A 72,089-nucleotide genomic window follows, 5' to 3' on the forward strand; every position below is an offset into this window, starting at 1 on the left:
GAACAAACAAATCAACAACAGTCTTCATGTTGTAGCAAACTTACAGTGGACGGGTGGGTTAGGGGCAATGACCCAAAGTTTCAGGAAGCAAGAGGGGTCAAACACAGGGGTGGTTCCACCAATGCCGGCATCCGAGCAGTGTCAATGCAGTGGTGTGGGACTTCAGGGGGGTTTGTAGTCAGCGCTGAAGCGTATGTCTCTGAGGAGGGCCTTCCATGATTCCAAAGTGCCACCTTCGGTTTCGCCACTGTTCGTGATTCCTTCCTGCCAGGCCCTGGTTTCAGCTGTTGTCCATCTCTCGAGTTCTTTGAGCCATCTCTCTTGCCTGGGGCCCGACGGCGTCTTCCAGGCCATCGCTATTGTTCTTTTAGCCAGGATACATGAGATGTCCATTAATTTAACAGCGTGCTTGGATTTGCTAGGTCTGGGGTAGGTCCCCAGGAGGCACTCGCCAGGAGTCCATTCGTATCTTGTCATTCCGGCGTCCATGCAGGTCTGTTTGGCCTTGGACCACAGTGCCATCGCCTTGGTGCAGGTCCAGAACATGTGAATCACATCTGCTTTATCATTCCCGCACCAGGGGCATGCAGGGGAGGATGTCTTATTGAAGGAGGCAACCCTATGTGGGGTCATGTATGTCCTGTAAAGAACGTTCAATTGGATCTGGCCAAACCTGGTGTTCCTGGATACTTTTTTGGGAAATATCAGCGCTCTTTCCCATTCTTTATCTGAAATCGGGGTCTCAAGGTCCGCCTCCCATTTTGTCCTCAGATCTTCGCATTTAGGGTTGGTTTTATCACATAGTCTGCTGTAAAGCCTGGAGACAGGTCTCCAGCCGTCCGAGAGGTCATGCATCTCTTGTAGCAGAGGGTCAGGGGAGGGCTCCTCCGGCCATCCGGTCCATTGTTTCTTAGCAGTTTGTTTGAGGCGATGGTACCAGAGGAACTGGCCCGGGGGAATTCCATCGGCAGCCTTAAGAGATTCGAAATCCCTGAATTCTCCCTCCTCATACATGTCGCTCCATGTGTAAATGCCGGCCTCTTCCCACCTCCTTGCCGTAGAGATGTCTGCAGCCGTTCGACAGGTGTCTGCTAGGATGGGATTGTCCGGAGAGTATGGGTGTCGTATTCGCCTGATGCAGCAGGACCTGGCCCATATCTTTCTTCCCAGGTCAATCACCATGGAGGGGACCGGGGGTTGCCATGTAGGGTGCCATAGGATCTCCTTGGGGATCACATTGTCCGAGGGTTGCCTCAGCAGTTCGGTCTCTGCTGAAGGCTCATCCGAGAGCCATCTCGTTATGTGACTCAGCTGGGCAGCCAGGTAGTACAACTGGAGATCCGGTAACTTTATTCCGCCTTCTTTGTGTGGAAGAGAGAGGACGGACAGCGACAGTTTATGCCTGTGTGGGCCCCAAAGGAAGTCCCTGATGATGGCCTCCAGCTTCTTGAAGAAGGACGGTCTAATGTAATGGCAAATGTTTACGAAGAAATACAGGAATCGGGGGAGTACGATCATCTTGACAATCGCTGCCCTGCCCACCATGGCCAATGGGAGCTTGGACCAAAACTTTATAGAACTTCGGAGACTCGTGATGGCGGCCTCGGTGTTGTGTTCATGCATGAGTAGCGGGGTGTGGCTTATGTTGATCCCCAAATAACGGAACTGGACCAGTTGCCAGCTTATTCCTATCTCTGGGAGATTGTTTTCCGGAATGTTGCGTAAGCCCGCCAAGGGGAAGGCAGAGGACTTATTCCTACTAAAGCGGATCCCTGAGTACTTCGCATAGTTGTCCAGTATCTCCAACGCGGTTGGCGCGTTAACTTCGGGGGAGCTTAGGTAAAGAAGGACGTCGTCTGCATACAAGGATATTATGTGGTGTGCATTGCCCACCTTAATGCCAGCATCGAAAAGCTGCTGCCTGAAGTATAATGCAATCGGTTCCAGGCCCAGTATGTACAGCATGGGTGATAACGGGCAGCCCTGCCTTGTTCCCCTTTGTATATCCCAAGCCGCTGAAACCACTCTTCCCGTTCTTACTCTCGCCGTCGGGGAATTGTAGAGGACCTCAACCCACCTGATGAAGCCCCCTCCAAAGCCAAATCTTCTCAGGACCTCCCTGATCCACTCCCAGTATATGGAGTCGAAGGCCTTGATGGCGTCGAGCGACAACACCGCCAGGTCCTCGTCCCTGTCATATGTTTCGGCCATTACATGCTGCAACCTCCGGAGGTTAGCAGTGGTGTTGCGCCCAGGAACGAATCCGTTCTGATCTTCGTGAACGATGGAACCCACCACCCTGGCTAGCTTGCGGGCCAATATGGATGTGAGGATCTTGGCATCGTAGTTTAGCATAGCCAGAGGGCGATAGGACTCACAGTCGGTGGGCGATTTGTGTGGCTTGAGCATGGGGACTATTATGGTTTCCTTCATGGTGTTGGGGAGAATCCCATCCGTGTGTGCCTCCTGGTAGACCTCGTGGAGAACTGGGGCAAGGATGGACTCATACGCTTTATAGAACTCAGGTGGGAGGCCGTCACTGCCAGGGGCTTTGTTGTTGGAGAGGGACCTGATTGCCCCTTGAACGTCCTCAAGAGTGATCTCGGTTTCCAGCTCCTCTCTCTGCTCGAGCGAAATGTGGGGAAGTTCTATCTCCTCGAGTGTGTCTATGATGTCTGCAGCAGGAATCTGGGTCTTGTGGGTATACAGTTCTGTGTAGAATTTAGCAAAGGCTTCATTGATCCCTAGCTGAGTCGAGTGGGATGACCCATTAGCGTCCCGTATCTCCACTGGGAGATGTTTGGGGTGTTCCCGTTTGCAGAGCCATGCTAGTAGTCTTCCCGGTTTGTCCGATTCTTTATGAGATCTGGCGGTGTGCGTGGCGAAATCAAATTTTTCCAGTCTTTCCCATGCCTGCTGACATTCTGTGCGGGCTTCCTTCAGCTTGGTCTCTGTCTCCATAGAGTTGTCGCATGTGGACTCCAGTCGGGAGATCTCAGCTTCCTGTGCTTCCAGGGTTCTCCGCAACTGCCTGCGAGTTCCGCCGGCTCTCGATATGATTTCGCCTCTGGTCACCACCTTCATTGCTTCCCATAATGTGCCCCAGGAGGGGACCGAACCGATGTTGTTCTCCAAGTATTCTTCCAATTTTTCGGCAAGGGTTTCCCTGAACTCGAGGTCCGCAAGTGCCGCGGTCGGCATCCTCCACATGGGGATCGGGGGTCTGGGGCCTCTCATTTGCCATAACATGGTCAGTGGGGAGTGGTCGGAGATCGTCCGCCCCAGGTATTCTGTGGTTGCTATGTGTGGGGTAAGTTCCTTATTGATGAACAGATAGTCAATTCTTGTGTGAACTCCGTGTGGAGCTGAGTAGTGGGAGTAGGACCTGTCGGTCGGATGGTGTTCCCTCCAAATGTCCACTAAGTTGAGTTGCTCCAGAGTTTCCCTCAAGGCACCGGATGTGAGGCTGCTCGGGCGTGGGGGGGGCAGCGATCTGTCTGCACTCGTGTCAGCAACACAGTTGAAGTCCCCTCCCCATATGAAGGTGCGGTCCCGGTACCGAGTCAGCTTCGTTATCAATGTGGCGAGGTACGCCGATATCCCGTGATGAGGGAAGTAAGAGTTGATGAAGCAGACTGGGGTTTGTTCCAATGTGCCCCAAATCGCTGTGAATCTCCCTTCTTTATCTTGTTCACTTCCCTCCATCTGGAAGGGGACGTCCGGGCTTATCCATATTAGCACCCCTCTGGCGTATTTAGAGTAGGGGGACCCTCTAACAGTCCCAGCCCATCGGTCTGCAATTTTAGACATGGCCTCCGTCGTGAGGTGAGTCTCTTGAAGGAGTGCAATGGAGATTTTCTTCCTCCTGAGGTAGGACTGTATACGATTGCGCCTGAGGTATGAGCCCATGCCCCGCACATTCCAGGTCATTACAGTAAGCTGTGCCGCCATCCGGTTCGAGTTTCAGATTTGGTGTGGGACTCTGGGGTCCGACTCCACTTTAGTCTTGTTCGGGTGGGCTGCAGGGGGGATACCACTGCATTTCGTTCATCGGTGTCATGTCCCAGACCCATCTCGGTCTGCGTTGGCAAAAGAGGCATGAAGACTGTACAACTAATAAAACTAACAACAAAACTTAAACTGGTGCGCCCAGCAACTACAACATTGTCGCGGTGCTCAGGCGCTCTCGAGCCGTCGGAGCCCATCCGGGAGTCGGGCGCGAGCTGGGTCAGGCGGGTGCCCAGACCGGGTAAATACTACGCTGGGGGTGGGGCAAGGGCCTGGCGGCAGAGCCGAACGAGGCCGTTTCCAAATGAAAAAACTGTAGTTGGATTACCTTCTGTATTCCGGTCTCACGTGCGATGTTTCTTACATGGGGGTCGCTGGGGGGTTAGGTCTCAGTCTGTGAGTTGTCCTTGCCATCCGCCAGGTTATTATCCTCAAGCCACATGTTGGCCGCATCTGGGTTCTCGAGAAATACCACTCTCTCCTTGTAGACAACCCTTAGGCGCGATGGATAAAGTAGTCTATATTTTAGGTTCAGTTGTCGGAGCCGGGCTTTTATCGGGACAAATGAGTTCCGCTCTCTTTGTACCTTCTGCGTGTAGTCCGGATAAATGGAGATTTTGGAGTCTCCTCGCTCGATGGGGCCCCCCTCCCTGGATCGCCGTAAGATAGTTTCTCTGTCCTGAAAGTTCAGTATCTTAGCGATTATGGGTCTGGGGTGCGATCCGGGGGGAGGGCGCCTCTGAAGGGATCTGTGGGCCCTTTCGACAGAGAATCCCTGGGTCAATTTGCCGGCCCCTATTTCTTGTAGCAGAAGGGTTTCGACGAAGGATGTGGTATTTACTCCCTCGTTCCCCTCCGGGACCCCCAGGATCCTGATATTGCTCCGTCTGGCCCGACCTTCGGCCTCCTCCGCCTTTTCCTCCAAAAAGGTGACTTTCCTCTTCAGGAGGACAACTTCGGACTTTATGGCTGTGATGGCCGTGGAGGCTTCCTCTGCCGACTGTTCAACGGTCGCGACCCTCTCCGTTAAGTTGCGAGCGTCCTGGCGGATCAGTTGAATATCGACTTTGAATTCGTCGATCTTGGAGTCTATATGCGTCTTTAGCGAGGCTATAGCATCAAGTATCTGAGAGTGGTTATCGGCCGCCACCTCTTCGCTCGACTGGGCAACTTCAGAGGAGCTGGCCTTGGATTGAGTGGGGGTCTTCGCCCTGGTGGAAACAAAGGAGTCCATGGTGGCGGCTCTGGTCTTGTTCTTGGCGGCCATCTTGGAGCGATGGTTGCGGGTGTTTTTAGGCCTCAAAAGTTAGTTCACTTGTGAGATCACTGGTGGGGCCCTTCACCTGGCCAAATATCGGGCCGTGAGCTGTGGTCTGCCCCCGTGTGTGATGGTGTGGTCCGTAGAGGTGGTCTCTAGAAGAGCGGAGCCTCTCTTTTGCTGCTGCCTCTCCCCGCCGGGCCCTGGAATCCGTTGGGGGAGGGGGTACCCCTCGCAGGCACCGCTATGCTGTGCGGGGCGCCATCTTGGATCCAGTAAGAACGGGAGGGGGGGAGAACCGATTCAGGGCCACCGGAGTCTCAGGGGGGTCCAATTTGGTGGGCCCAACAACTATTCAGGTGCAGGGCTGCTTCGCCCAACCGCTCGTTCCTTCTCAGAAGTCGGGGTCGCACGCGAGCCGGAGAAAAAGGATCAGGAAACGGCGTCTCGGCCGGAGCTCGGCGGATCAGCTACCGCTCGCCATCGGCGCCAAGCCACGCCCCGGAAATGCTATTTATGTTAACATTTCACTGAGAAGGGCCCTTTCATGGCCCATCTCAGTGAAATGCACTCCGAGCAATAACAGGGTTTCTGGGAGACTGTCATATGCTCCCAGCTCTAATGTCTGCAGGGCGATGGACAGCGCATCTTTGTGCAACTGTCCAGGCCATCCTGAAATACTCAGATCAAGTTTGAGAATAAGGGAAAATTTGCCATTTCTGAAAGTAGCACAAATGAAACAAGGGCATCCTGTTCACTTCTTTTATTTGCACCACATTTTGAAACTCTGACCCTAAGTCGCCTACTTTAAAATTGTTTTTACACAATAGAAAATAGTCAACTGTGTGAGCCCAAGAGTGGGAAAAAGGCTCCCGCAGCATCTCTTCAAAAACTAGGTTAAAAATGCAGCAATACCCTCTCTTCATTCCCCTACATCACAGCAGAGATTTTATCTAAAATAGTTAAACACACTAAAGGCTTTGCAGCACTGAAAGATCCCTATCCTGCTAGCTGCATGGAAACTGCATCTCCACTCTGAAACACAATGCTCATGCCCTCTGCAATCCTTCTCTAGCAATGGGCTCAATAGCCATTGCTCTGAGGTGAGTCGCCATCACACAGCTATTGAAGAAACCTAATGGGATCAGTATTGTAGCAAAGATTTGCCCAATCCCTACGCAACACCTCCAGGTTAAATTGCTGGAGACGTGGAACAGTTCCAAACTACAGGCCTGGAGAAGCTACACCCGCTACAGAGCCAACACTCTGGGTTTAACTCTTCCAGAGGGACTTGATTGACAATCAAGAACATCCGAAAATAATTTCTCAAATCTGCTTCCATTAACCCCTTGCTGACTCTCCTAGAAACATCAGCGGGATATGACTCCGATGATTACAGCATCCTGCTTCACTGAATTCATCATCATCAATCTTTATATCCTTCTATCTCTATATATCTATCTCCCTATCTATTTATCTATCTATGTATCTATCTATATATCTTTGTATCTCTCTATGTATCTATCTATGTATCTATGTATCTATCATCTATGTATCTATCACGGAACATCTGATGACGTCAGCAGCCTTCTCTAATCAGGCGACTGCCTGGATCCAGTCCTTCCTAACCAACCAAACCACCCGGGTCTTCTCCCCGGGGGCCTCAGCACTCCCTGTCCCCATCACGTGCGGCGTCCCTCAAGGCTCGTGCGTCTCGCCGACCCTATACAATATCTTCACTAAGCTATTGTTTGACCACCTAGACAACCTGGGTGTCACATACACAAACTATGCTGACGACACCCAGGTTCTCATCACCCTATAAGGGTGCTATGACGAGGACTCCACCAGAATCAACAATCTATACTTGGAGATCCAAGCCTGGATGGCAGAGCATGGGCTATGCCTCAACGATGAGAAAACTGAGCTCCTTCTTGTCAGCTCCCAACCACGGCTAAACAAACTAGACCCCCGTTACGCGTCCATCAACATAGACGGTAACCTAATCACAGTTGTCAAAGAAATTAAAACCCTTGGGGTTTATCTAGACTCCACTCTCTTGCTCAAAAGACAGGTAAATGCCACAGCCTCATCCACAGCTTACACAAATAAGCTTGTCAACGCCTGCAAACCTTTCCTTTCTGCCTCCAGCTCCATTACGCTAGCCAGAGCACTAGTGCTCTCAAAAATTGACTACTGCAATACACTCTTTCTCGGCATGTCAGAACACAACCTGAACAAACTACAGGTGCTTCAAAATAATGCCCTCAGAGCCGCCCTCAGTATCCCACGACACGCCCACATCTCCAGCATCAGGCAAGATGCTCACTGGCTACCGTTACGAGACAGAATCACCCTCAGATCCCTCGTCATTGTCCATAAATGCCGCTCCAATGATGCACCCAAATACCTGGCAGACAAGTTCCACAACTACACCTCAACTAGACCAACCAGAACGCCATACTCACATTGCCTCTCCGTTCCCAAATTCGCCCTAAAAAAAGTTGGCGGCGCCAGCTTCCCGGTCCTAGCTGCCAAACTATGGAACGCTATGCCGCTAATCCTCAGAACAGAATCCTCCTTTTGGACTTTTAGAGCCAAAACTAAAACATGGCTTTCCAACAGAAACTCTGCCTAATGTACTTCCTCTCCGCATGTCCCTGACGATCAGCCTGTAACCTGGTCTTCCATATCCTGGTCTTCCACACTTATTGTTGTTATTTCACAGTCTTGTATTATTGTATATTGTATATTCCTGACATGTTGTAACTGAATCTAAGTCTTGCCATGTTGTAACTGCATCTAAGTCTCTGGCGCCCGGTTACCCCAGGGTTCGGCGCGCAGTATAAATAAAGAAACTAAACTAAACTATCCATCTAGCCATCCACCTATCCATTCATCTTTGGTATGTATAAAGCTCCTGCATCTAAAATGTAAGTACTATTGTCATGCCAGATCCAGGTAAAACAGGAGGAGCTTTGCAAAGGGAGAGGTTTTGAGCCTGTGGCAACGTTCATTGAAGCTATGCAGTTCTTTTGGGAGAGTGCTCTATTGTCGGGATGCAAGTTATTTTACAGGAATCTCTGGTATTTCCTTGATGTGTTTCTCCTTACTTCTCACTGACCATTCAGCTCATGTGTCCCTGAACCTGTTTTTGACAAAACGGATCCATCTGACCCTGGAGATGCCACTTGCTAATCGCTGTCTTCCTGGCTGTTCAATGTACACGTTCAACTCTGAGCCAACTTGAAAATGCCTTTGCCATTGCATTTCAACTTTCTTCAGATGGCATGTATCCTGCTTTCACCAAGACCAGGTGACAGTATCATCAAAGGATGTTACAGCACAGCTAAGGTCAATCCCAGATTGGATGCCCGGCAGCAAACCCAGCCTTAACAGGGATAAACCAGAGATCCTATTATTAGGAATGTACCACCTTGACATTTACCTGACCAGTACCCATGGATACCCTGGCAGCCCTGTGGCCTGAATAAGGAACTAGGTTTTCATTTCGACAACAGACATTTTTTTTTTACAAGCAGACCAATGCATTATCCGAAAAGCTCATACCTCTACCAAATACTCAGAAACATAACGCCATTTCTCGAATTCCAAGACAGAATGGAGACCAGCAGGACCTGAGTGCTAAACCAGGTAGATTACTGCATTAGCACCAACAGGGGGTCAAAATAAATACTGTATAACAATTACATTTGGAACAGATTTGAGCAATGCACCAGGTACACAGTCTGAAGAAAGTAGACCCACATTAACCCAGTCCTTAAATCCCTTAATTTCCTACTGTTACATGACCTGAAGTCTGGAATTGGTTAGGAGGGCATACCTACTCTAAGTGAAAAAGTCCACGTGGGAAAAGATGTTGAAGAAGAAAGAGACGAGAACTGGCATGAAACACACCCCCAAACGTGTCAGTCACAGGTGGGATAGTGTGTTCCGCAATGCACCAGAAATGCTTGAGTGTCTCGGCAAGTAGGTATGGGAGGTGGTGAAAACAAGGCCTGCAACAGGTGGCAAAGGCAGCGGTACATGGCTGCCGGTTATATATGAAGTCTATGTCTCATTTAACTTTAACTTACTTTTAACATTTTTTTAAAACTCAACTCCATACCTTAAACTCTAACGTCTCTAACCACTAAACTCTAACTACAAACCTCAGAACTCCTAACTCCAAACTAACTCTAAACTAGTGTAACTCTATATTCTAAAGTACATTATAGACTTAACTATAACATACTGGACCTACTATACTGTACTAAATATTACACACCTTTTTCCTTTTCTCAGATGGCAATCAGCTGGTGTCTCAGACAGGATGCTAACGCAGAGATGGGTGTCATTGAGACAATGTGCCTCAATATGGCCTGTGCGGAATGGGTTAACGGGTCCCGCTAATGGGTGCGGACCCGGTAAAAGCATTCCGCACGATTACAAGCTCCCCTCGCGGGACCCGGTAAGGAACGCCTCGTCAAGCCAGGCGTCATTACCAGGTCCCGCGAGGGGAAGAGGGAGCAAACAACAGGCTGCTCATAATTACCCCGTTGTTTGCTCCCTATCCCATTCCCATTGAGCCCTATGGGGCTCAGATGGGAATGGGGAAGGTCCGTGCCCAGGTTCCCAGAGGAAGGAATTACCGGGCCCTCCGTACTCGGAATGGCCCGGTAATTCCTCATTCTGGGAACCCGGTAAACAAGCCGCTAAAAGCTCCATGGCTACCGCCAAACTCGTAATGAGGCCCAATGGAAGTTTTCTTGGTTTTGGTAATTGTACCTCACGAAGAGGTGGCAGCCTACAGAGACCCTATCCAACTGGTACCAGCTCCGGATCATCTGGAGGACACTCATAGATACACTGTCAAGGGCAGTGGAAGAAGATACATTAGAAGGCCCAGTTCATACAAAAAACAGCTGAAGGTCCTGATTGTCCATTTTAGGGAGAGGCTAGTTGGTGCCCCCTGCAGGAGCTGGGTTTTCTATTTCCCTTCTGTCTTTTGTTCCTTTTTTATATGTCTGTCACTGGACTGTGGAAACTTTTTTTTCTTTTCATTTAATTATGTGTTGATGTGAGGGAACAGCTTTTTTTGCAATTAAATGTTGTAAGTACCCTTGACACATTTGCATTTTTATATTATATTTGTCAGCTCACTGGAGCTAAATGGCCTGTGTCACATTACCTACGTGAATGGTGGAAAAATGTATGAGTGACGTAAGACCTAAGTCACAGGGACTTCTGGGCTGTAGCCGTGGTGTGTGTTAGAAGCTGGCATTCTCTATTTGTTATATGACTTACATTACATTTCACTTTATGCACAGCTTTAATCAGTACATTAAGTGAAATACTTTGTGGTAAAGTGCAGTCTGTAGAACAGAGACATTCTAAGAAGAGTACATGTGATTTCTGAAAATGGCTTTAGGAACAAGGACACTCAACCACATTGAGTTGGATTTTTTTTAGCTGCTATGATATGATGTGTGCACTTGTGAAGGGTTTTACCTGGATAAGTGAAGCCTGTCCTACAAAGTAAACATTTGTTACTATCATTTTTGAAGGAATTATTAATTTACACATCTGGGTTAAATTACTACAGGTGTTAAAATGTCATAGGCCTCATTACGAGTTCGGCGGTAAGTGGTCAAATTGGCTGTAACTGAGTCACCACCAATTTTATCACTCCGCCAAATTATGAGTTGTGGTTTTGAGTGCAGGATTTACCTCCAGCAAAACCCTGGAGGTTAATATTCCCACTCAACGCCAAACAATTGGCAGAATTGGCGGAATTACTGCAGAAGTAATTCTGCTGCGGTAATTCCGCAAAGAAAGCCCATTGGGTCCAATGGAGCAAAAGAAATGGGGAAATTACACTGCCACCACCACTTGTAATCAGGCAGAAATTTGGCCTGACCAAGTGGCGGTAATGATAATTCCTCTGAGCAATTATCAGGAGGATTTACCTCTGAATTTCCACCTAAGTCGTTGTCCATACCCATGTCTCTCTGGTCATAGTGCTGCAGCAGAAGCACTACAGGAAGAAGGCCACACTAGTCCTCTCTGTCCTCACCATCTGAGCTAGAAGCTGCAGCAGCAGCAGAAACATATTAAATGTCTTCCAGATATGTTTGATTTAAGTCCTAATCACCTCAACAGAATATGTCTGGAGTAGAAAGAGTTGGTTCATCTTCAGCATCATTAGGATTCCTACATTATTGGCTGACAGACATTTTCTTCAAGCTATAATCCTCAACCAGGCTGCACTAAAAGAGATTATGCTGACAGCAGGGTAAAATAGATACTTCATTGCCATTTTGCTGTTAGCCAATAAAATAAATCACAGGCTCTTTTTACATACGTAGGCACTCATTATCTCCAAGTTATCGCATGAGCATTTCCTATTCCATCCTTTTTTATATGGACAATTTTTTGAGTCTTGAAATTTGCTTAAGCTTTTCAAAATGGGCTTCTGTGCTTTGAAAGAACTTCAGAATACCCTATAGAAGAAAATCTTTTTGAACCTGTGCTGCTGCTGTGCTCACTTGTATCACATGCGGAGACATTGGAGATGCGCGTGAGTTCCACAGTGTGGGTAGTGTGTTGGCAGTCATGCGGGTGGTACCAGCAGGAATGCTCTTTTTGGAGATGGAGAAGAGGGCCTTTCTCAAATGTATTTGTAAGAAAGTTGCAAGTGAGATGTTCCACTCTCAGGTGTGAAATTCAATAAATGATGTACATCTTGTTTTTTTTTCTCCATAAAGCTCTCTGAAGGAGGCATAAGGCAGACAAGTGAGACCTGTAACATGGCTCAAGAATTGTGGCACAAAGGAATTCATCAGAGCCAATTATGACTGTGCCTGTCATTTGTTGGTTTGTAAGAACTGGTGTATGCTGTTGAACAGATCCAGAACTTCAAAATCCACCTCTTCCCAAATGTCCTGCCCTATGATCTTGTTCTGGTCTTTGAGCACAGGAACCGGCAGCATCACACCATTGATTGCAGGGTTATCACTGCTACAGCATGTGTAGAATATTCAAAAGCTCAACGAGCCATGTCCCGAGTTCCCATTACCTGGGAGCCAAGGGAATGGATGACACTGTTTCCCCTTTGTACTGCATCACGTGATCGCTGATAGCTTTGTTGAAAAGGTGCCAAAGCAAGTAAATGCCATTGGGTGAAATCCTCATTTATGAGGCATAGCTGGTGAAGGAAATTCATGGTTTGCAATCTTCTCTGCATCTTACAGGCTTTTTTAAAGAATGGCTGAAATGTCCATACATATCGCCTCATATGGACGTTACTTTGACAAACCCTGTGGACAGACTCTCAAAACCTTTCTCTGATCACTTGCACCAAGAAGCGAGCAGCTCAGTCCTCAAAGGGCATCTGAATGTGGCATTTGCAGAGCCATTCTCCACCCCTTCATGCATTCGCACAATGCAGGGCTATTATTGCTCGTTTCAAAGTGCATCCCAAATTCACAAGCCTGATGAACTTTAACAGACATTCCCTGTGCCTGTTTGGAAGAGGAGCAGAGAGGTCTGGAGAAAAGGGGGGATAATGGAACATTACGAGGTGCCTGCAGGGGTAATAAGATGCTTTCAAAGATATTGCAATATTTCTTTGGTTTCTGGGATTATTTCAAGCAAATACCATTGGAAAGTACTAAGAGAACCATGTGGGTACCTAGGTCAGATTGTCCGAGAGAGATGTGTAAAACCGAGAAAACACCTGATGGGAATAATCACAGAAACTCCAGAGTTAAGAACCATGACAGAGAAGAGCATGTTCTGTCAGTCATGTAAGGGATTGCATAACACTACGAATGTGAAAATGCGAGGCTGAATGGATTAGTATGTGGGAGGGCAAGGCCGGTCTTAAATACAATAACCTCAACAGGGAAACACTGCAAAAGAGCTGGTGTGTAAAGGCTTCTGGATCATACAAGCTGAATTGTAGGTTGGAGATGGGTATGTCAGGAGAGGGAAGAGAAGGGGTTTGTAAACACATTGGGGATTGTTGTAAATAAAGTGCAAAATGCATGCAGATGACCGCAAACATTATCAGTGTGGTTGGGTCCATTGCATACTATTCTCAACATGTATTAAGCGAGTGTAGTTGTGAAGAGTAAAACCAGGCAACATCGTTTTGTAAAATATAAATGCAGCCTGCAAATGAAGCTTTGCGTGTGCCATTTTATAACAGATTCCTGTGAAATCAGAGTCCTGTGAAATGTATCTGCTATTCAGCAGGTGCAATGTAAGGCGTATTTCAAAGGAATCCGTTGGTAGGTGGTTTTACGACAGCATGAACATGTCACGCATGCTTAAAGCCAGGTGCTTTTCCAAGGCAAAGGGGGAAAGCAAAGCGGAAATGTAAACTGTGCTCTGTACCCTTTCTGTGCCTTGGTAGTCGCCAGGGTATCACGAAGACAAAAACATTGTGCATGAAAAATGTTGCGTGGTGGACTGTTTTCGATCTTCAGATTGGAAAATGGTTTAAGGGTGTATCATATATTTTACAAAAGCAGCAAAAGGCTGTACTGGTTCTCGTCCCCTTGTGACACGTGTACACAATTCCATAATCAAACTTCTAAAAATGTGGGAGGAGCTTACTTTCATCAGAGAAATATGTCCCAGAGATTCATTTTGTTCTTGGGTGAGATTGGTGGTAACACGGCTCGTCATCACCTCGCCTGCGCCAAAAAGGTTTGAGGATCTGCCCAAGCAGCTCATTTTATAGAAAAGCATAGGTTCCACTTAGGGGACTCGTTACATTTGCAATTGCATTATAAAAAGGGCACATCTCTGCCATTTTTTTCATAGGCACTTTGTGTGGAAAAAGAAGGAGTAAAACGCGTCAGCTCAACATTTACACAATTGCACTTCATAGTGCACATTGTGTCAATGCCATCTATAATTTAAGTATGGCAGATGTAATTTGCAATGTACTTCTATTGAATCTGCTTGTTAATAGCATGTGCAAAAATGAGGTGAATTCCATAGGAATTATATATGAAAAGAGAGCAAACCAACAGAAACTCACATGTGCTGTTGGCGAGGAGATGGATGCAATGTTGTCATGTGCAAATCGGTTTTAGATCAGAATGTAGCCCTCTGATCAGCAGAGTGATGTCAGAAGTAGAAGGCAACAGAGTTTGAATAGTTATGCTAAGCAAGGCAGCAGAGTTTGAAAAAGTATGCTAAGCAAGGCAGTGGATTTTGAATAAGTATGCTAAGCAAGGCAGTGGATTTTGAATAAGTATGCTAAGCAAGGCAGTGGATTTTGAATAAGTATGCTAAGCAAGATGATAGCGAAGGAGTAAGATTTAGAGCAGAACAAGAAATAAGCAAGAGTACATTAACAACAAACAGCAGTGGGGCTCAGAAGAACTGAGACCGTGGATAGATTTAGATGCTGAAGATGAAGTAAATAGGACCTTTCTGATCATGTGTAATGTGGGACACAATTTCCAAAATCATCAGAGAGAATGACTAATGGCTTATTTCAAGTAGTGAGTATGTCTGATATTAGCTGGTGTAGAAAGTGTACAAACTGGCATATAGCCTGAAACACAGTGTAAGCATGTTTATGAACATTACTCAGAGAGTTTAATGTGAGGAACAATAGGGAATGGAAGACACTATTGCACAGATATTTGGACACAGAACTGAACATAAGGTTCCTTCTGTGACAGGCCTCTGTACTAGAGTTGCAAAAGTGAGAATTCTGGCACACGTGGCCTCCAGTTGGCGAATCCAGATACACTGTGCTGAAGTGTTGGGGGGGCAAATGAAATTATTGTATATATACATATATATTCACTCAAAAAAACCCTTACTTGAGATGAAGTTAAGTTGTGCAGATTTAACGCAACAAAACCCTTGAAATTCAGCAGATGTTGGAAGTCATGACCAGATTAACTTGGCACGCTCCCTCATAATGCTTTGTCTCGCATAATGCCATTCTGTATGTCAATGGGAATCCCCTCTCTTATAATATGCATGTGCACATGAGCTTTGCAACGGGATGGCAATGATTTAAGCTGATCATGACTTCCCACATCCGCTGAATTTAAATTTAAAGGGTTTTGTTGCATTAAATCAATGTGACTTAACTGCACCATAACTACGTTTTTTTTCTCCAGTGAATTTCAAGGGTTTTGTCATAGAATTTTTACGGGCCAGTAGCCATTGTCTTTGGCTATGGCCCTTTATGTTTATTTTAGGCTCACTAGGTGGCCATGGCCTTCGGCTGTGGCCACTATACATGCCTGTCAGGGCATTAGCCAGGCTTTCGGCCCTGGCAAGTGAGCACGGCCTTCAGCCATGCCAACTGTATTTAGAAAACACCACTGGGCCTCTTCGTCCATGGACCGTGGCCACTGCCTTCTACCGTGTCCAGTTCGCATGTTCTCCAATACGATTCTTTTGGACCTACTCAGTGACCACAGCATTTGGAAATGGCCACTTTTAATGTCTTTTGGGCCTACTAACCAGGGGCTTCAGTTGTCCCCACTGTATAGTTTAAAACACTACCTGTCACTAGCCATGACCTTTGGCCATATCCACTGTAGAGATCACTCCAATATGTTTATTTTGGACCCAGTAGGTTGCCACAATCTTCGGCTGTAACCACTATACCTGTCTTTCGGGCCCACTAGGCAGGGCATTTGTGCTCACTGGACAGGCCATTTTGAACCCCTTGCCATGTTGACCCAATAGTTAACCCCACACCTTATTGTAGCTGTAAAACTCAATTTGTATGTATTCATAATTTTTTTTTTAACTGTCTCTTGCTTTTTTTTAATAACTGTTTCCCCATAACTGTGGTTATATGTGCAATGGACTGCAAATAACCCCAAATAGTTTGAAAATGTTCACAGTTATTATACACATGTTCATTCCCGATCCCGTTTTCAACTATAACGCCGCATATTGAAAAATATCTCTGAATATTGAGAAATAACCCCATGTCACATGGTTTCCTCTTTCACCCTCCCCATCTGTAGTCTGATGTCATTTCATAATCTGTCTGCCTCCAAAAGGAATTTTTTCCACATTTTGTTTCCGGATATCGGCAAATGGTTAGAAAATGTTTGTGAATATCTCTCGCACTGAACAACAAAAAAATGGTGGCAAAAGTACCAGGGGAGATATAGCTATAATTTTGGGAAAAGGGGGCATCCATTCCTGCGTTAAATTTTTTAACAACTACTGGATGTAATAACCTCAGACATCTCCAAGAAATCATGTCAACGCTTCTTGCCCAAGCTTTTTCATACCTGGCGCAATTCCGTACAGTGGTTTTTGCTCTTCGCTGCGCAGGTATTTCGAATTTTTCTCTATAGTGAAATGAATTGGGCTAGTCCGAAACCAGCATGTCTTTGCTTTCTTAATAACTTTTTTTATTTTTTAACAAATCTTCCCCAAAAAATCAAGTCTGGGGTGCGGTGGGGGGGCCTGAAAACCGTTTTGTTTCCTATGGAACTTGATACTCAACTTAGCCACAGTGCGGCGACCGCTGTACTAGTGTGTGCGTGTGTGTGTGTGTGTGTGTGTTTTCAATGAAAAAACATTGTTAAAGGGATGTTATGGTTCAGTTGCCCTAATAAAAGCCTATCAAATTCCGTGCGAAAACACTGTTGAAGGTACGTTATAGTTAGTTTGTAGTAAGAACAACCTATGCTTATTATGGTTACAAGTAAAACTAAAAAAAAAACAGAAATTCGCCAGTTATGGTAAGCTAAGCAACCGTAACTTGTGCCACCACCGTGCACTGCTAAAACACAGATGACATCAAAGAGACATCACAAATGTCATCAATGACATTGTGATGTCATCTCTGATGTCATCAGTGTTAGTCTTAGCAGTGCACAGTGGTGGGGCAAGTTATGGTTGCTTAGCTTACCATAACTGGAGAATTTCTGGGGTTTTTCTGTTTTACTTGTAACCATAATATGCATAGGTTGTTATTACTGCAAACTAACTATAACATACCTTCAACAAAGGTTTTGCACTGAATTTAATAGGTTTTTATTAGGGCAACTGAACCATAAAGTCCCTTTAACAAAGTTTTTTCACTTAATTTTATGGGTTTTTACCAGGGTACCCTTAATGTGTATGCATGTACAATACAACATACTGAACCCCCCTGCTCCAACGCTAATAACCACAGGGCCCGTGGACCATGCAACTGGCCGCGGGTATCGGGCAGCATCCACACTGCTCAATAGTGAGGTGGTTTGTTCACATTAAGGTAGCATATAGCAAAGAAACAGAACATCTTTAAAGACCAACACATGGGTGAATTCTAACGAAAACTTAAATAGATCTACTCTGTATTTACAAAAGCAGCAATGCAATTTCATAGACCATACAACATAATGGAATGCACCACTGACACAAATAACCTGTGCTTCCAACAGTATTACCTCAATGCTGCATTACATACAAACTGAGAAGCAAGTGTCAGCGGGACAAGTGGAAAGTACTGACAACACAACTGTACTACAAAGTGGTAAGTACACTATATTGTTTCCTATAACTCTGCAGTTTGTTCTGTGTACAGTATTAGTAAAACATTTTTTCACTTATTTTACACAGAAATGGCAAGCACCCTGGAGTAGCTGGAAGAAAATTATCCACGTGATGAAATGAGTGAAGACAGTAACTTCAATGGTACACAGCGCAGTTTGAAAAGTAAGAGAATTAATACACATTGCTTCACATGTACCTGAAACATATTTGTTTCTTTAACAGTACATATGGAAAATGAAGACAATGGCCCAGAAACATCAGCTCCTCCACAAGCGCATGGGCGCATAGAAAATGAAATGAACACTGTACAAAATAAACTAGAGAGACTGGATGGAAAAATGGAGCAATTGATGAACACTTTTGCCGACTTAAAAGATTTTGTACAGGGACATATCATGGAGAACATTAAATACCACTGCCCCACCTGCACCTGTTTCTGTACCCTCTCCCCGTATCCCAGCCAACCATCCCCACAAATTCCCTGTAAACAAATACATTACAATGAGACCTTAATCCCTTACTCCCCTGAAGCCCCACCTGTGGAAAACCCTAATTACTCTTTATATGTTTCCATTTCTGCTACCCCTTCCCTTTCCTAATTCTGTGTATTTATGTGTGTAAATAAACGTCTATGTGTACATTGTTGCTGGGTGTGCATGTGTTTTCTTTTTTAAAAGTCCTGTTTTGAGTTTGTGGAGCATGTGACTGCCCGGGATGTCCGCAATTAATCAAAAGGGAGATGTCCTATGGACACCGCACCTGTCCCCAGAGTGCGCATTCAAAATGGAGGTGTCCGTAGGACTCTCTGCCTGTCCCCCATGACCGCAAATCTGTGACATACCTTTAATTAGTTCAGAGACCCTACACCTGTTGACACCTAGGCGCACCATATTCCCTGTGTCCTACAGACAATGCTCCTGTCCATTATGTCTGCAAAGTTGTGGCGCACTTGTAATTAGTTCAGAGACCCCTGCCCTGTCCGGCGGACACTTTGAGGCATGCGCATCACTACCCCCGTGTCCTATGACAACGAGCCTGTCCGGCATGTCCATAAAGCGGTGACGTACTTTAATTAGGTCAGCGACCCCACCCATGTCCGGTGGACACCTGGGCGCATGCACATCTCTTCCCCTGCGTCCTACAAACAATGGGCCTGTTCGGCATGTCCACAAAGCCGTGACGTACTTTTGTTACTTCGGGGACCCCACCCTTGCCCGACAAACACCTGGGTGCATGCGCAACTCTTCCCCTGGGTCCTACGAACATTGCGCCTGTTCGGAACTGTCTGCCGTCCTTTTAATTTGTTCAAGGACCTCAACCCTGTCCATTGGACACCTATGCACATGTGAAAAACAGAGCCCACGCAATAGGTGTCCTATGGACAGCCGTCCCATTCACAAACGTTTGCGATGTTATCATTTGACTGCACTCACGCTGAATGTAGGCCCTTATTCACGAACAGGGTCCGGTCCCCAGAATACCCAAAAAGTGCTTTTTGGGCCAATTCAAGATGATTTACTGTGAAACCTCACCCTTGCAAACATCCCAGACTATGCCCCTTGCCATCTGGACACTTTTTGGAACTGTTTGAGCCCAGCTTGGGGATTGAAGTGTCCACGATGCGCGCAACTGTCTGCAAAGCGCTCTCCAGCACCCCTATAATAAGCCACACCCCAGTGCTGCTCCTCATTCCATTTTTGAATTTCCATGACAGCGCACTTGGTGTCATTGCCATTGCTACTGCTGGATTGCCGCTGCATTGCTACTGCTGGATTGCTGCTCAGAGCACTTGCTGAATTGGCATTGGTGTTGCTAAATTTCTAGGAGTACTGCTCTAGGTTGCTATTTAGCATATTGCTATGTTCCTGCTGTTTTGAAGATTGCTCTGTTCCTGGTTCCAGGCTACTTTTACTTGGATAATGTCATCCATGTCTACCTCTGCTGCTTGTTCTGCCTCAGCACCAACCCCACCCCCACCAACCCCACCATCACCTCCCCAGGAGCATAGAAAGGGGAACAGGCGTGATGATGCAGAGGAGGAAAAAGAGGATTAAGAGAATGAGGTATTGGAAGTCCCCATTAGCACCTACCAATATGAGTCTTGGGTGTGGAAGCACTATCCCACCATTGGAAATAAGCCCAAGGTTAGTGAAGCCAAGGTTCCCTCCAGTTGTGGCAAACCTGGCTGTACAGTTATGTGACTACCTCCATGTGGCGGCAACTGAGATCCAGCCACAACGCAGCAGTTCAGAGGGTCGTCCCCTTCGAACAGGGTAGTAGCTTGACTTCCACTACAGACTCCTCGACATCTGCTCCTGTCACCACAAGGAACACTCCTGTAGGGCAGCAAATCCCTCCAACAGCCTCACCGAGCATACACGACGCAGTAGATCCTTACCTTTCAAAGGTCACTGTTTTGTGTGTGTACTGCAACATAGTACTGTGCAGGTGTGAGCAGTTCCAGAGTGGTTTCGAGGCTGTTGTCTGGGTCCATGAAGGAAACTGCCCCCTACCTCAATGATGCCATTTCTTATCCATGTGGTTGGTGCCCCCTTCCCTACTCTCCCTGCCCTCCCTTGTGTGTCATATTTAAAATAATTTAAAGACAATTCACAAAACACAAAAAACTAAAACAAAAAAACTGCTTTCTTCAGAGCCACCTTTCATGGTTTAACAATAAAAGTGCCAATGAAATGGTGCAGGCCTCCGCGCAGTCTGGACGCTTTGAACTGCAAACACCTACTGCACACATGCTTGCTATGCTTCCAAAAAAGCCTGCAAAACATTTTGGATATTGCGCAAAATAAAAATGATTGCCACCATCAGTAAGATGGACTCCATCTCTGCGGAAAATGTTGGTGCTACGAAATTTAATGTTTTCATTGTCAAAAGAAGACATTCAACATCTCGCAGAAATGCGCAAACAGCCTTGTTGACATTGACATTGACATTGTGACAACTCCTATTAATCCCTCCTGTAGGAGTAGTTGGAGTCACAGGCTTTTTATTAGAAGGCCTAGTAAGATAGATATTCTTAGGTTTCTTATAACTCTTTTTGGTTTTCAGTTTTTCAGGCCTAGAAGTTTCATTCTGGGCACTCTGAATTAAAGGAGAAAACTCAATTCCTACCTTGGGGTCAAGGAAACTCCTTGCCCTCTTAGGGTTGTTAAAAGCACCTAAGCTTTGTACATCCATCTGGATCACCTCCACTGTAAGTGGGTTTTCTGGTGTATCCATGTTTAGAGTTTTAGGAACCACTTCCACTGCAAGTGGGTTTTCAAGTGATTCAGCCACTACAGGTCTAACTGAAGGGGGCTTTATTCTAAAGGACATACACCACACAGGGTGTGTGACATGAACACTAACGTTATTGTCAGTTTCAACAAAGATTTTACACAGTGTTATAGATTGGACAGGAATATATACGTTTCTATCCACAGGGTGAACCACTTCCACTCTAGGTGGGTTTTCAAGAGGTTCTTTCAACTCAGTGTTAACTGAAGGTGGGGTCACAACAGTGACCTGGTTAATGGTACTACACCATATTGGTACTAGGACAGAAGCTGTTAGGTTTCTGGGAACTAGTTGAACCACTTCCACTGCATGTGGTTTTTCAAGAGGCTCTATCACCTTAGCAGCAGCTAAAGGTGGGGTCATATGAGCAACCACTAGCTTTGTGGGCCTAGGGGCTTTGTTCCTATTTGAAATTATGGGTGCTACACCCAAGTGCCCTTCAGAGTGGCAGTTAATGCCTTTTATCTCTAAGGAGGGGTCTCCTAAGTGGAACTCTCTTACTTCAAGGTTAAGAGCCTCCGCCTTTTTACAAGGGGGCTCAGCTGAGTCTAAGACCACAGCTTTACTGCTATACTCAGTAATGACAGATTTCTTAAGGGATGAGGAGACAGCACTTTTTTGACCTACCTCTGTTCTCAGAATCCCTTAAGGGGTTTAGATATGGAGAAGCGTTCTTCTTTTATCTATCTATGAGAGATTCTTTTACCATATCCCAGTTACTTCTCTCTACTTCATGCAAATCCAAGAACACTTGGTAGTCTCTCTTGGGGAGTCTAAAAAGAACCCAGAGTATTATATCACTCTCAAACAGACCAAACCTTTTACAAGTGAGGTCAAAGGTTTTCATCCATACAACGTCATACTTCATCTCATACTGACTCACCAGATCTGGGAACCTCGAAGCTGTAGACACAGAAGACCTGGAAAAAGAAGAGGGGTGCAGAAAATGGTCTTCTACAGACCTGTTACACTCTTTCCCACATTTCCAAATTGTTTTTCCACAGGTATTTTCTTATATCCAGTTCCTTAAATATCTCAGAGCACATGGTAGGCAGTAAGGTAGAGGCAAGATAAGGAGAGGGGGGTGAACTAACATACTCCTCATCAGAACGCTCATATTCCTCCTCTGAGGAGTTTGCATAGCTGTCTGAACCCTCATCATCCTCACTCCCAGCAATATTGTTAGAAGTGGACACAGGTTCACTGAAACCATGCATATGGTCCCATAACCTTTGTAGTAAGTCAAGCTGACTTCCTTCACAATTGAGGCCCTTCTCTATACCATGAAAATGTGTGACCACATTTCCATTGCAGTATAAGAGTAGTCCCCAGGCCTAAAGCAGGCCATTTATTTATTTTATTTTATTTATTTTACATTTATAAAGCGCTCACACAGCCCGCAGGCATCGAGGCGCTGTTACAGGAATTGTTTGTTTTTCTTAGTTGCGTAATTGTGTTTTTTTTTTGTCTTAGTTACGTATTACGTATTTATAACGCGCTTAAACACTCAGAGGTTTCTAAGCGCGGACCCGGGATCGAACCTGTTGTTGCTTCGTGTCGTCTTGCTTCCAAGACGCGCAGGCTGCCGCTGTGCTATCCTCCCGGGACATGGTGTTGGTTCTTGTGTTAAATACAATAGGTACACTTTACCTTGGCAAAAGCAAACCTATTGGATGGTTTCCTTTGGATACAAAGTATATCAATAATCAATCTAATGCAATCCACCTTAATCCCAGAGCATGCCGACAGTGTTAGGCCAGTTTTTTCTGAAGTCCAACTAAGGGCTTAGTAAAACCATTCAACTGAGGCAGTACAAGACTCCACTCTTAGTATAAGGCTGTACCACCTGAGTATATGGTAGCGTAGACAGAGCAGCCAGGCTTATCTTAGGAGGGAGAGAGGGCAGTAGACACAGTACAAGTGAAATGGTAATACAAATGACCGAAAGAAACACTGAAACACTATGGGCCTCATTACGAGTATGGATGTAGCCATGGTGCTGTTAGTGCCATGGCTGCCCCCATACCGCATACCGGGTCCGGGTTCTCTGAATGGGGACTTACAGGGTCATTCCAAACTTGGAGGACCCGGTATTTCCCCATTCAGGGAACCCATCCCCATTCCCATTCGAGCACCCATAGGGCTCAATGGGAATGGGGAGGGAGCTAACAACGGGCCCTTTAGCTCACTGGTCCTGTAGCGGCTCCCGCTAAGGGCAGCTGCTTTTACCAGCCGCCCTTAGAGGGACCCACTAAGATACCTCGTAATGCGGCAGTAAGGGGTTAACTGCACCGGCATCCTTACCGGTGCCGTTAACCCCTTACCGCAGACCTCGTAATGAGGCCCTATGTATTGTAAAAAAAAAGGATTTATTTAAATACAGGCAGGCCCAGATGACTCTTGGAACAAATCACATAAACAGTCAACTGGACAATACACTTTTGGTGAATAGTTAAACACTTATCCTAGGTGCAGTAAAAACCTATAACTACTTTTGTCATAACACACATTTATACCAGGTGAGTAAAACCTAAGGATGTAATATACAATTACAGATGCTTTTGAAATCAGGGAACCACAGGTTGAGGTAAGCAGTAACTCTGGTAACTTATTTTGGATGGCGCACAGCTAACACAAGGTAAGTAAAACCCACATACTTTAACTTCACAATGAAGGGAAGGGGAAAGTAAAACCCAATGTCACACGTTACTGAATAGTTATTCTAGGTAGGCAACAACCTAATGTAGAACAGGCTAGCAGCAAGTCAGGGAAAGCAAGACCCAGTTGGGGGACACGCATACAATTACTCTACAGGAATAATCTGGTGAAACCAACACATTACTTTTGTAAAGTGGCACAACCTAATCACAGGAGAGTAAAATACCTTCACATCTCCTTTCTATTAGACTAGCAAAACAGTGGCTAAGGAAGAAAAGATGTTAACCATACTTTTAAGAATAGTGCATCACACATTCAAGATCAGTAAGAACTTTTGTAACTGTTCACTCTTAGAATTATAGTTACCAACCAACTCTTTACAAGTAAGTAAAACACTTGATTTATTTTCTAGGCAGAAGTCCCAATCCCTTCAAAGTATTTCTCTTATTCTTGCAGCATGAGTGTTCTCAGTGGCAGAAGGGGGGTCACTAGGACTAGTGACCAACAGGCAGTGTTAGAATAAGTTCTTTAGTAGCAAAAGTCAGAGTTCCTTAGGAGAACTGGGCAAACAAGTGAGTACTTTACTTTTAAAGTTAGAAGAGGGTCGAGGGGCTTCACAGAAGACACCCCAGCAGGATTCTAGCAGTGGGACTGGGTGCACTGGACGAGGGACCTCCCAATCACAGAAAACACCCAGGACTACACAGAAATCCCAAAAGGCTTAAGGTAAGTATATACCCAAGCCAACACAGTACCTCAGCAATGAAGAAGAGATTGCAGCAGGAGAACTTCAGGGTCTGCAGCCAAATACCCAGTCAGTGGATTCCTTGTCCTGGAGACTGAACACAAGACCTCAGAAGGGGCTTTGCAGCAGGGATTGATGAAGAAGGCTCTAGGGAAGATTTCCCTTGTGGCTGAATGCGGTTCTGCAGATTTGGCGCCTTTTCAAGGATCACAGAAGAAGACAGAATATCGCTATTGATTTCTTGTTGTTATAAAGGTCCAGCACTCTTGTGATGGGACTTTTTGGACTCGATTCGTGTCTCGGGAGGTACACCAGGAAGTCCACGGTGTTTTAGCAAGATTTGTAATTCGGAAGACCATCCACCGCACAGTGGCTGGAGGTCCCAGGGTATTGGGGTATTGCAAGATGACAAGAACGCAGTAACCCGTGGGATGGCTCAAAATACAGGTTTTCTTGAGCCTAGTGGGTCTCACCAGGCTCTGGGTTCGGCTCATCGTTTTTGGAGACCACAGGTTGATTGGAAGGAAGGGCTGCAGCAGGCTCTGGTTACACAGCTGACTCTCCGGTCGCTGGAAATCATCTCCGCCGCTTTTCCTTCATCATCCTCATCAGTTTTCTGTTCCAGTGGTCGACATGACTTCAGCTTCCAGGTTTCCAGTATTTATCAGGAACTACAGCACAACTTCTGCATTCTCTCCCCGCATTTTACAAGAAAGGGGTGTCTGGTTGTCCATTCAGGACAGCAAGCCCCCCACTGTGATTTTTCCCAGTTGAAGCAAGGCATAAGACAAAGGATGGGGAAGCTTTGGGCTCCTCTCCCACTTCCTGTGCTTTCAGACTGACTGGAGCCTGGGCGGGGTGTCCAGGGGACTCCCGCTGAAGACGAAACTCACACAAAGGAATTTCCCACCGTGGATGTCAGGGGAAGGAACAAGACACGACAATAAACACTAAAATGGCAGAAAAAGAAGACAGGGGCCATTTTGATCACAGCCCGCATTAAAGGTGCACCAAATTAGTAAAAGGTATCACTGCCACCAGCCATTAAAGGTAAGCTTGTCATGTAACAGAATTGTTACAGCTTTAATGTGAAAGGGGATACATTGTATCTCGCCAGCACTCCACATAAGGTGTGGCGTGCTGGTTTCACAGAATAAAATATAAAACGGATCCAAAGATCCTTTCTACCCTTGGGAACTGTAGTTCACTCAAGGTTAGCACAGGAAAGTTAAATGGGGAGCCCCTAGGGCAAACAAGCAACAGCAGGCTCTTATTGACAATAAGTTGTTAAACATGATAACTTTAAAAAGACAATATGGATAGTCTTAAAAATTACACACATACAAAGAGTTAAAGATTAGGTGAGTGTGGAAAAAGGTTCCCACTCACTGAGGTGTTAATGAAAAATATCCCACTAGAAAAGCAGAACGTTCTGGGGTTGAACCAGGAAAAGAAGATTTACCAGCTCTGTGGAAATCTTACCTAACAGTTCCAGATGTGAATAGAACGATGCTGAAGCCTTAGCAAATGTGTAGTCCACCATTCTCAGTGCTAATGTGTAATCTTTTACTGTATATAGTGCCTTGTCATCTAGTGTCACCAGCAGATAGTGGGATTCCCAGGTCACTTCTTTGAGAATGAGTAGGGTGTGCATCATGTCATGTGGGTATGTTGGTATTTTTGGAACATCTGGAGCCAGTATATTGTTGATATACTTTGTGAAAGGCGCTGTGACCCAACCTATGGCACTGAGGATAGGCCTGCCTTCTGGTATTGTCTCAAATGCCTTGTGCACCTTTGGGAGGAAATGGATTGTGGGCATCCTTGGATGTTTAGGTTGTAGATACTTCTGTTCTTCATCAGTGATAAGCCCACATTTCTGCCATTTTGTGAGTAGCTCCTTTGCTTGCCTTACAATGCTGTTAGTCGGGTTGTGTGCTAGAAGTTCATAACAACCTGGCATAGATAGATGTGTGGTAGCCATTTGGATGTAGTCTGTTCTATCGAGTATGATTATGTTTCCACCCTTATCTGCTTCCTAAATAATGATATCATTATTTTGAAGGGTTTTGAATGCTTTTTGTTCTACCACATTCAGGTTACTCCCTTTCTTGTTTTTACAATGTCTCCTCTTGTCCTCGAGATGGTGAAGATCACGTCTGCTTCTTGCTCGAAGATTTCTATCGCAGTGTCCCCATATATATTTGGAGTGAACTTGGATTTGTTTCCCAGAGCTCAGGTATGTCAATATTGAGTTCTTCTATGTTTAGGTCCTTGAGGATGTCTCTTTTCGTGGGGGTAACGCCTGCTGCATCTTCCACCAAATTCACTAGGAGATGGGTGAGATCCAGGATTTGCATGACAATTTCACTGATTGGAGGTTTCGAAATGCTTGTCGGATGACATTCTGTTAGGCAGAATTATATGCAGTACCCTTTGGGAACACCACACACAATTAAGACTACAAGTGCAATTACAAATTCACCTTTGGTACAAGCCTGTACTACACAGTAAAGGGGTAGCGATGGCTGAGCAGCCAGACTTATCTCAAGACTAAATTGAGCAATATCAGAAGTTACACAAAGGACAGCAATTACTATGATTCAAACAAAACACTGACTCAAGGTTTCTGAGTAAAAGAATGTACATTTATTTACACCATCAGTTATAAAACAGTTCACTAATATAAAGCAGCAGAAAATCACAATCTTAATACACTACACCACACCCAATCAATTCTGGACAAGTTAAGCTCAAAATGAAGTGTGAGCAAAATGGCACTCCAGCAATTTACAAAGGGAGGGAAAGAACAAGGTTATCATAAATCAAAAACACCAACGAGTAATAGGCAGGGCAATCTAGAAAAGGCTTACTACAACTAGGATTCAATTCAATAGGCCTTGGCCAATGTTAGTGGTACAGAGTCTTTGCAGAGGATCACACAGTTCAGAGTAGTTCGCGGTTAGGTCTTTGCCAAGAGTTCAGAATGAAGTTGGTTGGAGGAAAAGTTATTCAAAAGAGTAGAGAAGGACAAGCCTTCGGAGAGGCGAAAGATTTAAAACACTTTCTCCGTGGTCGAACGGAACGAACAACCGGATTTGAACAGTACCTTAGATGGAGAAAAATGCTGTAGCTGAGGCGGTAGTTCCTGGCAGTTCCTGCAGGCTCACGGTTCCTGAAGCGACTGTTGGACTAACAAGAAGGAGGAAGATTGGAGGTTCCTGCGCTGCCCAGGGAAGAAGCCAGCAGCAGAGCAAAGCAACAAAGCAACGCCTTGGTGTAAGGCGCTCTATAAATAAATAAATCAATCAATTAACAAATAAAAGGTGCGCTCCTTAAAAGCACAAAGGGACTCTCTCAAGCTGGCTATCCGGTTTCCTGTGGCACAGCAAATTTGACCCGGTTGAAGAGAGAGGTCCAAGGGCTTTATGAGCTGGTTGGTCCCCCAGGCTCAAGGGGAGAAGACTCCTTGCAGATCTCCTCTGTCGACGAAGTTCAAGCGATTCGGACCTGCAGCAGGGCTTCACCGGGATGTCCAGTAGTTGCAGCAGTCGTCTTCCTTCAGCTTCTCATTGGCCCTCTCGATCCAGTGGCGACTGTGCCGTCCAAGTCCCAGAGACCTGTTTTTAAGCAGTTTTCACCCCATTCACACAGCATGGCTGTCAATCACACAGCAGGGTGGCTGTCCTGGCAGGACAGTCACTTAGCCAATCAAACTAGAGTGCGACTTGGGTCTCTAAGGAGACCCTGTGCAGGGGGCCTAAAATCCTTCCCTCACATCCTGTCCACCCAGGCACTCAGGCGCCTAAAGAGGACTTTTGTGCAGAAGCCTGCCAAAGGACGGCGAACAAAGGAACCAAACCTGGTAAAACACGAGAAAGACCTTTCCAAAAAGAAATGGCGAATAAACCCATCCGGAACCAAATAAAATTAAAAGGGGTCCAGCGGATTAAAGTTCCAGTCTACTACCATAGCCTCAAACAGTACCGAGGCTATTTTCATAGCTCGCGGTAAAATAAAAATGGTAGATACCACGGCCACCAGCCAAATCTTAGAGAAAGGGGAACTAAATATTGTTCCATGAGAATCAGATGAAAAGTCATAACTATTAACCCTTTCCAGTCCTCTATGAAAGATAGTTTGTTCTGGGTCTGTAAATTTAAAAAGACTAGTAAAGTCAATGACAACTTAACATGTTCTGGGAGACAGTAGTCCGTCCCAAAAAATGGAGTTTAGCAGTGGGAAGTCTAAAAGACAACCCTGTGTCACTGCACTAAATGTGCTGTGTGACACACAGTAAAAAGATGATGCCTATGGAGTAGATGAGACTCCATAGTCCAGGAGCACCAAATGTACAACACATAGCCAAAAACACATGTAAGAGTGGGAAAAAAGGCTCACACTCTTACCAGGTGAAAAAAAGAAATCCTAGAAATCCAGCAAAGCTGCTGAGGGACTGATTGGGTAAGGGAAATTAGCCATTCTGGAGACTTCTCCCTAACACATTCAACCTTTTTAGCAAATCGTTTTTGGACTTTGAGTTCCTGGTATATTTAAACAGGTCTATGTGTGCTTGGACAAGGTCAGTAGGTGCAGGTGATGCAAAGGATAGTCCCTTGTTGAACATGCTGTTTTCGGCAGGGATTGAGAGGGTAGCTGGATAAATTAAGAACCATATTTAGCGTTGAGGGTCCCTCTGTTGCAGTTGTGTCTGAGACCCAAAAAACACTACACCCACACTATTTGTATTTATAGGTAAGGATCTGAGCCCAGCTGAGGGGGATCCGGGGTGAACCGTAAGTCAACTGACAGAACATTGTAAAAATGGGATCTGAGCCTGGCTGAGGAGGATCGGGGGTGAACTGTGAGTCACCCTAGTGAACATTGTAAAAAGGGGATCTGAGCCTGGCTGAGGGGGGTCCTGGGTGAACCTTGAGTCACCCAAGTGAACATCAAGTAAAAAGGGGATCTAAGCCCGGATGAGGGGGATTCAGGGTGACGAGTACATCACCTGAATAGAGTACTTGTGAGAGGAAAAGGACTTTTAATTTCTTTTGATAAATCAAGCCCATTGAATCAAGAGACTTTGACAGAGGCTTGAACACAAAAGGCCCTGATGCTCATTATGAAACTGTATCCTCTTTCCAACAAAGCCAGAGAGTGTGCTGTGCTTGAGGGAATCGCCTTGTCCCATGCTGAAAAAGTAGGGAAGGCAGGACAATAGCCTGAACATCTTGACATATCATTTTTGTGAACACTTCTTTCTTTTTCATAAACACTATCCCACACTATTTGTATTTAGAGGTAAGGATTGGCAATAGATTTTTTTTAGCATAGGACCTTTTATTTTGACGAGACTCCACTAGGACTGCATTATCATCATTTGATGGTCGTAGCTTGCTCCCATCTGTAGATTTAGGATAAGATAGGCCTTAATCACACCCTTGCTGAAGTTCAATAAACACCCTTCAACTGTGGTCACTTTTGTCTGTCTTACTGTTGATCCCATGCCTTCCCTACACTAAGCTGCAATTATGTGATGTCTGCTGCCACCTCAGGTGAGGTCCTGCACTTGTTTCTCTACAGTTCACGACATGACGTCCAGAATGTATATTTTCGTAGCCTCACAATGTCTAATGGGGAAGGTGGCCATGACTGATATACTGCTGCACACGTTTTCGGACCACTCGCCCAGAACATTACAACTCTATTGGGGTGTGAGAGAGTGGGATCGATCCACATGGGGCTTCAAGTCAGAGGCACTGCAGGATTTAGTGTTCAGATCCGAAATAGAGGATGACATTGGCAGTTTTTTTGTAAATAACGAGAATAGTGCAGTTTCACAGAGTACGCAATGGCTACCTTTAACGTTTTCATTAGAGGGATGGCCATGTCCAGGGCTTTTTGGTGTACTCAAGACTATCAGGCGAGGCCTACAACAAAGTGAAAGCAAGATACAGGAGCTTGAGAAGAAATATGCCTCCCACCCTTCGCCTCACCTATGAGCAGGAGTTTGTTCCCTCATGAGCTGCAGGAGCAGCTCACCCACCGCACCTACCTGTGCTCTCGTAAGGTAAGCCATTGTGCTTATGAAGAGCCTATTGCAGTGCACACGGCTGATACTTATTCTGCGCAATGTTCTAGGGCCTACTTTGATCAACTCTGTACCAATCTTTTGATATAAGGATAATTCAAAAGATTGGAGTCCGCCGACTCACAAGAAGCGCTTTGTGTTTGTTGCAAACCTTTGTTGCAAACCGCAAGGTTTGCTTATAGTAAGATGGCCACCACCGTGCCAAAATTGCATCGTCCACTTCAGTGAATCACTTCCAGAAGCCTGATTGGTTGCCAGGTCGCCTAAACCAATCAAGGGGCATTGGCAGGTGTTATTCGGCCCCCGACAAAGGCACACAATCAAGGCACCTGTCCTGTGCCTGTCATGTGACGTCCGAATGTCGATGCCAGAACACCTGCCCGTTCAATGCGGTAAGACTCGTTGCAGTTGTTCATGCCCAGCACCCTCTGGGGCTTCTCTTGATGCACACCTGCGGTGAACCATAGTATACCGCCCTTATCACCACTGTACCATTCCCAGCGTAACAACATCTATCGTGGCATTTGCCTACTGTGCATGTGGCCTTGCCCTGACATCACCATCCCCACCTGACAAGAGCAATACGCTATATTAGGACTGCTCTGACGACCAGAAAAAGACAAAAAAATGGTATCACTAACTATTCAAAGCTTGTGCGGGTTCGAAGCAGCATTCCAAACGATCCGCAACCAGCCCTACCAGCGCGTTGTTGCCTGAAAGTGTCCAACCCACCTATACCTCTATTAATACCTCAGACTTGCAGGTGATTTATGTGTATGCTACTGCCCGGTTTTTACGTATATATTCTCCTGTTACCAAAACATGCATCGCCTAAACGATCCTAGTCTGTAAGAGCCTCCCTAACTTAAAAGCCTATTGCGTTGTGTTCTAGGTCTAACATGAGATCCCACAATCGACAATACCCTATCAACCTGACCTGCTTGTGTGTTTCCTGCCACGTGCTTACCTGCCTAACCGACTACATGTTTAATTGCTTAATTGTTACTGCCATGCATTTAAACGAACACATCTCGTTATCTCATTACTTGTTTACTTATCCAAAGACAAAGTACGACGGTAAACTACTATTTAATGTCTAGATTGCAACTAACAGTACCACCATTTGTCAACTTGCTCTATGCTTTCTAATGATATATCGTAGACTTGGGCCACTTAGTTATACCGTAGGAAATTTTGTATACATTCTGTTAAAAAATTGTGCTTCTCATCTATGTATAGTTATCAAACATAAATTGCCTATACAGTGTCCAGAGCGTGACCAACTGTACCCCATTGGCCCACGTGCCCTATTGCAGTAACTGCTACAGCCTTGACTTGTGCTATTTATTGCCACACCTCAGATTTGCATATCTCTATTTGATAAACTGATCCCCACTCTGAGGTGCTGTCCAACCCTCCTGGAATGACCAATAACTGTGAAATGTCATAACACTGTAACCGTGTCATATGTGAAATGCCATAATAGTGTAACTGTGTAAAATGTTTACCTTTAGCACATGCCGTAACGTTATACCTGGGGTGATCCTGCATACCTCTTTCCTTATCTTAAGTGCCCTAGCCACCATGCCTGTCCTCTTCGGGGCCAGATCATCGACATATACAACCAGTGATTCCTTAACTATGCCCAACCTCTCTTATTGACGTAATTGTCAAACCTACATCCTTCCTCCCTCCATTGAAAATCCTCAATGAAATCAAGCCTACTTCATTCTTACCACCATTGAAGCCGATATATATCCAATGGTCCGTCTAAACTTGCCTCACCTCCACCAGCCACTATTGATTATATCAGGGTATACCATCCAAGAAACTAGCTCTAGCACCCCTGACACTAGCCCTAAACAACAGACTCTGAATATCTCATGCCCAACTCGAGTAAGAAACACCAGACTCGGCTCTAGATTAGGTAGATCATACACTTTACCGACGACCACCACACCCACCAACAACTCACCGCTAAGCCTTAAGAAGCCTCTGCCTAAAAACCTTAAATCCACCACTAAAACTAGACATAGCCCTACATTACCTAAACCCTCTGCCAATAATACCAGCCACACAACTATTACTGGAGCACTAATCAATGCAAGATTCTTAGTTGCCCACGCAGCTAAAATTGCTGATCTGATCCTCGATAACAAAATTGGACATCCTCGCCTTAACCAAGACCTGGCTACATGCTACAGCAGGCCCATCCCTCCTTATTGCTACTCCGGACAGCTACACAGTTCTCGGATCAGATAGAGAGTCAACTAGAGGGGAGTGGGGGCATTGCCATTGTGGCTAAAGCCTCCTTGGCCCTTAGAGCTGTCCCTCATGACCCTACTTCATTGTGTGAACTATTGACTGTGAAACTTCCACTCTCTACTTCACAGACTCTAACTATGCATTTAATCTACAGATCTCCGGGTTCACTAGGCTCCTTTGAAGAAGAAATTAATAATGTGATCTTGGCCAATACCAAACCGTCATTGCAAATCCTCTTACTAAGATATTTTAATTTATGTTTTAAGGATCCCTCTGATCACTCTGCACTGCTCCTAGCCAGCTCCTTGACTGCACTAGGCCTCACACAGAGAGTACTCCTACCCACACATGACAAAGGAAGAACCCTTGACTTGGTAGCAGATCTTAACTGCACAGCCAATATAACAGCCATCGAACCATTATGATGGACGGACCACTGCCTACTGACATTCAATCTGCTAGATTGTATACCCCCATTGAAAATTAACCTCACAGCTCCCTCCATTCCAACTAGGAACAAGAAAAACATTACGGTAGATAACCTTAGGCCTTTTCTTGAACCCCTATTGGAACCACTACTACGTACTGATCCTGAGGAATTAGTAGAACAGTACAATAAAATCATCAACAGTGCACTAGACTCTATCGCACCTTTAAAAATGTGGAAGAGTAAGCCGACGGCTCATCTGAACACATGGTTCACCCCTAAACCTAAAGACCTGCAGAAAGAAAAAAGGAAATATGAAACTATCTGGAAAAATAACCCATCTACCATCAACAAAGAGATCCTCCTAAAAATCACTGCTAACTATAAAGAAGAAATTCTCATAGCTAAACGTGATACATATAATGAAAGGTTTGATAAAGCTAGTTCTAGTACAAGAGAATTCTTTACTATGCTCAGAGAACTCGAATCATCCACCCCCCCTACAGATCTCTGCTCCGAGGACCAAATCTGGTGCACAAAAATCCAAGAGACTTTGGCCAATAAAATCACGTTGCATCAAAAGAAAATCATTGATAGAAAACATAACCTGCTACCGCAAAATAATACCCAAAAACAAAGTCTCAACATTCCTACCTCGACTCAGGTGCTAAAAATGATAGCTTCCCTCAAACCCTCAAACTGCCAAGGGGACTCATGCCCAGCCTCTGTCATCAAGTCATCGAGCATACTCACTCCCTTTATCACATCGCTTATTGATGGTTCTTTCCTCACATGCACCGTACCTACTAACTTGAAAAATTCATGGGTGTTTCCTCTTTTTTAAAAACCATCTCTCGACCCTAACATACCTACACATTTTAGACCAATCACCACAGTCCCTTTCTTGTTGAAGATTATAGACAAAGCAGTCTATAACCAAATTCTAAAATTCTTGTACTCCGTCAATGAGGCTTTAAGCCAGAACACGGCACAGAAACAGCCTTGATTGACCTTAAAATACAAATTGACGACCTCAACGACAAAGGAAATTCAGCCTTCTTGCTCCTGCTGTATCTATTGCTTGCCTTTGATTTGGTTGGCCACAAGAACCTATGCAAACACCTTTTCACAACGGCACACTTCTCACCAGAAGCAACAGCCTGGATCAAGTTCGTCTTAAGTAACACATCGATGAGAGTTTTCTCGGCATCAGCTGCAGCAAACCCTATCCCTATATCAGGCCGAGTCCCCCAGCGATCGTGTGTATCACCCACCATGTACAATGCATTTACCAAACCATTGTTTAATGGCCTGGTCCATCTGGGTGTCACCTACACGTACTATGCAGATGACACCCAGATCCTTATCCCATTGACAGGTGACTACGACAGGGACCTAGGCCTGATAAACAGAATCTACCTTATCATTCAGGCATGGATGGCCACACATGGTCTCTGCCTGAATGATGAGAAAACAGAGCGCCTCCTCTTAGCCACCCCTATCAATATTGCCAAACGGGGTGGCCAATACCGATCTTTTAATGTTGATGGAAATAAAATTAAAGTGGCTAGTGAGGTAAAAACATTGGGTTTTTATCTAGATTCCTCACTAAATATGTGCAAACAGGGCAGCACAACAGCTTCAGCTACTGCATATACCTGCAAGCTCATTCGGGCCTGTAAACCCTTACTTTCCTCTCAAAGCTGCATCACTCTGGCCAGAGCCTTAGTCTTATCCAAAATAGACTACTACAATGAGCTTTACCTCGGGGCCAATAAACACATTACCAGGAAACTTCAGAACCTGCCAAATAACGCTCTCAGGACAGCATTGAGAATTCCTCGCAGACAACACATCTCCACTAAAAGAAGGGATAATAATTGGCTCTCCATCTAGGAAAGAATTAAACTAAAAACAGCATCTTTAACGTATAAATGCCTCATTAATTCAGCCCCACAGTATCTCACTGATAAATGCTCTATAAAACACTGTGCACGACTCACCAGATCCTCCAACTCAGGGTGCGTATAAGTCCAGAGATACAAACTAAAAAAACCAGGCGGCAGCAGCTTCCCGGTCCTAGCCGCCCAACTTTGGAACTCTCCCCCTTCTACATTAATAACTAATCAATCCTTCCACAGCTTTAGAAAAAATATGAAGGACTGGCTCATCACTAATGATGCTCCATACTAGCTTCACCATCCCTCCCCCATCTGGACTTTGCTCAGGATCCCTGAATACCTCACACATTAACCACCCCCTACCTGTACAGAGCATCATTTGTTATAATACTGTTAACTACCTCTACATAATGACCTTATTCTTTTTTTTCCTACTGTGCATCATGTACATATGTTATATATTCTGTACTGCCTATTTTATTGTCGCTGTGTGTAGCTATGAAGCTCAATTTTTTGTAATGCGCCCAGATACCTTAGGGTGTGGCACGCACTATAAATAATAAACAAACAAACAAACCCCAGCAATACCACGTTAACAGAAATACATTCTGCATTATAACAATTTAAGGAACACACCAACAGGGAAGTGAGAGATTTTGCTAAACTAATGGCCGTAGGGAGAGTGCCCTTGCGAGATTGATAAAAACAGAGAAATTCCCCGTACAGGTGCCCTCCATACTAGATGGCCAGGGTGTGACTCAGCATACTGACCAAGAGATCAATAGGGTATTTAGTGAAAATAAGTTCAGCTTTGTATGGGGTGGGGGTACCTAATGATAAAGCAGAGATTCACACAATATTGGATGGCATCCCACTGTCCAGCTTTATTACGGTTAGGTCCACAGCTCTGAACATACGTAGCTGTTCAATGTCATGGCACAAATCTCCCTGAAGGCTTTGGCAGCATTCGCAACACTCGATGCGCAAAAGGCTTTTTACATGGTATCCTGGAGATACTTGTTTGTGGTCCTGGAAAAATGTGGAATGGGGGAAACACATGATTAAATATATACTGCTCCTATGGCTGATCTAATCAGGGAGAGCCACAATGGGCATGGTATCTGGATAGCGTGTCCCGAACGTCATTTCCCTTTATTCTGACAATGTATTACTATATATTAGAAACCCCAGTGTAAAGTTAGAACCAATAATGGATGATGTCACACACTTTGGAAAATTACCAGATTTTTTGTGAACTTTACCAAATCTGAAATACTTCCCCTCACTGATCACACAGACAGGCCGCTTGTGGGTGGCCTCTGCAATGGTCGCCCCAAAGTTTTAGATATTTGGGTGTGATGGTTCCAGAGAAAAGAACTCTCTTCTGAAAGACAATTTTCATAAACAAGAGCTACAGGTAAAATGAAAGCTAGACAGATGGTCCAGGATACCATTGTCACTGGCAGGCAGAGTAGCCTGGGTTAAAATGATACTCTTACCAAGACTGTTGTAGCTACTTGGAAATATCCCTCTTTGGCTGGGTAAAGCCTACTTTAAGAACCTACATAAAATGTTGTGCCAATTTTTGTGGCAAGCTGGAGCAGTCAGGAAGGAATGGGGGGGTATGGCCCTCCTGTTTACCATGGGGGGATTTGCATGGCCACACTTTGAAGTCTACTGGATGGCGGCTCAGGCACAGTTCACTACTTATTGCTATGGAGACGGATATACCTCTCCACATGTTAAAGTGGAACACGCAGCAGCCGACACAGCTGATATGAGGACTCTCATACCACAGTCGACAAATTATGGCAATTGCCCATACGACCCGGGACTGACCACCTTGTTTGCATGGCTCTGAATATTTCAGACACCTTATGCACAACAACTGTACTATAAAGGGCTGCCGTTGTGGAAGATTCCGCACATCTGGCCCACCTGGGACCCTACACTTAGGAAAGCTTGGATACAAGACGCTGGGGGATCTCTTCCCAGAGGGTCAATTTTTGAAACTGCACACACGGAGAGCGGAATATAAAGGTATGCCCGCTGAAATAATATAGTTCTACAGATTGAGGACAGCGGTGCGGCAATGGTGAGAGTGCTGCCCGATTGAGCCACCCGAAAAAATATTGTGGCCTTTATATGCAACTCCTACAGTTGCTGCAGGGTACTTGCCATTCTATACAACATGATCATAGAGAAAACCCTGTTATCCGAGTCCAAATCCGTCAGTAAATGGGCAAGGGAATTAAATATGGAAGTTCAACCCACCAAGTATCACTGCATTCGAGATTCAGGTTAATACAGTTTACAATTGTACACATGTTGCATTATAACCACAGTGCATTCAAGAAAATTACCCTGACCTGTAAGGCCGATGTCCACGCAGTGTGATGGAAGAAGCAGGCTATCTACACAGTTGTGGGATTGTTGTGGGTTACAAGAGTTTTGGGGGGAAGTATGTACATTTATGTCAGAAGTCTTGGATGCACAGCTGGAAAGATCACCTGTCACTGCCCTCCTTGGAATCTGGGACTCGGTCATGAACAGACGCAAAAGATCATTTTTAAACATGGTCGGTATGATAGCCAAAAGATGTATCCTGAGGAAATGGAGAGATCACTGCCCTCCAGTAGAGAAAGACTGGTTTTGGGAACTAACGTGGTCCAGTGATTGCAAGGAAGCGTTTAATTTGATGCAGCTGATGACATCTAGACCTCGAGACACATGGTGTGAGTTCGGCATGTAACCTCTCTCATACTCAAGCTGATGACTGATTGCTTTATTGAAAATTGAGTGCATGGCCCTTCAACGCACATGCAATGCACCCTGAATGATGTGCTACTACATAAGTCTACCCGTCCGTATATTGAGGTTATTGCTTTTGTGTCACCCAAGCTTAAATAAAGATGTAAATATGGAAAGAAATCACAGAGCCGGATTTCAGCGAGACTTGAGTAAAATGGACCAGTGCTTCCGTCTGTTCATTATCCTCCAAAAGTATGTAGTCCTTGGGAACAGTTATATTTATGCCGTCTATAAAGTGGCCTTCGAATGGGTGCCCTGAGTCAAATTGTGGGACTTATTACTGGAGGCAAACATCCCCATAGCACTTTTAAAAGCCATGTACTGTTTACGTAGAGATAATATGCCAGTGATCCATTCGAATTTGGAGGGGGACGTTACAGATCCAATAAGTATTAACAGGGGGGGTTTCAGAAAGTGCTGCCTATTGGCCCCAACCCTTTTCTGATTCCTGATGGATAAAATTGTCATAAAACTCTGCATGCTCCAAACGGATTCCCCGACTTTGGCCAAAGGAAACGTTCCCATCCTCCTTTATGCGGATGACGCTGTTATTTTATCATTGACCCCTATTGGTGTAAAGACCCACTGTAATGCCTTTTTTGAGAGTTGTAAATATGTGGGCTTAGAAATTAATGCGGGAAAGATGAAGAGTATGCTTGTTGGCTTAACTAAAAGGACAAACTGCTTAAGATTGGCTGAAGAAATTGAGGGGATGGCCATTGAGCAGGTAGATACTTTCAGCTTTCTTGGCATTGATTTCCAAGATAACTGCAGGTGGAAGAGGCAAATTGACAAAGTTGACTTGAAACTTTAACGCGCCTCTAATGCAATATTGCGCTTCTTTGTCAACTGTGGGGAGGGTGCCCTTTCTCCAGTACAGGATGGATATAACCTGCAAGCACAATCAGTGGCCCTACGTGGCTCGGAGATATGGGGTTACCAACATCACTCAAAGCTGGCATCAACCGAACCAAACATTTTCAAGAAAGGTCGGGGCTGCCAGTAAATACACCAAAGTACATTCTGCTGACTGATCTAGATCAGGGATGCACTGTGGAGGAAATAGTACTAAAAACGGTGCTGTATTGGATTCACCTCTGGTCCTCCCTTTATCTAATAAAATGTAGGGAGGCCTATGAGGATTTGCTGGTTTACTGGGGGGAGGGGAGAGAGGGCAGTGGGGCTTCAATACAATGGTGCACACACATAAAATGATGTTTGCTCTTCCTGGAACTTGCTCACTTGTGGTCCAATCCTTCGCTTGTCAACCATGGATCTAAAAAGTTGATTGAAAATGCTTATGAGGAATTAATTATGGTCACTAGGAGGACCTCTTCTATTAGATCCGGGTTGGCAAGAGAAAACTGGGTACACAAGTCTGTATTGGGAAGAGAGAGATATATTGATTTGATTACTAATCCATATAACAGAGCGGTATACATTAAATTGCACTTTGGTATCCTCCCTATAGCTCGTGTAGTTGCTGGATGGAATGATGGTGTTGAGGGTCCATGTCCAATCTGTAATTTTAATAAAGAAACTCTGATCCATATTTTTTTCTTTGTCCTGGATACAAATATCTGAGTGCTTATTATATATTACCTAGGCTGAGTGAGGGGCAAGTATGGTTACAAAGGGACGCAAAGGCATTGTGTAAATCTATCTCATCAGATGTTGGTATTGTATTGAATTGTATTGAACTTGTCATTTATATGGTGCCTTTTACCATTATTATAGTCTAAATGCACTGTAAGTGTGAACGCCCTAGGAGGACGGAAGTGCAGAGTGTTGGACGTCATGCAGCAAAATTAGGATGCATGTGTGCATTTGGCCAGGCTCGGGTAGAGAGCAACCCATGTGGTCAGGCATGTGGGTGGGAGCTGAGAGGAGTCAGAAGATGGTGTGAGTGCTATACACTCACTATGTGTCAAGTGCGCCCTAATTCGTCATAGATCTGCATTGCATTCTGAGGATAGAGGTGTTGAGGCATAGTCTGGTGTGGGTAGGCAGAGAGTTTTGTCAACAGCACAGCCTCATTTTGTCCTAGTCCTTGCTGCATTCTGATGTGAGCAGGTAGCCATGCCTGTAGCCAGTGTCCACCGCATTGGTGCGCTATACGTACTCAGCAAATTCGGTGATAATTTATTGTTTGTGCGCCTGCTCAGGCAATTGGCTTCTTCTGTTGATTCTTACAGCTGCGATAAAATGGTTAGCGACAGCGACAGTCTATGCTCCAGCTACAAGAGGAGCATGAGTTGCATTTCCAGGTTCTTCTAGGTGGATAATGTGGCCAGTCTACCCAGATATCGAGTCCTTACTGAACGTTTTCAGTTGCTACCTTTATTATGGTCGGCTGATAATATATTTCATACAGGTGCAATACCTGCCCATCCCTCCTTTCCTTCCAGAGTGATTCCCGGGCTGGTTCATGATTTCCCTCCTGGAGTATTGCATGGGGAACCCCCACTTGGCCTACTTGTGCGAGACATGGCCTTGGCGCACGTCCTCCCCTGACAATTACCCGCAGTGCATCCCAATCTGAACGATTGTGATGGTGGTGATTCTAAGTCAACCACTGTGAGTGCAGTTTGTCTGTTTTCCGGTACATGCCAGGTGCAGTAATTCATCAATCCTGTGACATTCCATTTATGAAGGGCAGTGATTCATCTAGTAGTGCTTGTGGGAAGCCAGGGTCATGATTGGTGTATGATGGTGTGCGTGGTAGGGGACGCCTCGAAGGTGGCTGGCGCTGCCAGGTGGTGAGAAGTTGGGGTCACCACAAATGCAGCTGGTGCCCCATGGTGCTAAGTGTTTCTAAATTCAGATTGGGAATTGGGAGTTTTCAGGGATGGATTCAAGGTCGGATTGACCCCTCTGACTTTCGGCCCGTGGCCAGGCCGAAATCATCCCTGGAGAGTGGGGGCCGGTTGAAAGAATGAAAATATATATATATATTTATTTCACTTTTTTTTTTTTTCAAAAAGCTTTTCATCCTTCTTAGGTCGATAAATGGGTAGCAACACAGGTTGAGTAATATTGTATGCATATTTGTTCTATAAAAAAGTGCTTAAACGTAAGTGCTATACAATAACATATTATCATTTGGCCTTGGATTTCTGTTTGGATTCACAGTAATTTAGTGTAATTAGGAACAATGCTATTTGATGCCACTTCCTGTTTTGTCAAGGGGTGAAAGGTCGTGTTTCATCGCTTCCCGGGATGTCACTTTGGGATGGGGTCACATGACATCACTTCTGGTGATGTCATCAGAGGTCAAAGATCGTGAGGCGAGGGGTGGTACACTTTTTTGAGGTGAGGGGTGGGACACTTTTTTTGGGTGACCGGGCCTATTTCTTGTCCCAGTCCGACCCTGGATGGGTTTCAGGGTAATGCAGTAAATAGCCAGATTTTTAGGACTTTTTTGAAAGAAAGGTAGTTTTCGGTGGAGCGGATGGGCAGAGGAAGAGTGTTCCAGATGGTTAGAGCTAGGAAAGAGAAAGCCGAGCCGCCAACTCTGGTGGAGCTGTAAGGTGGAATAGCGAGGAGGAGAGCTGATACTGATTGGATGTTTCTGGGGGATTGGTGGTGGATCATTTTGCTCAGGGCACAGTGTGTTTTTGTTAAAATCAGTTTGTATGTTGCAAGAGCATGGGCCAAAAGGAAATGCAGGGTTAACGCTTAAACTGGAATCTGTCGTTAGTCTGCAGTGGAAGGATATTTTAGCTTTTAACCTTAGATTACTGTTGCTACGGTATCAATCTTATGAGTATTTTATTTTATTGCTAATATTTAGGCTTTGTAACTTTTTAAATTCCTAAACTGAAATTATCTATGTATGAATATTAGTATTTTATGCATTTTGATCATTCTGGTGTATGAATTGCGTGTCCTTTGCAGTGATTATTTTTATTTAAGTTTTGCACTAAGACACAAAGATCATGGTTGAATTTCCTTGTTTCAAAGTTTCAAGAAGGCAGCGCCTACAGAAACATAGGAGTCTTCAGATCAGCAATCTCAGTTGGTCACGATAGAGTGGAAGGCGGTGCTATCAGGGAGCATCCTGCAGTATTACGTCTCCTCAAAGTGATGAAGTTAAGAAGGCCACCAGAACCCAAATATGCGTTTTTATGGGATGTTAGAGATGTTTTTCATCTATTTCTTAGATGGCCAGAAAATGAACATGTGTCCCTATTGCAGCTGTCAGGGAAGCTAGCTATGTTATTGTGCTTGACGGCGTGCCGGAGAGTGTTGGATGTTAAAGCTCTAGAGATAGATAGAAACATCTTCTACCCAGAAGGAGTAGCTTTTACTATTGCTGAAAGAACTAAGACCAATTCCAGAGTTATTTCGTACCCGTACTTTACAGATAATAAGAAGTTGTGCATGGGGCAATGCATTAAAGTAGAAAACCTCACCATGCGGTAGCAACAGCGACTATTGCTAGATGGGTGAGGGAAATAATGCAATGGACGGGGATAGACTTATCCTTATTCAGGGCATATTCTGCTAGGGGAGCAACCGTGTCCAGAGCTTTTGCAGCAGGAGTTCCTCTCCAAGATATTATGGAATCGGCAGACTGGTCTTCTGAGTCGACCTTGAAGACATTTTATTTCAAGCCTTTGTCAGATATACCTGATAGGGTGGTTGCAAGCTTTGAACAAGCATAAGGCGAGCTGCCTGTCTTGTCATAGAATAAAGATTGCCCACGCTTACAGCTCAGGAAGTCTTCATTCTATTAAAGACAAGGAGGCGAGCATTATATCCCACCCGGAATGTCAAAAGTTGATGAGTATTGAAACTTAGTATGTGCAAGCTTTTGCTCATTCCCACCCTCATATTTACTTCTCTATTCCCCGTAGGAGATGACCAGAAAACGGCTTGAAAACGGGAGTGAAGAAAAGAAAATGGATTCACATGCTGTCCCCGTTTGACCATAGACTTTTCCCAGAGCGGATCAGTTCACGGATTCAGTTTGGAAGTGTTTGTTAGCAAAGGACGATGTTCTCTATGGATCATGACCAGTAATGGCAAAGAAAGAGGAAGGGACCTGGTGTTGAGAGTAGTTATACCCCAGGATGGAGACTGATAGGTGGAAAGGAGAGGGTCAGGACTACTGAGGACTGGAGGATCACGGGGAGCGTAGTGCCTTAGTTTCATGGTTGGAACTTTATTTGTTTCAAGAACTTTAACTTGGGATTTCATTTTTTTTCCGAGCTCATACAGTTAGAAAAGAAAATTAAATGTGATATTAAAGTTGAAGTTTTGAAATGCTGATATGGCAGTATTAAAGAAAGTTAAAGCATAATGTTCGCCTCCTTGTCTTTAGTAGAATGAAGACTTCCTGAGGTGTAAGCGTGGGCAATCTTTATTGTTGATTAGCATTTTTTGGAATTTTTGGTCCCCAATTTCACTAGACACAACATTGAAAAAACTGCTCTCTCTCGATCTCTCTGCACTTTCCCTCTGTCTCTCTTTCTTTCTCTCTCTCTGCTCCCTATGTACACTCTCTCGACCTCCCTCCACTTTCTCTCAATGTCTATCTCTCCCTTCTCTCTCTCTCTTTCTCTCTGCACACTCTTTCCCTCTCCCTCCCTCCCTATCTCCCGCCCTCAACCTCTCTCGCTCTCACTCTCCCCTCTCTTTCTTTCAGTGCACTCTTTCTCTCTTCCTCCCTCTCTCTCTCTCTCTCTCAATCTCCCCATCTGTCTCCATACCACTTTCTCTCTCTCTCTCTCTGTCTCACTTTTTCAATCTTTCACCTTCTCTGCAGGCGAGAGTCGTTTCTTGTCACTTGTACATTTGCTAGAGCCACGCAGGTGTTGCTAAACAGCAGCGCAACCAGAGAATAAACACAGACATCCTGAAGGAGGGGAAGGGCCCATTGTGTTTTTTATGTTTAAAAGTAGAATGAGAGCAGCAGCCACAGAGGAATCAGCCTGGAATTTTGAGACATAGGTCCTCATTAGGGCCCATATTACGAGTATGCCGATCTGGAAAAAAGTGGCAGTAACAATGGTTACCAGCACCTTTCCTGGAATGGCATACTCTAATACTGCCGGTAAGGACACTGAACTATTGGCAGGCCTGACCTGCCAGTAGTTCAGGCCCCTACTGGCAGATAAATCACTGAAGCACAAGTACTGTTAATAACGGTGCGGGTGCTTCAGTGTTCCCATTCCCATGAAGTCCTATATGGGAATGGGAATTTACCATTTTTCCGCCGTCCGTAATATCCCAGTAAAACAGCGGAAAGGTTAGAGGTTTCTAGTATTTACTTTTAGCATAATTATACATGCTCACCCGTTTCTATCAGTAAAATGTCTCAGAGTTATATCAGGACATGGGAGATATTCTGAGTGTCCAAAGTGTAGCGTCTGTGTATAAATGTGCCAGCACTTTTATTCTACAGCAGATGAACACTCAATGCAGATAAACAAATTTTGAGCGGATAGCTGGTATGCCACGTAGGGTGGTCACATAATTTAAGACAGGGAGCACACACATTTAGGACCACATGTGTCTTCAGAAGCTCTAACACATGTAAGTGTGACACGTCTGTATTACAATGCCATCTGTATCAATGGACTTTACCAACAATATGATTTATAATGACTTGCTTATCATTGTTCACCTCCATTTCCACAAGTGTTCTTATAGATTCACTGAGGTTGCAATGTCTGCACCTGGAACAATGGTTTGATACACAGCAATACAATGCTGGGTTTGCTACTCAACCTTATGAGTCATCTCACAGCTCATTAGGTGCAAAACACCATACTAAAACACCTGCCACTTAAAGTCACAGCAACATGAAATTATTTACTGTGAAATGTAATAATAAGTTCAATGGTCTGAGGACAGAACTCACAAGGCCCCCATGTTAGACTCTTCCCAATCCCAATCAACCCCTTCGCACCAGCAACATATCCTTTAAGAAGCACTAAAAATGTCCACAAATTATGACGGCCAGAAAATCCATGAAATGTATGTATTTGCTATCACACTTCTGTATTGCTCATCAGAACATAGCTCAGGGACAACGGTTTTGTCTTGGAAGCAAGACCACACAGAGCAACAGAGATGTGAATCCTGGTTTCGCACTGAGAGACTGGTGTCTGGTGTTAAAAAAAGATGAGGTCATTAATTATTTCACAACAGAACTTAATGTGTGTGCCCAAACTAACAAATAGCACAATACTTGTTTGTTATGGTGCATGGTGTCAAAACCTGAGCAACATCTCTCCTGTTATACATTTGATCTATACAGGGTTGAACTCCAAAACTGTGGTCATGCATTTATATGTTAACATAATTCCAAAATTTAATTTGGGAGACATGACCGGAGTCATTGTTTATGGAAATACACCAAGAAAAAGCCAGTTGTTTGGCTATTCCTGCTCTGGGAATGATCAAATGACTAAGATCAATGACCAAAAACACCAAGAAGTCGTGTGATCCGAGCCTGACATGTAATCAAAGGGAAAGCAGAATGCACGTGGAAGAACTCCAACATAAACAAAGACAAAATATTTGCCCAGGCCTACAGAAATGCTGTCTGGGAGAAGGAAAATGGAACACTATTCGAACTGGATCCTGGAAGCTTCTAATAGCAGAGGGGAGATTTTCAAAATATAGGATGAACTCAACACACCGCACCAAACCAAAGTCAATGAAATCAGCTTAAGAGTGTGAACAATGCTCTCAGAGGCACCTCTTCACGAACAAGGGTCAAAGGCTATCACTGCCTTCTCTTCATTCTCCTAGAGGCCAACGAAATTTTAAATAACATGCTTCTAACCATTCAAGTATTTACCATAGCGAAAGACACCTGTCTCTGGGGCTTACTGAAAACCCACTTCACCACTCTGGCACCAGCCCTCAGTGCTCTCTGCATTGGCTCACTATCAAAAAGGCTCAGTGCAAAACGCGTTGAAGAGATACATGTATTGTTTTATATATACTGGAGGAACAATGCTCTTTTGAACAAACATGACGTGACCATGATGGGGGAAGTGCTACAGTGGAAACAGAAACAGTTAGGGGCAGAGGCAGGTCATAAAGATGCCCAGTCCCAGCGCTGGAAGCGCCGGGCTCATAATGCTTGGGTGGACTTACCTGCCGCAGACCATGCTGCTTACTTACCTGCCAGTTGAGCCCCTGATCCTCTTCTGTTTGGGACTACTTTTCCTGTTGGGTGGGGCAGGAGCCACGCCGTAGGTTCAGAACACTGGAACTCTTCTGGAAAGCAGGAACTCTTTTCTTAGGCGAGGCTGTGGAAGGAGACACCTAAGCACTACAGGAGGCTATTTAAACCACACCCGATGGATGAATCTTGCTTTGTGTTATTCTGCATTCTCTGCAGCAGAACGCTCATCGTGTCTTCTGCTTCTGATCCTGGGCCTAAGGGAACAAAGGCTTACCATCCTGGAATCCAGTCTTCAGCAGCACCTGTAAAGACAAAGAAAGAACAGATTAGCACTACGGTCTTCAGTGGCAGCGCATCTCTTACCTGGTCCATCGGCTGTCACCAACGCCTCGCGCTGCATTCCGGCATCTGAAAGACAAAGGCTTACCTACTCTTCGCATGCTCCGGAGGTCTTCGCACAGCATTCCGGCATATGAAAGACAAAAGCTTACCAGCTCTTCGCACGCTCCGGAGGCCTTCGGCGCTGCATCCCGCATCTGAAAGACAAAAGAAGGTGCGTTTAAAGACATTGGGCAACTTTATTACTCACGTGCCATTACTCCTTCCCACGCCGAATCCAGTGGGTATTCCAGCACCCTTCAGCTTCTCTAAAGCTCCAAACTTCTACCTGCAAGATAAAAGGGACAGTTAGTGCGCATCGTGAAGCAGGCTACAAGCGCTTACTTACGTGCTTCCAGGCGCTTCTATTCCTCACGCGGGTTCGATCCTCAACTCTCATCAGCCCGCCATCCGCCATCGCCGGAACCCTGCAAAACAAGAGATATCATTACAAAAGACTTTTAAGACATTTGAAGTGCCCAGAACTTACCGTTCGTGCAGTTAACGACGGACAGCAGTCCTCTGAGGTCAAGAGGCCTGCACCCTTATCCAGTGAAGAAACTGGTTACGGCACCCTGCCCCGAGGCAGATGGAGAGCTCGGCGTTCACTTACCTAAGGTGAGGGCGTTAACCTTTGGGGTTCTACAGGAGAAGAGAAAGGGAAGAGGAGAGAGGCACCCAATAACCCCAGTTCATTAATCCCATATTTTCTATCTGCAGACATCTTACTCTTCGAGTCAGACATACAGTGCACAGAGGTCCAGCCCAAAGAGCCAACCGTGTGTTACACATCACCTTTGAAGATACGGCATTCACCCAGTCAAGACCGGCACCTCTGCGGGAATCAGGTGAGCGTTACAGACACTGGAGGCAAAGAGATCCACTTGAGGGGTCCCCCAAAGGGTGAAGATCTCCAGGAGAATCTCCTGAGCCAATTCCCACTCGTGAGAGATCGCGCTCTGCCTGCTCAGAGCATCCGCTGTCTCGTTTTCGTCTCCGGCCAGATGAACTGCCGAGATCGAAACTTCCTGCTGGATTGCCCAGAACCAGAGCTGCATCGCCTCCCTGCACCGAGGAAGGCACCCTGCCCCCCCTTTTTGTTGAGGTGGTGCATGGCCACCGTGTTGTGCGCCAGGATCAGGACATTCTTCCCTTGCACAGTCAGCAGAAAAGCCTTCAGGGCTGGCCTGACCGCCCTCAGCTCCAACAGATTGATATGGAGTCTGGACTCCGACGGAGACCGACGACCGCTGACTGTCAACTCGTTGTCATGAACTCCCCATCCCGTGAGGGATTCGTCCATCACGATCGTCACCTCCGGCCAGGGTAGCCAAAATGGAGCCTCCTTCATCAGATTGTCTTTGACGGCCCACCACAGAAGGTCCTGGGCGACTGAGGATGGCACCTGAACAGGGTCCGACATCCTGCCGGAGGGCTGAGACCACTGGAGCTTGAGTGCCCATTGCAAAGATCTCATCCGCAACCTGGCCTCCGGAACAAGAAGAATGCAGGATGCCATGAGGCCGAGCAATCTCAAGAACTCGAACGCTGGGAGACTCTGGGCAAGCTGAAACTTGTGCACCATCTGCTGAATGTGATGAGCCCTCACCTGGGGAGGAAAACACTGCCCCTGGGTTGTGTCGAGCACTGCTCCGATGTACTGGAGCCTCTGAGTCGGTGTCAAATGGGACTTCTTTAAGTTGACGGAGAAACCCAGCTTGTGGAGGGAGTGGCAAGTGACTAACAGATGATCCAGGACTTGCTCGGGAGAGCGCGCCCTGATCAACCAATCGTCCAGGTTGGGGTAGACGTGAATCCCCCCTTTCCTGAGGTGCGCTGCCACCACTACCATGAGCTTGGTGAAAACCCTCGGGGCGGAGGTCAATCCGAACGGCAGGACCCGAAACTGAAAGTGCGAGTCGCCAACCGCGAACCTCAGGTACTTCTTGTGCTTTGGAGGTATCGGCACATGAAAATAAGCATCCTTGAGGTCGAGAGACACCAACCAGTCCTGAAGTTGAAGGGCCTGGAGGACTTGAGAGAGAGTAACCATCTTGAACTTTTCCTTCCTGAGAAGTTTGTTCAAACTGCGCAAGTTCATGATGGGTCTCAATCCCCCATCTTTCTTGGAAATCAAAAAATAAGGGGAATACCATCCCTTGTTCCTCTCCGCTAAAGGTACCAGTTTTATGGCGCCTTTCTTCAGCAGGGATTGAATTTCCTGTGCAAGGAGCGGATCCGGACTCTTCAAAGAGAGATTCCCCGGTGGATTGTCTTGAGGCCTCAGCCGGAAAGGAAGACAGTAGCCATGGGTTATGATCTCCAGAACCCACACATCGGAAGTAATGGCGCGCCACTTTGCAAGATGCTGCCCCAGCCTTCCCCCAACTGGCGAACCATGGGACATGGCCTCATGACTGAGCTGAAGCGGCTGCGGCATTGCCTGAGGGCAAAGAGGCAACAGCCCGAGCGGCCTTGGCACCTCAAGTACCTTGTTTTCCACCTCTGGCACTCCTACGGTGGCCCCTTTGACTGGCAGCTCCTCTCGATTTACCAAAGGATGAGTAATAACGAAAGGAACCTCCCCTCCATTGCTGTCCCCTAGGACGAAAAGGCGGAGGTTGTCGAACTGCAGCGCCCAACGACTTTGCTGCAGCTTTTGAGGTCTGCAACCTCTCAAGGCTCTCGTCAGCCTTGCTGCCAAAAAGATGTGCCCCGTCAAAGGGCATGTTGAGGAGCCGGGCCAGCACATCAGGAGCAAACCCCAACTTCCGCAACCACGCAAACCTGCGTATCATGGTGTTCACCGCCATGGACCAGCTGACGCAATCTGCCATGTAAAAACCTGACTGAACGGCCTCACACATGGCATCCTTGCAATCCTGAACCATGGCTAGGAAACCATCCCGTTCGTCCCCTTCGGGTATATGTTCAGCCACTAAGGAAACACAGTTCCACAGAGTGTGCGTGAAACGTGACAAGGCACATACGGAGATATCTAGGCTTAATAGATATCTAGTTTTTTCTATGACCCTGGAACATTCATTATCATAATCAGAAGAAATACATATTAGAAACAAGAAATCCCCAATGAATGAGGATTTTCTTTTGAAGTTTAGGTAGCCCTTTAGCTCCTCCTGTTTCCATTTTTTTCGAATTTTTCAATTTTGGATTGTTTTCACAAAAAACATTCACAGTTCTACAAGGACTTGCATACTGTCTTACAACAATGGAATTGTTGAACTCTACCTGTATACTCAACATATAGGTCTCCATTCTCACCAAGTTGTATATATTACATTTTTTCTATGTTATTTGATGTCATTCTGTAATATTGTTGCTTTTGCATCTGTATGTTGTATTTCACAGCATTGCTTTATAATTTATGCACTATATGTTAGTCTGTATGAGCAAATAAATCTTTGCTTTTGACTTTTTTGAATTTTTTGTACATAATTCCTTTGAACACAGTGAGCACTTTGTACATTTCTTTAACTCCTTGTTTGGACCTGCCTCTAAGCAGACCGACCTCCTTTATTGAACCTTTTGGACCAGCCCAAATACCTGAACTGGTCCAATCATATATTTGCCTTTGAGCATTGTTCTCTAGCAAGGGTATTCTCATTTTTTCTCATGTTACATACGGAGTTGGCCGCCTGAAGCGCCATATCCCCTGAAGAAAACACCTTCTTCGCCCAGCCGTCAAAACGCTTGTCGTCCCTATCAGGAGGGATGGTAGGATACGACGCCTGCTTTGCCGGGGCCGTAGCCGCCTGCACCACCAAACTCTCTGGAGTGGGGTGCTTGGACAAGTAGCAGGGGTTGCTACTGGCTGGGCGGTATTTTCGTGGCAAAGACTTACCCACTGCCGGGAGACTCTCCGGAGCAGTCCAAGCCACCGCCACCCTCCTCTGTAGAACCATATGAAACAGCAGTACCGGGTCAGTTGGTGGACCAAGGTCGAGGATATCCGTAAGGTCATCCTGAAGAAACTCCCCCGGGGGAGCAGACCATCCCAAGTACTCAGTGACCCTCGACATAAGGCGCTGGTACGAGGAGTCGGCATGAGTGCCAGGCTCAGGCCTACAAAACTCCACCTCCGGAGAGGTGTCCAGCGCACTAGCATCGTGCAGGGACTGCCTCAGGTCCTCAAATTGGCTATGGCTCGAGAGAATCTCGTCTGGCACCATATTAGGAACCATGCCATCATCAGAGCCCTCATCCACTTCTGAAATAAACTCAAGATGGTGGTAAGAAGGCACAGAATGTGAACCAAAGCCATGCTTGACCTTGGCCAGAGCCTTTCTAGGGGGTTCCACCGAGCCTCGGGGTACCCCCGTCGACACAGCCTCGAAAGGCGTCGAGGGCATCGAGTGAATCGCGTTGACGCCGAACGTGGCGCCGACAGCATCGATGGCGTCGACACAGGCCTCGAGGCTGGAGCCCCCAGGGTGTCCTTCGACAGCCTGGGTGCCGATGGTGCCGACGACTTCTTCGGAGGCAGGGCCTCGAAAGAGTCTGTCGACGACCTCGGCGCCACCGGCATCGACATCTTCCTCGAAGACTTCACAGGTTCACACGGTCTCGAGCGCGTCGAGGACCGGGACCTGGACCGGGCATGAGGAGAACGATTCCTCTTGTCCGAGGGGGACCTCTCCCACGAATCGTGCCAACCACCCGAGCCCGAAGGTGTGCGAGCGGTGTCTCTCGACCAATCACGACCAACCACCACTCGGAGGCTCGGACGGACCAGTGCCCTGCGATTCGAGAATCGCTAACATTTTCTTCCCGAAGGAAGCCCATTCCTCCGGCATCGCCTGCTTGGTAGGGTAAGCGAACCGCTGACGGGCGGAGTCCTCGGAAGAGGACGGGGAAGGTGACCGATGACGGCGCTCCCGGGAGTGCCTCGAAGAGGCAGAGGAGTGGCGGGACCGACTCCGGGACCGAGACCCACTGGACTTCCGACAACGACGCAGAGAGTCGCCTCTCGAATCATCCGTCGAAAGCCCCGCAGACCTTGACTTCCGTGGCTTAGACACCTTACCTACCAATAACTTCTTCTTGCGCTCCCGCAAGGCTTTAGACGTGAGCGAATGGCAGTCGACCCAGTCATCCGCATCATGGGCCTCCCCGAGGCACCAGAGGCAGGCATCGTGCGAGTCCGTAGCCCACATCTTGGACCCACAGTCCCCACACTTCTTAAATCCCGGACGCGGGGTGGAAGACGAGGTAGACATCCCTCACGAAGAAGAAACTTCACAAAACGAATAGGTTTGAAGAACCGAGAAACAACAGAAACTCCAAAGAGTCGAGGCACGCCGAGATCTCCAAAGCGAACACGTTCGCGGAAAAAACGGAACTGAGGCTACGGGCGTCGTGCGTCCTACTTATAACATCCAGTGACGTCGGCCGTCGGAGGAGGTGCTTGAGGGCGGCGTATAGACGTCATTGCGGCAGGACGCAGACGCCGAAAGATTTTCCGAAGCAGCACAGCTGTGGTGATTACTGTCATAGATATGGAATACGTCGGAGGACCCAATCCCCTCGAATGTAAGATCACTTAGAAAGACAAAAGAATTTATGAGAGCATTGCCAACCATACCAATCGTAAATGTGGATACATAAATCCAACAAGTGAAATGATTACTATACTCATGTAGGAAGCATATATGTGCAGCAAAGATAATGGAATTTCACACACAAAAACATTTTCCTTTCCAAGCTGTACACCTTTCCCAACCTTTGTCTCACCCTTCTGCAACTAGGACTTATCCATTTGCAAAAGTAAGTACTCCTACACCAATGCACAAACTTGCTAAATGGCATGTCATACAGCACACTTACAAATTAACCATGTACCTCCTTACCAACAATCCTGATTCTCCCAAACCCCCATTCATATACAAAGCCATCCAATTAAACACACACACTAAGTGTTCCTGCCAACACATCCCCCTTCCATTTCATGTAATGCATTCTCCAAATGCAGTCAGCATGCCATTAACAAACATATTTTCTTACTGTCTTCTTTGACAAAAAAGGAGGCGAGGCGTGCACTCCAGTTCCTGGCCAATATATCACCTGAAAAAAGGCTACTGGGTTAAATCCCAAAGTGTCCAGTACATTCATAGGGTTAAATCCCAATTGCTGCCAAAATATTCACAAGGTTGATTCCCTTCTTGCACTGCTGGTCTCCTCCTAGCACTTTCGTGTCACCAACACTCATCAGGGAGGATAAACTGCCTCTCTGTTCAGGTGAATCCAATTTACTTGCTGTTGCAATCTCTAAGAATTGTGGTAGTTGTAGTGAAACCATTTAAACAATTCAGGTGCTCTCTTTACATAATGTTGGACTAAGCAGGATTCTTAGGCCTCTGGGTATTCTTTGTGCTTTATAATATCTGCTAAGGGTTACTGCATGTAATTTCATTTTGATGATTTTCCTGATGGCATATTCAACTTGTTTGATTTTGCCTTCTGGATCTGTGCTGGTAATGGATCGTGTTGTATCTTTTATCAAACCTAGGATAGCATCTGCCTCTTCGGCTGAAAAGCCTAATGCTCTGTTTTCTGTTAAATGGTCAATGTCCTCGTACGACATTTTGAGGTGTGCTACAGATCAAATACAATTCTTGAGCGGTGAGTGTGCACAGCCTATGTTAAATCCAGTTAATTTGACGTAATTATAATCCTGTTAGATTCACTGCGTGGGGTGCAAACCCACTGGAAAAGTGCCTCTGTGTTAAGCACTCAAAAATTCACAAAATGAAAAGATCCCAGATATGCACATCTGTCCCTCCTTCACTCTGGCTGAGCCAGGCTCAGTCAGCCAATCATACAGACGGGCATTCATGCAGGCAGGCAGCCAATCAGGCTCACAGGCATTCAAGCCATTCACTTTCACCCAGACATCCATAACAAGGAATGTAGATTGGGCCAGCACCCAGCATTTCAGCACACCACACTGCATTCCTGTCAGTTTCAGACAGAGCTGTCTCATTCATTGTGTCACACACACGGAAACAAGACACCCATAACAAAGAATGCATACTAGTCACACACTCTATTCTCACAGGTCCCACTATCTGCATTCCAAGTCATAAACCTGCAATTGCCACATGTCCTACGGTAACCTGTTTTCTGCGTTCAATCTGTGTGACTCACTTACCATCTACTGTACTGCAGTGCCACAATCCCTGTGCCTCTCAAAATCTGTGTTTGCCTGAAAAACGTTTTAGCTGTCCCCCTCCTTCCGGTTTTGCAAGTACCTGTTTGCCTGTAAATACGTTTTTAGCTGTGCCCCCTTCTGACATTGAAAGTGTTTGTTTGCGTGTAAAATCGTTTTTAGCTGTGCCCCCTTCTGACATTGAAAGTTTGTGTTTGCCTGTAAAATCGTTTTTAGCTGTGCCCCTTCCGACATTGAAAGTTTGTGTTTGCCTGTAAAATCGTTTTTAGCTGTGCCCCCTTCTGACATTGAAAGTTTGGGTTTGCCTGTAAAATCGTTATTAACTGTGCACCCTTCTGACATTGAAAGTTTGTTTTTGCCTGTAAAATCGTATTAGCTGGGCCCCATCCGACATTTAAAGTGCCTGTTTGCCTGCAACATCGTTTTTATCTGTGCCCCCTTCTGACATTGAACGTTTGTGTTGCCTGGAATCATTTTTAGCTGTGCCTCCTTCCGACATTGAATAGTGCCTGTTTGCCTGTAAAATCGTTTTTAGCTGTGCCCCCTTCTGACATGAAAGTCTGTGTTTGGATACTTGCCAACATTCTTTGGTCAAAAAGAGGTAGGATTTTTTTTAAGCGTAAAAAATTATTAGCATAGTGAGGACGTCACAGATAATGGCATCACATGATCTTTGGCTGAATAATCAATCAAACAACTTTATTCGGCCCGAAAAGACCATCAAAGTACATCCTACAAGACAATTCTAGAAATGAAGATACAATTCTGATGCAAAATTACATAGAGTCCACAAAAAAAAATATAGGAAAGAAATCAGGGCAATGCAAACAAGCCATCCCCTCCATGGCAGACCCTAAACAGTTCTTTGGGCTGGTAGTCAGGTCCAACCAACCCCTTGCCTCAACCAGTTCCCACGGCACCTCGGGCCCATGGTTGTCAAATTTGCACCTGTAAGGGGACAGTTACTAGAGAAGACCCCAGAATTTGCTACGGCAGATCTGGGTGGGGCAACAGAGCTGAAAAAAGGGAGCAGGCTGATTGAGATCCCACTCTTGGATGATTGGCCCGCCCGCCCACAGCCTCCCAAAACCCTGTTCGCTGTGCTGCGATCCAAAAATGTCAGTTTGATACAGTCCAGGGTATTCTTGCCCAAACTGGGAATTCTGCGGCACCCCGCCAGAGCTTCTCTACGAACAGACGGGCAGCCTCCAGAGGTTTTTATCCAAAATAGACATTTATTAAGTAGGGCATCCTTGGGCTCTGTCTTGTTTACTGCCAGTTTGGGCACTCCCTGAAGGAAGACTGTAGGGCGTTGGAACTTTTCTTGTCCCAGTAGCTTGTGCCGGGACCCAGACTTCCACGGACCCAGGGCTTTGGGCTCAGTGCAATCGAGATCCATAGAGGAAGAGGCCGACGCCACCGATGGCAGAGACATTGGGCTTGTATCGGAGACCCTGCTATTCTCTCTGATAATGGCATGGGGGTCACAGGGGCAGTTATTGGCGGGCGATTCCCCTTGTGCCAGGTTTCGGTGAACGACAGACCCTTTGGGAGCAGGCAAACCAGGGGGACCAATGCCGGTGTACATTCCAAGGAATTTTCCAGGGGTAAGGTCTTGTGCCCTGCGGCAGCTGGAGTGGTGACCATGGGCTCCTCCTCCTGGACAGTTCCACCACCCTTCCTTTGGCCCTCTAGCAAAGTTTGTAACAAAGCCTTGATGATGGCCAGCTCTGCCAGAACTTTGTTACACCCGCACCCCCTATCACAGGGCGCCTCCTCTGGGGATCGGTTGGAGGTCAAATTGAGATCATGGTTTCTGGCATCGGATAGTTGGTTGATGGCCGTGACCAACCGAAGAGGGGTCAAACGGAAGGGGGGGCTAGTCCCATAACTGGTAGACGAGAGTACATCGCTCCATGAGCTGTTATGGGAGCTTGAGGAGGGCTTGCCCCTTTGGGCACTTAATGACAAACTGTCCCCCACAACCAGGGGAGATGTCACAGTAGCTGAGGGGGAACCATGGGTAAGAGGATCGAGGGTTGTGGCCAGGGCCGGAACCAAGCTTTGGGTGAGGGAAGGACTTGATTCCGATTTATCGCCAGCAGCTACGCTGGCAACCCGAGACAGGTTGGACCGACCATCCTGAAGATTATGCAGAGTATCTTGGTTCCCCAGGTGCTGCTGGGCTGTTATTGGGGGCAGGTAAAGTGTCCCTTCTGATGTATCGGGCAGAGACAGAGACTGATTGACAGTGGACTTAATGGCAAACTGACCGGCGAGTGACCCCATAGTAGTGCCTGTAATAGTGGTAGTGGTTGTGGTAGTGGTTGTGGTAGTGGTGGTTAGGGGTGGCACCCCCTGAGGGCGCTGTCTCCTTAGCACCAGAGTCTTGCGCTGGGATTTCTGCAGGGGGGGGTCAGGGCAAGTGATTAGTGGACAGAAGAGGAGCGGGGGAAACGGGGATAAGGGATCAGAAGTCTGCTGCTCCATGGTTAGATCCTGTGAGGCTTCTGTTTCCAGATATCTTTGGGGGGGCCCACCACACACCTCCATCACCGTCTACCTCCTGTGCTCACCTCCAAATTCAATGTCCAGTAACAGTCCAGTACCACAAGTCTTCCTGCTTCAACACCAGCTGCGCTGAACACCACGTGGTGCCAAACACCGCGCCCTTGCCCCGCCGCGGGCTTCACCGCTGCGGGGTGAGGAAGGCGCTGATAAGCCAGGGGGCGTGGCCAAACCAGGAAGCGGGAAGAGTCCCTCCAGGGACGGCGCCAAACACCGCGCCCTTGCCCCGCCGCGGGCTTCACCGCTGCGGGGTGAGGAAGGCGCTGATAAGCCAGGGGGGCGTGGCCAAACCAGGAAGCGGGAAGAGTCCCTCCGGGGACGGCGCCAAACACCGTGCCCTTGCCCCGCCGCAGGCTTCACCGCTGCGGGGTGAGGAAGGCGCTGATAAGCCAGGGGGGCGTGGCCAAACCAGGAAGCGGGAAGAGTCCCTCCAGGGACGGCGCCAAACACTGCGCCCTTGCCCCGCCGCGGGCTTCATAACATAACATGCCATTTTGATCTGAGAAGGATATTCTGAGCCTGTTCGACCAGAAATAAGCCAATCACCAGGAGAAAATGACAACCCCTATCCCTGTATTTCACCTGCAAATCAGCAAATATACTTTTAAATAGATGCATTGTTGTCTATTACAGATAACTGAAACAGCAAATATGAATGAAAATCAGGAAGTAGATTAGTGTACTCTTGAGTGTGGAGAGTGGGATGAAAATGATGTAAAGAATGTGTCCGGTTATACATTATACCCGTATCACCTTCTTGGGTGTCTCCACCCATCCTTGCCATCCTAGACCCACACATCAGGGAACTTTCAGGAAAACTGGCGTTTACTTGCAATTGTTGCAAAGATTAAATCATTTGAGATATCCTAGAGAGCTTCTAGGAAATTGCATTTTGATGCTGCTAAAATAGATCATGTGGTGAATGTATTGGCTGCGGAGAGAGCTGCATAGCCTTCAGGTTTGATTAAATGAACATCATTCAGTTGTGTGATTGCACTTATTACTAGGTGATGGGATGGACAGTTTATTTCTCGTGCCTGCTGCATCGGTGGCACATTTTTTAAAACAATTTTGCAGTCTTGGGCTGAAAAGGCAATGTTAATCGGGCCTAAGAATGGTGTATCAATTGTGTCTTTTGGACTTTACAATGTTGACTGGAGCTTTCAATACACACTACTGAAAGATTTTAAATAGTCAACCTGAACTCATAACTCCTTATGTAAAATACAAAATTACCTTGGCAGAAGGGGTGCTCACAGAACCCGCAAGGAACTCTTGGCACCCTTTGGCAACATAGCCTAGGTAATGATTATTTCTGTGGGCTGCACTGTGACTGCACAACTGCACAGAGAGACAGCTCTCTATCAGGCATGGAATGTGTGGCTTCACGCTGCCCCATTGATAACCTAAAGTTCTCTGCATATGTACATACTGCAGAGTCACATCATGTCAGTTACAGACTCGAGCATCATAAATGCCTTTGCACTAATGGGCCTCCTAGCACAGCATTAATAACTCTCAATCTGCTGCTTCTGGCTCTGGGTTGTGGGGCTGGGCTTCAAGGAAGTAGCCTGTGAAACTATAAACCAACTTGAGTGTCTAAAAAAAGCGGTAGGATCAGATACCAAAATCAATAGGCGGTAGGGCTGTATAAAAAGCAGTAGCCTACAGCCTAAATCTGTAGGGTTGGCAAGTATGTGTTTGCTGCAATGAAAGTCTGTGTTCCCTTCCGACATTGAATAGTGCCTGTTTGCCTGAAAAGCGATTCCAGCTGTGCACCTCTCTGATATGGAAGTCTGTGTATGCCTGAAAAATCGTGTTTAGCTGTGCCTGTTTTCTGCAATGAAAGTCTGTGTTTGCTTGAAAAGCGTTTTTAGCAGTGACCCCCCCAGCATTGAAACTGCCTGTCTGTCACACCCTTTGTCCCTCCCTGCATTGAAATTGCCTGTCTGTCACCCCCTCTGTCTGCCACCCCTTGTGTTTCTGCCCCGAACCGAACCCCCCGCTCCCCATGTGCTGTGCCTCAGTACATCAGCCTGGTAAGTGTCCTCCCATCATTGCAGCTAGCAATGTCATTATCTATCTCTCCTGTCTTCTCTTACTGCTTCTCTATTTCCTATTCCGCTCCTATCACAAAATCTGGACGGAAGAAACTGAAGAAGGACATACAGGGCGCCAAACCAGGCCTTCCTATTGCAGACACCTATGTCACGGTTTCCACCAGAGAGACTCTCACAGAGATCCTCTTTGTCCTTTCCTCACCCGACCTATGGACACGATACATGGTCGCCTTTCTCTCTCTAGCTTAATCTTCACTGTGAATCTGTTGGTTGTCTCCATGACCATCTGTCTCGCTACAGAGCTGCCAGCAGCACAGAAACTGCTCTTCTGAACATCCGTGAAGACCTTCTCTCCAACCTTGATTCCAACACCCCCTGTGTCCTCATCCCACTTGCTCTCTCTTCTGCTTTTGACACAGTCAACCATGCCATCCTGATCAACAGTCTCCGTGATAACCTGGGTATCACCGATCAGGCCCTGGTTTGGCTGACCTCCTTCCTCTCCGATCGACCCTTCCAGGTCCAACTTGGGTCCTTCCTCTCCTCTATCTCTAGCTCTACCCGTTGTGTTACCCAGGGGTCTAGCCTCTCTCCCTGGCTGTTCAACCAATACCTGGCACTTCTTGCCCACTGCATTGCTGCTCTCTGCCCCAACTTTCAGTGCTATGCGGATGACACTCAAATCATTTTCAAGCTCCCATCTGCCAACTCTTCTCCTTCTCTCATCTCTGACTGTCTGTCCACCATCCAGGAGTGGTGTGCCACCAATGATCTCTGCCTTAATTCCAGTAAGACCGAGATTATCCTCATTGGCACACCTGTTCCATCCTTCCCTGTCACTCTCTGGCCAGCGTCTCTTGGCCCTCTTCCTGCTTCCACCTGTGAGGCTAAAAACCTGTGGGTCATATTCGACTCCACACTTTCCTTCTCTCCTTACATCTCTGATGTTTCTAAGAAGTCACACAGCCAGCTGCACCTCCTCAGAGCTATTCTCCCTTTCCTCTCATTCCCACAGAAGCTCACTGTCTCAATAGCTCTGGTTCTCTCTAGGTTGGACTGCTGCAACAGCCTATTTCAAAATCTGCCTGCCTCTACCCTCCGCCCTCTGCAGCTCATCCAAAACAGGACTGCGAGACTTGTCCTTGGCCTCAAGCCCAGGGATGGTATCTCTCCAGGACTGAAATATCTGCACTGGCTCCCAGTTTCTGCGAGGATCAAGGTCAAGACCCTCAGCATTGTCCACAAGGCGTTCTGGAGCCTGAGGCCTCAATATCTTCAACTCTCTCTTCCTAAATATCTTCCTTCTCAAGCTCTTCGCTCATCCGTCTCCAACTCCCCCAGGGTTAGTCAATTCTCCAAGCAGCAAGTTGGTGGTAGATCGCTTCCTTCTGCTGGGGCCTCCCTCTGGAACGCCCTCCCTGCCTCTCTGATACTTGAGGAGAACCATCTCCGGTTCCGAAAGCACCTCAAGACCTTCCTCTTTGATCTGCTTTCTCTCCTCCTCTCCCATGTTGATCTCCCATCTGAATTTAAACTGCACTGGTTACCTGGCTACCCTCTGATCTCGGGCCCAGGTCCCCTCCCTGCCAGTTGCACACCTGCACTGACCACCTGGCAACTGTTGCATTCGGTGACTGTTGCTGTATCCCTGCAGCCCCTATTAGCACTTGACACCTGATGTCTGAACTTACCCTTGCACTTGCCACTAGCTGGCTGTACTTTTTATTTATTTATTATTTATTGTATTTATTTATTTTACTATTATCCTATGTACTGCACTGCCCCCCCTTTTCCCCCGCACTTTTCCCCTTCCCCCCTCCACTGTACTTGCACGATCTTGTCACCTGGCCTAGTAGCATTGCTGTTTCTGTCTTCCCTCTGTTTCCCCTCCCTTGCCTCGTTGCGCATTGAAACACTTGTGTATAAGAATGTTATAAATGCCATATCATATCATTATCATATCCGATCGCCTCCACTCCCATTAATGGTGGCACCCGCTGGGAGTTCCTTCTTTACCTCTTCTCCAGGGTCATCATTAATGTCGATCTGAATGGAACCATCATGGTTCAGGGTCCAACATTATGCTCTTTGACAGGCTCCTACGTCGCCTCTCAAACCTTACCTCTCCCCCTGAACAGGCTCCCTTGCCCACTGTGCCTTCCTCCTGCTCTGAACAGGCTCCCTTGCCTGCTGTGCATTCCTCCTCCTCTAGACAGGCTCCCTTAACTGCTATGCATTCCTCCTCCCATGCACAGGCTCCCTTAACTGCTGTGCATTCCTCCTCCTCTGGACAGGCACCCTTGCCCTGCCTCTCTGTGCGGCCTTCCTCCTCCCCTGCAGAGGCACCGCTACCCTGCCTCACTGTCCCGTTTCCCTTGTTGGCCTTGGCCCCTCCACCATCCTCCACTATCCAGCTGAATCTCTTGCCACTTTCGGAGGGGAACCACTGTCCTCTGCGCCCCTCACGGAAGACCTTCGAAGCTGGCAAGCTGATCCATATTTCCACGCTGAACTCTCGCTCTGCTGTCAAACACTCATCTGACATCTGCAACCTCCTTTAATGCATGGATCTTGATGTGCTCGCCATCACGGAGACATGGTTCAAGGACAACTCTGTCATGAGCTTTGAAACAATCCTCCCTGAATGATGCAAGATACTTTCTGTGCACAGGCCCATGGATTATGGAGGGGGAGTGGTGTTGATCTTTCCAGAATGGATACCTGTATCTATCATCCCCACTCAGTCCTACTCCTCCTTCGAATGCCTAGTCTGCAGGCTCTCACTCTCTCCTAAATCTTCTCTCCTTATGGCCACCTTCTATCGGCGCCCAGGTCAGTCCACTCTCTTCCTCTCAGAATGGGCGGACCTGGCCTCCTCTCTACTCTCCTCCTCCTCTCAACTTCTCTTCCTGTGCAACCTCAACATCCATCTGGACTCTTCTGACTCGTCAAGACCTTTCCGCAATCTATGCAATTCTCTCTACCTCTCTATCTTACCTTCTAGCTCCAGGCACACAGCGGGCCACACTTTGGATGCTCTCGTATCCAGCAACATCCCTCTCTCTATCACTCTCACTACCTCTCTCTCCTGGATTGACCACTCTCTTCTCTCTTCTAACTTGAAGTGTTCCTCTCTACTTGCATCGGCACATCCGGCACGGTCACTCGGGTTCAAAGTCACCAGAAGTGGTCGAAGTGTACGAAAAGACGCAGTGGAACTATGTTCCGTAACGGCCTGCAATGCTCCCCATAAACTCCATCGCCATGCATCTTCCCACACACAATACAAACCCCAAAAGACATGCTCCTGCTGTTTAGGGGAATGCTCAGTGCAGTGCACTGAAAGTGAAAGTTTAAACTTCTTCCTACACTTTTATTTTAAAACAAAACCATTCTGGAACGGTTTCTTTTTAAACTAAAAGTATAGGAACTGTAAAACTTAATTAAAAGAAGTAGAGGAGCCCCGCTCCAGACCGCTCCCGCCCACTTCGACCACTGCACCAGACCCATGAAAAGAGTGTCAGAGACTGCCTTTGCCTCCACCTACACTCTGCCTCCTACTCCTGCGACTCATTCCCACCCTGACACAGCCCTTGCTAAATCAAACACCCTTGATACTCTTGACCCTGGCATGGGGGTCCAACTGAATCCTCCCAAAACTTGCAACTCTTGCTACGACTCTGATCTGGCTGCCCTTAAACGCAAGTGTAGGGCAGCTGAGCGGAAATGGAATGAGTCAGGCGGACCCTCTGACAAACTGGCCCGCTGTCTCCTTCAAAGGCAATACTGACTCTGCATCCACACCAAGAAAAGAGTCTTTATTCAAGCCCGCATCTCTGCGGCATCAAACACCACGGCCAAACTTTTCAAAGTCTGAAAAAACTGGCCAACCCTGCAGCAGCCTCCTCTTCTGTCACAGCCACCCAGGACCTTTGCCTGGCCATGGCTGCAAACTTCACCGCAAAAACCCAAGACACCCTTTCCTTTCTCACTTCCACACCACATCATACATCAACACCTCCAGAGCCACCCTTGGCCACTCCACCACTTCACCTCTGTTCTCTCACTCCCATCACACCAGATGAGGTCACCAGAAAAGTTGGTCTATGAAGGCCTCATCCAAACAGGTGGACCCTTGCCCCTCCAAAACCATTAAGGACAACATTGACTCTCTAGCTCCAGCATTGGCTGATCTCTGCAATCTCTCTTTTGCCACTGGAGTTTTCCTAACTTCTCTTAAGCGCTCCCTTGTGCACCCTGTGCTCAAGAAGCCCCCTACAACCCCTCCATTCCCACAAACTACCACCCCACTCCATCACCCCTTTCCTGGGCAAACTCCTGTTGAAACTGGCTATCTTTCAGCTCACCATCCACACGGAATCTGCTGGTTGCCTCTACGACCATCAGACTGGCTTTAGAGCATTCAGAGGCATGGAAACTGCTCTTCTGAACACCCGTGAAGACCTGCTCTCAAATCATGACACTAACAATCCCTCAGTCCCCATTCTTCTTGACATCTCTTCTGCCTTTAATACGGTAAACCACAACATCCTGATCTCACATCTCCTTAACACCCTGGGAGTCACAGATCAGGCTCTGGAGTGGTTAACCTCCTTACTTTCCGACTGGCCATCCCTGGTGGAACATGGGCCTTTTCTCTCTACTATCACTCACTCAACCTGCAGTGTTCCACAGGCTCTAACCTATCCCCCTTGGTTCTCAATATCCACATGGCTGCCCTGGCATGTGTGATTGCTATTTTCATCTCTAACGTCCCGTGTTATACGGTTGACACGCAACTCTCCTTTAGGCTACCCTCAGACACTTCCTCTATCCCTCTCATATCTGACTGTCTGTCCGCAATTCAGTCATGGTGTGCTGCAAACAGCCTCTGCCTCAACGGCAGTAAGACTGAGATCATTCGCATTGGGACTCCTGCTCCCGCTTTCGCACTCACACTCTGGCCGGTCTCCCTTGGACCGGCGCCCGCACCCACCTGCAAGGCAGAAAACCTTGGGGTCATCTTCGACTCCACTCTCTCCTTGTCCATTTACATTTCAAACATCTCTAAAAAGTCCAACTAGCAGCTGCATCTCCTCAGAGGTTCTCTTCCTTTTCTCCCCTTCCCCAAGCAGCTCACTGTCTCCAGAGCAGTAGTTCTCTCTAGGCTGAACCACTGCAACAGCCTCTTCCTTAACCTCCCTGCCACTGCTTTGCGCCCTCTGCATCTCATCCAGAGCAGAACCACAAGGCTTATCCTTGGCCTCAAACCCAGGGACCGCATCTCTTGCGCTGAAATCCCTCCACTGGCTACACATGGCTGCAAGGATCAAGTTCAAGACCCTCTGCATTGTCCACAAGGCTTTCTGGGGCCTGGGACCACCCTATCTGCAACAATGCCTACCTAAATACTGTCCCTGCTGAGACCTCTGCTCCTCTACCTCCAACTGTCTGCGAGTGAGTCAGTTCTCCAAGCAGATATTTGGAGGAAGATCCTTATCCGGAGCAGGGGCCTCCCTCTGGAATAGCCTCCCTGCCACCCTCTGTCTTGAGCCTGATCTCCTTAAGTTCTGGAAACTCCTTAAAACAGTCCTCTTCTCCTCTTCCTTCTCTCTCCATCTACCCTGCTAACCTCTTCTCTCTGCTCCATCCCTCTCTCCCTCCTTTTCCACACAGCTTGTCGACTGGCCACCAGGTGTACCTCAGAGTTCTATAGGTCCCTGGTACCCTTGCCAGTCCTCTCGCACTTGGCTCTGGGTCTGCACTTGCTGCATTGCTACTGCACTTGGTCAATGAGAATGGCACCTCTCAGCATTTACCCAGTTTCTGACTAACTGGGTACACTTGATTCCCCCCACCCGCTGCACTTGTCCTCCCTCTCCCCACCTCCCCTCCCCTCTCGTGTACCGTCTGTGCATTTGTACGATCTGAATGTACCATGCCTTGAAGATCGTCTATCCATCTTCCTATCTCCCCTCCTTGTATGGTGTCGCCTCAAAGCACTTGGAAAAACTGCAGAATCGTCATCAGACCTATTTGATGTTATCTACACTGTTAATTGTATTATAAGCACTTACTCTGCCTGTGAAGGCTTTTATCATTCAGAAATTCAAGGGCTCTGAATGTTTTTTCCCCCTTGTTCCCTCCCTCCTTGAGCGCTTTCAAACACTTGCCTTGTGTATAGGAGCTTTACAAATAAACATTACCATACCATACCATACCCATAACATACAGTCACTCGGAATGCACCAGCCAGTCTGGCATGGACTACCTCACGATACCATATATGGTTCTTCCACCCAACAGCCAGTTAGGGGAAGAGACAGAGTCAGGGATGCCCAGGACTTTGGGAAAACAAGGGAACAGGCAATAGACACCAAGAGGCCCCTGGGGCCATCTTGCATTCTATCACATATCCACTGATTCCTATGGCAGGCCCTGGGTATCCCAAAATGGAGGATACTCAGAGCTCCTGTCATATCAGTATGAAGCTGCCACCAGCTCAAACCCTACTCTGTGGACAACACACAGGTGCCCAAAAATATACACTAGAGGTACAGGGTTGTATCCCCACCCATGGGTGCCATAAAGGTATCCCACGTGTGTCTGCTCACCACAACCAAAAAGAGGAAGAGCTGCACTGCCAGGGGTCCCAACTGGACCCCTGTGCAGAGAATAATACAGAAAAACACATAATAAGGGAGTACAGGACAAGGACATGGAGGTACTGTCCCTCCAATGCATTTCCAGCATCACAGTCATCCCCGACCCCCAGACTGAGGTTAGGGTGGTCTAATCTGCCACGAGATTGACACGCTCATCCAGACGGTCAACAGATCCTCTGGAAAGGCCATCTGCATTATCATGACTCTTCCTTGGTCTATGTTCAAAAGTGAAGTCTAGCCCTTGCAGGCTAATGGACCATCTGAGCAGTTTAGGGTGTTCACCCTTCATCTACATACGCCACTTTAAGGGCTTATGGTCAGTTTGGACCTTGAAGGTAGACCCAGTAAGGTAATGCCAAAAATGCCTAAGGATCCAAACTATTCTAAAACGTTCCTTTTCAACAGTAGACCACCTAAGTTCTCTACCTATGAGTTGTCTACTGATGAATATAACTGAATGTTTCCTCCCTTTGTCATCTAACTGGGACATGACAGCTCCAATTCCCGTTTCACAGGCATCAGTCTGAACAATAAAGGGTTTGCTGTAATCAGGAGCAAACAACACAGGTGCCCTACACAGACTTCCCTTCAAGCCAGCAAAGGCCCTCTGACAGTCTTCCATTCAATGAACCTTCCTAGATTGCTTGGTGTTGTCAGAGCTGTCAGAGGTGCAGCTATGGTGTCATAGTCTGCCATGAATTTTCGGTAGTACCCACTGATGAGAAAAGCTCTCACCTGGGTTTGAGTAGTGGGAGTCTTCCAGTTATGTACGCCCTGTACGTTACAGGGGAGAGGTTGGATTCAAACCCTCCTACCACATGACCAAGGTAAGTGACCTTCCCTTGAGCTATCTGGCACTTGGTGGCCTTGATAGTGAGGTTAACCCTTTTCATGGCCTGCACCACCTTATCCAAATTAGTCAAATGCTGATCCAGATGGAACTGCAGACAGCAATGTCGTCTAGATAGGTCACACAAAAGGCCTCCAGACCACTCAGTGCCTGATTGACCAACCTTTGGAAGGTGGCAGGTGCATTCCTCAACCCAAAAAGCATGACTGTGAACTGTTAGAGCCCCTCTGGTGTTGAGAACACAGTTCTTTCCTTGGCCTGGTATGTCAGAGCTATTTGACTATAGCCTGAGGTGAGGTCAAAGGCGCTCACAAATTTGGCAGCACCTATGCTGTCCACGATCTCATCAGCCCTGGGCAATGGGTGAGCGTGAGTCTTGGTGACTGCATTGACTCCTCTGTAGTCCACACAGGACCTCCAATCCTTGGTACCTGCCTGTAAACTTGCCTTGTGGACAGGGACCACAGGGCTGGACGAGGAGTTGGTTGAGGGTTCAATTAAACCCAGATCCAATATCTTGGCAACCTCGGCCTGGATGTGGTTCTTAAAAGTGTCTGACATCCGATAGCATCTGCTTTTGACAGGCACACTGTTCCCAGTGTCAATTTCATGCCTACACCACGGGGTGGGACCTGGTGTCAGTGAGAACAGAGGGGCATACTGCCGGAGCAAAGCCCTGTAGGCACTCTACTGCTCTGGTGTCAGATCGTGAGAGAGATGCACTTCCTCCACTGAGGCATCCTGAGGGTTGCTGTGAAGCAAATCAGGAAGGGGCTCACTCTCATCCTCTGAAGCTAGCAGAAGACATGATACCTTATCTCTTCTGTGTAAGGCTTGTGCCTGTTAACATGGAATACCTGAAGGGCTACCCCAAGGACTCCTTTGTGAACCCAATAGTTGACATTGCCCATCTTGGAGTTAACCCTGAAGTAGCCTCCCTCAAAAGGATCTCCTGGCCTAGAGTCAAATCCATTTCAGAGGCCTTAAGGTCATGGCAGTACTTATTTAATTCTTGGCTTGCCTTAAGATTTGCTGATGCCTGGCCTATCATCTGTTCCATCCTCTTTCTGAGGCCTAACACATAGTCCCCCACTTGCTTCGCAAGACCTGGAGGTGTGGCTTACAAACCTTCCCTGATTAAGGCAAGGTCCCCGCCTGTATGTCTAAAGAGAAGCTCAAAGGGGCTGAAACCAACTCCCTCTTGAGGCACCTCTCTATAGGCAAACAACAGGCATGGTAGGAGGAGATCCGATTTCCTCCTTAGGGGCTCTTCCAAAGCACCCAGCATGCCCTTGAGAGTCTTATTAAACCTCTGGACCAGACTATTGGTCTGGGGATGGTAGGAGGTGGAGAACGTATATGTTACCCCACATTCCTTCCACATTGCTTGCATGTAACTAGACATGAAGTTGGACCCTCTGTCAGAGACCACTTTCTTAGAGAAACTAACTCTAGGAGAGCCGTGGCAACCACCTTGGCAGTTATGGTCTGAAGGCGTATATATAGCCACAGGGTACCTGGAGGCATGATCATCCGGTACCAGGATGAACAGGTGTCCACCTGATCTGGGCGCGTCCAAGGGACCGACAATGTCGATGCTTACCCTCTCAAATTGTGTGCCAACCACTGGCAAAGGCTGCAATGGGGCAATGACACTGCCTCCAATATTGCAAGACAACTGACAAGTGGGACTGTCCGGCAGTGGGACTCCACTTCTACTCCCATCTGGGGCCAGTGGAAATCTTCAGAGAGCCTTAGCTTGGACAGCCATCCAGCCAATCAGGACTAGTTGCATTCAGGCATTCCTAGAGACAAAGGAAAGGGGAGTTTCGGGACCCTCCCTCACATCCAGTCCTTCCAGACACACTGGAGCCAGGGCCGGGCTTCAGGGCTGAAGCCCGTCAAAGGCACGACAAACACAGGGCTCAAACCTGTCTCCACGCACAGAGTAAAACCCAAGAAAGACTTCACAAACTGAAAATGGTGAAAAAAGAAGACATGGCCATTTTGACAAAATGGACACCCATGGATGCTATACTGCAGCTGAGGGTTCAGCCTGCGGTAGAAAAGCACAATAGTAGGAAAAAGAAAACCACTGCCACCAGCCATTTAAAGTAGTGAGGGTAACATAAAAATGTTACATGAGAATGTAGGATATGGGGCTACAAAGTAACCCCCCAGTGCTCCACATAAGATGCTGTGGGCTGGACCTACAAAGAGAAAAAGCAAAGTAAAGTCAATTTCAATTTACTATTCTTGAAAACTGTAGTTCACCCAAGAAAAGTTATTTAAATCTTAAGAGAAACTCAAAGGATTTCTCAGTGACACTGCACTGAAGTAGTGTGTGTCACCATACAAAAAGCAGATGCCTTTGGAGTTTGTCAGACTCCAAAAACAGTGAAAACACAAAATCCCAACCAGGTAAAAACACACGAGAGAGTGAAAAAAAGGCCCCACTCACTCCAGGGTTAAAATTAAAAAGTCCTAAGTCTAGCAAATGAGCTGGGGGTCTCTAAGGTGGGAGAATTTTTGCACTGAAATTAACATTCTCCCTAATAAAGATGACCAGGTAAGGGCACCTCATGCGCCAACTGCAGAAGGAAGGTCAGGTTCAGGCTTAGTGGGCTCACCACAAAGGAGCTCACCCTCCCAATAAATCTTGAATGATGTAGGCACTTCACCTTGTGCCTGGGCCTGTTTTCTTAAACCCTGAAGAGAGTGGCACTCTCGTTGACCCTTACAGGAGTCTCCCCTGGAGGGCCCACCTTCAAACAGCAGTCATTGAAGGTCAGGGTGATCCTCTGGGTTGAGCACATCTCCTTCAGGAGGGTCTTCTGCCTCTTCTCTCTCAGGAGTTTAGTCTAGGGTTACCACAGAGCCTAGCCCATCCTGAGCTGGGATCCCAGTGGGTGTTGCTGAAACAGCAGGAAGAGAAGTAGTCCCCTTCACAGAGGTGGTCCTCTTGCCCTTCTATTTTGCCATGGGTCAACCCTTTGCCATGGGTAGCTCACTAGCAGTCAGACCATAAGTGACCTGAGACCTAGTGACTGCCACAGAAGTTAGGGGTCGTCCATCAGAGATCAACCCAAACTCCATTAAGTCATTCCCTAACAATATGTGGGCATGTACATTGAACGGAACCAGGATGGGAAGCTTCACTGTCTTATACTCAATCCGGATGGTGACTAGGGCTACAGGACTTGGGAGGCACACCAGCTAACCTAGTAGTTCTCAGAGGAGCACCTACATAGTCACCTGGCATGAGCAGGTCCTGTCCACCACTGGAAGGCTGGACATTTAGGAGGACTTGTTGCAAAATTCGGCGGGTGGTCTGTGGGATGGTAGCCAGTACTTCTGCATACTGGTCCCAGGTCCCAAAGTACACTAGGGAAATCTCTGCAGGAGCACCAAAGGTGATTCCTGGAGAGAAGGGGAGGACAGTGGCCTCCACCTCAGGCATGAAGCAAGGGTAGGTCAGGTTGACAGCCTGGACTCCAAGTGCCTTACCTTTACACTTGGGATAATCCGTCTTTTGGTCCAGAGCCCTACAGTCCCAACAAGTGCCAGGAATGCAAGATACTGTACTTGATCCACTGGGAACCTGCTTTACAGCAAGAATACTGCTACTCTTGCTCCCACCCCAATCAGACGTATCCCTGCTAGATAATTGAGTCTTAGAAGAGGGAGGTGGAAGTTTACTCGACTGTGATTGCTTAGGGGACTTCTAAGGTTTCTCAGCGGTCCCTTTCTCTTTGCCCTTCCCACTGGGATCCTTAGGGGACACCCAGTGTGAGACCCACTTGTCAGCCAGCCGGGCCAGCTTAAAGGTATCCAAAATGTTCTGGTCAGCAATGTACTGACACAGCTCTGGTGAACAGGCTTCTGAAAAATGCTAAAAAACAAAAGGTGGGACAATTCAACAAATGTTTTCACCTTGTATGTTAATGTTAATGTTAAAGGGCATTTGTACCGCGCACTGTCACCACAGGAGTGGTCCCCTGGCACTCTTGTGGCTCTGAAAGAGGAGGGGAGGTTGAGTTAGTGGGAGGAAGCAGGAAAAGTGCCAGAGAGCAGTGATGTGCTGTTGGCGGCCTCAGCCCGGTGGGTCCGTTGGCTGGGCCTGGGGTGTTTGCGGCCGGTAGCCGATAGTCGTTGTGTACTGTTGTGCGAGTCTATGTGTCTTTTTTGTTTTGTTGTTGCAGTGTAGTGAAGTTTATGCGGTTTGTTGTGCTGTAGGTTTTGGTTGTGTTGCTTTGGAATGTGAGAGGTGTATGCAGAGAGGAAATTGTTAGTGGAGTTAGTTAATTGGAATCTCTATCCTGAGTTGAAGCGCTGGGCTTGTGTAGTCTCCCCTGATGCACCTGTCCTGATCTGGGTCCCTCTGACATTCAAGGTTCCTTACTCCTCTGGTCCCCACCTCTATCAGGCTCTCTCATAGCCCACCTGTCCTCCCTTCATACTCCTGTGGCCAGTGCACCTGCCAATGTCAACGAGTCAGGTTTTGTGCTAATTGCCAATATCTCGGCAATTCTACAACACTGTGGTACCTGGTGGTAACTAAGGGGCGGGTGGGGTAGTTGACTCGGTCTCCGTGCTTGTCGTCTGAGTTCCAGTCTATCCGGTGTTACCCGTCCAGGTGCCGTGGGAGCTTCCCTGTCATTTCTGGGGCTGTCCATGTCCTTTCCAGCTTAGTCGTCCTTTTCTCTGTTTCGGTTTTCAGTTTGAATCAGTGGTGTTGAAGAGCCAGGATTTTAGTGATTTCCTGAATTTTAGGTGATCTTCGGTGTTTCTTATTTCTTTTGGGATGTTGTTCCAAGTTTTTGCAGCTAATTGGAAGAAGGAGGTGCCTGCAAGTTTTTTCTTACAGTATGGTTTGATTTCTAGGTGGACATCGTTGCTTGATCGGAGGGGTCTTGTTGATTTGTAGATTGGTATTTTCTTTTGTAGGAATTCTGCTCCTTGAGCACTGATTGCCCTGTGCATTGTGCACATTGTTTTGAAGGTGATGCAATGTTTAACTAGGAGCCAGTGTAGTGTTTTTAGGGTTGGGGTGATGTGGTCTCTTCTGGATAGTTTGAAGACTAGTCTTGCTGCTGCATTTTGGATCCGTTGCAGTTTCTTCAGGAGGTGTTCTGGTATTCCGTGGTAGAGGCTGTTTGCATAGTCGATTATTGACATGATTAGGGTGACGATAGTGAGTGTTTTCTGCGTGAAGGAGAGGAAAGGTAGAATTCTTCTTGGCGTGTGGAGGAGGAAAAAACATTTCTTCACTGTTGCATTTATTTGTGGTTCCAAGGTTATGGTGCTGTCGATTAGGACCCCCAGATTTTTTACTACCTTCGATGGTGTTGGTGCATTTCCCATTTCTGTAGGCCATGGGATGGTGGTTTCGTTCTCTTGGTTTTTGGATACGATCATGATTTCTGTCTTTCCTGGGTTGATTTTCAGGTTGTTGGCATTCATCCAAATGAAGACTTCTTTTAGGCAGTCGATTAGGGTTGAATGATCGGCATCAGTGTCTTTTATTTTGTAGATGATTTGAGTGTCATCTGCGTAGTTGTAGCATGTAATGTTGTATTTTTTGAAGATTCTGATGACCGGAGTCTGATAGATGTTGAAATATAGTGGAGATGGTGATGATCCTTGTGGCACTCCACAGTTGTTAACCCGTGGAGTGGATTTGAATGGTTTAATCCATACGGTTTCTGTTCTTTCTGCTAGGAATGATTTGGTCTAGAGTAGGGCTGTGTCTGTTATGCCTATGTCTTCTAGTCTTATGGTCAGGGTGTTGTGTCTCACTGTGTCAAAGGCTGCGGAGATGTCGAGCATAATAAGGGCTGAGGTAGTGTTTGAGTCTGCGTTAGTTATGAGGTAATCCCAGATGGAAAGTAGTGCTGTTTCCGTTCCTCTTGCTGGTCTGAAACCAACTTGAGCTTGGTCTAGCAGGTGGTGTTTTTCTACGTGTTCTTGGGTTAGTTTATATAGGTAGGTTTCTAGAAGTTTTGCCGGGTAGGGGATGTTAGAGATCGGCCTGTAGTTGGAGAGGTCTTCTATGTCGCCACTTGTGTTTTTCAAGAGTGAATTGATATATGCTGATTTGAAGATCCTCGGTACAGTCCCTGTTGCTAGTGATAGATTTAGAAGGTTTCTGTAGTGTTCTGCTTGCGTTCCTTGCGCGAGGATTGATTTGTAGATGTCTGGGGGACATGGGTCCATGGGTGATCCAGCT

This window comes from Ambystoma mexicanum, chromosome 9, assembly GCF_040938575.1.
Source record: "Ambystoma mexicanum isolate Mex_15411 chromosome 9, UKY_AmexF1_1, whole genome shotgun sequence".
Classification (NCBI taxonomy): Eukaryota; Metazoa; Chordata; class Amphibia; order Caudata; family Ambystomatidae; genus Ambystoma; species Ambystoma mexicanum.